This window comes from Poromitra crassiceps (genome assembly GCF_964638095.1).
Source record: "Poromitra crassiceps genome assembly, chromosome: 28".
NCBI classification, from domain to species: domain Eukaryota; kingdom Metazoa; phylum Chordata; class Actinopteri; order Beryciformes; family Melamphaidae; genus Poromitra; species Poromitra crassiceps.
This window is the reverse complement of record NC_139651.1, coordinates 3021583-3093671: the sequence shown is the minus strand read 5'-3', so window position 1 is coordinate 3093671 and position 72089 is coordinate 3021583. Positions and strand designations below refer to the sequence as shown.

Genomic DNA, 72089 nt, shown 5'->3' with positions numbered 1-72089 from the left:
CAAAACAGCTGTCAGTTACAACAGTAGAACATGTTCAGTACAAAATATGCATGAAAACTGAATATAAGGGCTGCATGTAAAACAGCAGCAGTAGATGTGACTGAGACTCTCTCTCTCTCTCTGCATTCTGATTCAGAGAGCAACACATACATTAGAATGACTTTCCAATAAGCCACCATATTGTTGCATGTTGGTGAAAGTAATTGACATGTGCCGGAGACATCGGCGGTGTAACCCACAAACCAATTACAATGTCCAAACGTTTAGCTTTGCTTTTGCTGCTCCATTTATTATTACTCAGGCAGATTGACAAAAACAGTTGAGTAAAACATCAAAAAATGGCTTTTCACAATACATGCTCTTAGCCTGGAGCTATCTAAGCCCTGGGCTAAGATAGCTCCAGGCTAACTTAGCGCCTTTTCACACACGCATTGTTAACCCAGGTTAACCTAAGTAAGTAAGTAAGTAAGTTATCCTTTATTTATCCCCATGGGGAAATTCATCCTCTGCATTTGACCCATCCTCTACTAGGAACCTTCCTAGAACTAGGAGCAGTGGGCAGCCACTGTGCAGCGCCCGGGGACCAACTCCAGTTCTTTTGCCAGTGCCTTGGTCAGGGGCATTGACAGGAGCATTAACCCTAACATACATGTCTTTCTTGATGGTGGGAGGAAACCGGAGCGCCCGGAGTAAACCCACACGGACACGGGGAGAACATGCAAACTCCACACAGAAAGGACCTGGGACGGACCGGGGTTCGAACCCGGGACCTTCTTGCTGTGAGGCAACAGTGTTAACCAGCAGCTAGCCGGGGCTGAAGTCAGGGTTAGCCCACTTTGGAGTGGGCCAGGATTGTGCAAGTGTGAAAGCTGTCTTAGCCCTGGGCTAACAGCTCTCTTAGCCCCAGGCTAACAGAATGACTTAACCCTGGCTAAGTGTAGTGTGAAAAGCCCTAATCATACAGGTAGTCTAACTAAACTTGAGCTACTGCTACACCTGCAGACGCCATGGCCACGGTCAAAAACTGTATAACCCCGCCCCCTTCCCACCTAGTGGTTCAACAAGTTTATTACACCAAAAAAGATAAAACACCAAAGCAAACAAATTGATGAATGGCACTTACACACCACTGTAAACGCCATGTAGTTGATTGGGGGGGGGGGGGGGGGGGGAGGGTGATTGACTCTATCTGACCCAGCAAACTCTACAACCAAATCACAATACAATTTGTTAAACTTAATTATCAGCTAAACATTAGATCAGTGATACTCAACTTGCAACCCGGGGGCCAGATGTGGCCCATGATAGGGTGCCAAGTAGCCCCCACCGACCATTTTATAATTCACAATGAAAAGTAATGTTAAATGATGTTTGACTGAGGTCCAACTTAATTGTCAAATATGCTTGCTCGCCACCCAGGCAGTTATATCAATGTACTTAACTAACTTAACTTAACTATCCTGTGTGGACCAAATTATCAGACTAAACTCTGGCTGGCACTGCAAAAACCTACAATCCACTACAGAACATTTTATATTATTGTATGTTTATTAACTGGCCCCTGGTCTCCTGTCATTTTGCAAAAGTGGCCCCCAGGCAAAGTAAGTTGAGTATCCCTGCATAAGGCTGCATTAGAGGACTGTTCAGATGCTGCCACAGATGATTCATGTCATAGGGGATGCTTGTTGTGACTTAGTCACTTGAGTTAATGGCAGGCTAGAAGTAATACACTGAAGAGCTGGGCTTTACATTCATTATGTTGATGTCACTGTTCATGTTTCATTCATATGAGTCAACTTTAGGGACAATACTAAATTCAATATATCTCAATACAGAACATGACGCTCTGGTGGGTCAGAAAAAAATCATGGTGATATTAGCTCCATGGTATTCTGCTGTAGTAATCACATCACAAATCAGACCCTTAACAATCACAGCTCTCTATTCAAACTATATTATTTACTTTATGATGAGATATTTACATTTTTGTTTACATTGTAGCAACGCAATGTCAAGATTTATGGCTGAGAAACAAACATAATTATGCATAGAGACAGACTTTGCTGTGACTGAACTTTGATTCATTACATGTTTGGTTGGAGAGAGAGAGGCTTGTTCCCCCTGCAGACATAGACCTTTGAGCCAATACACCCAAGTAATTAGTCGTGTGCCTAAAGTGAAATTTATACCCGGGGCATCAAAGTTATCGCCGGCTACGCCAGTGGCTGAAAATACAATTGTACTCAGAGAAGTTTGTTTAACTGCCTCTCATCTCTCCCTGCAGATGAAGTACTTCACCAATAGGAGGGACTTCCTGAAGTACATGGAGAGAATGGAGACAGAGGGCCTCACACCTGCAGAAGGCCCGCGGCAGCCCTCCTCACCTCCAGACACACTTGGACTTGTGCAGATGTGTTCCCACAGTCATGGAAAACCTCAAAATCTCATTTCCCAGGCCTGGAAAAGTCATGGAATTTGTAAAATCCTTGAAACTTTTACGAAAAGTTTAGTTTAGTAAGTTACAATAGTAATCTTCTACATAAAGCAACATAACAGCAAACGTGACGTAGCCCTGTGTGTCGTTGCACGATGTTTTGTTTACTATCACGTACAGTATGTTGCTTCATGTTCGTGTGGCGCGTTGAACATGAATTTGGATTCTAGTGCTTTTTCTATTTTTAGAAATAGTTTTATGGAAAATTAATTATTCCTCAATCCCCCCCCCCCCAAATGTAATGTGACCCATTGACTCAGTATAAGAAATCCAATATAAAGAGCTATTTGTCCAGTGTAGTAATCATTTCTGGTATTGATTCAGAGTCACAGCTAACATTATGGATCCTTGAAAAGTCCTGGAAAAGTTTTGAAATGTTATCCATGAAAATGTGTGGGAAAGCTGGATGTCAGGCCGAGGACGGGAGCGACAGCCTGAGGCGAGGAGTTTTGTGATGATCCTGTAGACAGAGTGGCTTTCCTCATACCTTTATCAGCCCACATTCACATGTGCTTTACTTTGTTTTATTTATTGTCATTGTGATTTAATGTGATTGAAGCCGCAGTAGGAAAGTGCTCTGGTACTGACTGACATCAGCATATACTGTGTAGATTACAGTTATGAATGAAATCCTGAAGAATGAATTTTTGTTGTGAAAAAGTATGAAAAACTAAAGAAATGTGATTTTTGTGATTTTTCTTTTGCATACATTATTAAATAGGTGCACTGAAACCAGGGATGTGATCTAAAATAGAAAAAAACAAAATTCAAGCTAACATCTGTGTTGCTGTTAGCTTGATGTCTCTTCCCTCGATTAATTGTCTGATGCAAAGCTTCTGTATTGGCTTAAAAGATGAGAGATTGTGAATCCGCAATGTTTCTAAAATAACTTCGGTACGTCCATCTTTTGTTTTGTTGTTTGCCGTTCTGATACTTGGGTCAAATTGTCAAGTTAACGTGAAAGTTGACGAGCTAGAAACGCTGCCATCCGGTCTAGGGCGGGCTCTAGGCCGGAACCAGTAGGGTGACAAAATCAATTGTGGGCGGGAGCCAGGCTCTTTCTCGCCGAGAAGAGCCTGGTGACGCGAGGTTAGGGTTGCGTGACGTCACCTACCTATAGCGAGAGCGGATTGGTTGACGCTGGGGCGAACTTCAAAAGTCAGAGCCGCCCGTTGCCAAACTCATGGAAGCTAGTCTCATCACGGAGGACCCACCCACCGTCGACTACATCGAAGCTGCACAACGAAACGTTTTAGCCGGTGAATTAAGTGACTTTACTTCGGCTGGAATTACAAGTAAGTCAATATTTGAGTGATAACGTGCATTTATCACAGCATCAGCTTTAGTTTGCATCATGCTTTTACTGGCGGCGGCCGGCGGTGTCGAGTCGACACCATCACCTGAAGTCTTTTGCAAACGTTGTAACATTAGCTAGCCCGTCTCCTCACTGGTTGTTAGGTAACCTACTCGGAGTGCAACATTAGTTTGTGTTTAATCTCTTGAGACAGACTTTAACACCGTTAGACAGATTGTTTCTGTCGAAGGCTTTCTCTGCCTGCAGTGTGTGTGTGCGTTTGTGTGAATGTGTAGTGAGTTTTGCCTCCGCTCCGTGTTGTGTGTTTGAGTGGACAACGTTATGCTAGGCTGTGCAGTTATAACGTTCTGGACGTTATAACTATGTTAACAGTCTAGCATAACGCTGTCTAGCGTTATGCTAGACTGTTAACGTAGTTATAACCTTCCTCATCGTTGGAACGTTACGCTGTTAACGTTACACTGTTAATGTAGTTATAACGTCCTCATCTCTCTTCAACGTGAGATGAGGTTTTGCATTGGGATGAATCAATCACCATGTTTGTAAACACAGATTGGCCAATTCGGGTGCAACTGCCGTTATAGTTTTAATATATAACTAACTAAAATAATATATCTAACTAAGTTAGTGACACAGCTCATGTCACATTCATCTCCACAGTACCATGCCTGACCTCGAGAGCTCCACCCTGGACATCATGGCAGCCAACACCAAGACCGTTCAGGACAAGGCAACAGCTCAAGGTAATAGGCTACACTCACCTATTGTTTCACATCAGGAGTTCATTCCAAAAAGAAGAGTAACTTCAGTAGTGTGCAGGTGGTTTGGTTACAAAAGAGTACGTACAACAAACCAGGGTCATATTCACAACGTCTCTGATCAAGCTGGAAGTACCACTGTAGCTTCACCGGGTAGTGAAGCTGTAGCTGCCTACCAACACGAGGGTTGCAGGTTCGCGCCCCCGTGTTGCCTCCGGCTTGGTCGGGCGTCCATACAGGCACGATTGGCTGGTGTCTGCGGGTGGAAAGCCGGATTAGGGCTAAGTGTTCTGGTCGTTGCACTAGGGCCTCCTCTGGTCGGTCGGGGCACCTGTTCGGGGGCGGAAAGGAACTGGTGGGAATAGCGTGATCCTCCCACGTGCTATGTCCTGCCGGTGAAGCTCCCCGCTGTCAGGTGAAAAGTAGTCTCAACGCTATGTTACTGCATGCTGCAGAGCTCTCTCTGGGTCTGGGACAATTTCCCTCAGCCAGCTGGTTATGGGAGGGAACCGTTCACTTGGCCAGTGGTGGATTCAGTCTTCCCCAATCAGTAACGACTTTGGGATCAGACGACACGGGAGGCGCAGCCCATTTTTCAAACCGCTCTCTCATCGGTGCTACGACCTGTCACTCATTCAATTTTAACCCGCCTTCAAGTCAGCAAGGGGGGAATTGGCCAAGTACAATTGGGGAGAAAATGGGGGGAGGGAATCAGAAATGATAATAATAATTAAAGAATGAATAAGGGTCTCTCTCAAGGATGTTTTGACAGGATGCATTGGCTGTTGCAGGAATCAAAACCATATTTCATACCACCAGGCTATCCAGCCATTGTGGTTTGAGGACCACAATGGAAATAAGCCCTCAGACTTTTTTGTGTTTTTATCCTCTGTGATTTTGTCTGTTCTTTCATTACTATATGTACTGTTGTGTTATTTTATTTTATCACCAAATAAATTAATGCATTCATTCAGTCATCTCCCACAACTCTTCCACTTCTCCACAGAGGTGGCCGTAAACGCAAACAAACTGGTCGAGCGCTGGGAAGAATGCAAGGCACCGGAGAAAGAGAAGCAACAGAGAGGATCAGAAGTTCAGAAGGAACTACAGGTCCGAAGCATGGCTGTGAAAAAAGGTAAATTGTAATTGGATTACTAGGACAAAAAATATCATCTCTGGTTGTTTATGTGCATTGGTTGGAGAGTAGGAGGTGAAATGTGTGTGCATTTTCTTTTCAAAATCACATGTAAAAAATCCCACTTTAACCCCTGTGCAGGCAAATATTTCTGATGAGTAAGGGGGAGAAAATGTTGGCAATCTGGCTTTTAGGTATTTTGCTATTTTTATTTTATTTTATTAATTAATGGATTATTAATTTGCCATATGCCCATGTTCACATCCTCTGTTAATGAAATAAAAATATATAGGGAAATACATCATCTTAGTTGCGTGTGCTGATCAGAGTTGTGATTAAAGGGTTCGGTGGAAGATTTTCACATGTCAAAGTGAGCCCCGGTATTCTTAAGTTTGGGAACCCCTGGTCTAAACCAATGGAAGGCAGTTTTATTTGATGTTTGATTGTTCAGCGATCTGTGGTGGTTTCATTCGCTATCATTTATGTGATAGTGCAGCATGAAGTCGCAATTAAGGATGGACAATTTTCTACTGTTTTCACCATGACTGTCTCCACAACATCCTTACCACAACCCATATCCATGCTGTTTCATTTTTTGTCTGTTATACCCTTTTCTCCTTGTCTCTGGACCCAGCTCCGGCCGACTGGCTCCCTCCTGTGGACTCGTCTGAATCGGCAGCCTCCTTTGCCCCTCAGGGCTTTGTGTTGCAGGCTCCTGTCGGCTTGTCCTTGAAACGTCAGCCTCTCGCTCGTCGCTCAGAAGATGCTTTCCTCACACCAAGGTCTGTCTGTTTTCCCCCCTCCTTTAAGTAGACTTTAAATTGACTTGTTGAAGGCACAATCCGCACTATAATGAAATATATATAAAATAAATGTGATGCCCCCTTTGATTTGAAAGCGGGCAAAAGTACTTGAAAGTCCTTGCTGCAGATAGTTTTGTAGTTAATGCAAACATTTCTTGGAGGTAGAAATGAACAAATGACTGATCATTGGTTAAGACAAACCACACTTTTTCTAAAGTTATGTTAGAATGTCTCAAGCACCAGTGAAAAATCTAAATCCCCTTCTGATTTCCTAATTTCCAGGTTCAATCTTCACTCTGCTCCTGTTCCTGCGGTCCACCTCGAGCCTCAAGCTGAGCAGAGCCGACCCTCTCCTCCCAAATCCCCCCACCGCTCCTCGCCTCGCTCCTCTCCCACACCGGCCCTACCCACTCCAGTCAGCCCCCAAGAGGTTCCAGACGATCCCTTTGAGATGTCCTTCCAGGAGAAGCTGCAGCACTTTGAGCAGCTGGGCCAAGCGGCTGAGGAGTTGTCCTTCTCTCCCACCTCCTCCTTCGTCACCAAGGTGATTTACCAACTTTCTTTATTTTTTTTATTTTTTTTAATTTAATTCAATTTTAATTCCAATTCAATTTCAATTCCAAACAGGGGAAGCAAAAGGATGTTATGATTTTATTAAACCCTGCACCTGATATGCTAGGTTATTTGGCGATGCAGGTAAAACAGACGGTGTTTTGAACACGAAGTCATAACACAACTGGGTCAAGTGGGCGGGGCTACATAAGGTCAAGTGGGCGGGGCTACATAAGGTGAATAAAGCAGAAAAAACTGTCAACCATTATAACAAATCCCTTTTTGCCATGTTTTTGCAGCTGGACATCATCCCCGCCATGGCTCCAGGGTCAGAGGTCAATGAGGAGAAGCTCAAGTTGGCGAGGAAGAAGCAGTACGTCCCCCTTTCCTGTGTCCTTGATTTTGAGGGAATTGGGCCTTTAAAGTCTTTGAACTTGATGTTTAAGAAGGTGTGGGAGGAGATTGATGAATGAGGAGGGTACCTATGACAATAGCTCATTGTGTGTGTGTGTGTGTGTGTGTGTGTGTGTGTGTGTGTGTGTGTGTGTGTGTGTGTGTGTGTGTGTGTGTGTGCTCCTAGGTTCATCATGGCAGAGCTGATTCAGACAGAAAAGGCCTACGTACGAGACCTGCGTCGGTGCTTAGATGTAAGTTCAGCTGCACAACAGAGGGTCTCGGAAAGTATGCAAAACCAATTTGATAATTTCCAAACCTTCAAAAGTGGCAGTTGTACCAAAGCTCTCATACACATACTGTACAGTATCACTACAAATCTTTCTTCGTGTTTGTGAAGAATAATCTGCAGCAGTAGATCATTTTCAATTGGAAATGTATAGGAAGAACCCTGTTGGAGATGTTTGGTGGGTGATCTCTCTTATGTTCTCCATGCAGACGTACCTGTGGGAGATGACCGGTGGAGTTGAGGAGATTCCTCCAGGGCTCATCAACAAGGAGCACATCATCTTTGGGAACATGCAGGACATCTATGAATTTCACCATAAGTAAGCTAAGAGAACACAGATCATCAACAGCAGTTGATTATCCCACTTATACCATGGTCGCTAGCCAACTATATAAAATAAAAACATTTGTAGATTTTGAAAATCTAAAGTTTTTCCACAATCCATAACTAGGTTTCCCTAGCACAGTGGTTCTCAAACTTGTTTGACTTTTATTGAAATAACATCAAGAGCATGACCATTCCTTTCCAACAGTAATGTTGTCCAAATAAAAAACAACTTCCATTTCAACTTTATACAAAATCTTGCGACTGCTACATCTGTGCTTTCTTTTTTATAATAAATTTAAATCAAACAGAAATTGCAATTGCAATCAATTTGCTAGAACAAAGTTAACCAGATTGCTCCATCAGATAAAAATCTAATGAAATGTGCAATCACTTTGTTATAACATTATTTTAGAGATATTGAATGATGATAATGTTTTGTGTGTGTGTGTGTGTGTCAATTTTTTTTCTTTCACAGCATCTTCCTCAAAGAGTTGGAGAAATTTGAGCAGCTGCCAGCGGACGACGACGACGTGGGCCAATATTTCGTCAAATGGGTATGTACTGTCTGTTCACCACTGTTTGTTGTGTTTGCATAAAGCTGTCATCCAATAAAAGCCCACCTCCAAAATGGTAAACTTTTCAGGAATAAGAACATAAATGTTTTAGTCTAGCTGAAATAACATAGATACTGTCCAAAAATCCCAATCTTAATTTTGTAGGAATAAAGACAATCTATTCGCAACTTTTTTTAAATTACACTTGGCTTTGAATGTGATTTGTGGACAAAGGCTCATAGAAATTGCTTAAGGATTACAATAGGTACAATATATAGGTTTATACACAGTTCTCAAGTAATAAAATCGAATGATCTGAAGCATTTTCCCTCAGTAGCAGCAGTGATGCTGAGATTGTGACTGGTTTCTCTCCTGTAGGCTACAAAGTTCCAGATGTATGTGGATTACTGCAAGAACATGCCCGACTCCAACCAGCTCATCCTGCAGCATGCCGGATCCTACTTCAACGTGAGTATCTCCTTCTCCCATTGGCCGGTAATAAGATATGTCCAAATCACTCTGCTCCAATCACAGCACTGCGTTTCTCTGTGTGTGGTGTGCGTGTGTGTGTGTGTGTGTGTGCGTGTGTGTGCGTGTGTGTGTGTGTGTGTGTGTGTGTGTTACAGGCGATCCAACAAAGGCACTCACAGGCCGAAACCATCGACTCTTTCCTTGTAAAACCCGTGCAGAGGATTGTCAAATATCAGCTCCTGCTAAAGGTAAATAACCTGCCATGCCAGGCTACCGCAGTATCATCCAGTTGCGATGTTTGCCGTCTCCATGGTTCCTGTTGTCATGGTTTCTGTGTGTGTGTGTGTGTGTGTGTGTTCAGGAGCTGTTGAAGTGCAGCCAGGGCAAAGGAAACGTCAAGGACGGCCTGGAGGTGATGCTCCGTGTTCCCGAGAGTGCCAACAACGCCATGCACCTCTCTAACCTGGAAGGTGAGATGTCTGGAAGTCTTCTTCTGTGGTGTTTTATGGCAGTTGGCATCCTTTATGTTGCATTACCGTCTCCTTCTGGATTTCTCCATCAACTGTTTCCCTACATTCTGTAAAACCCTCTCACATCTTGAAGTCAAATTTGACAACAAAACAAAACAAAAACAGCACAAATCTATGCTTGACTCCAGGGAATAACAGCTCCTTTCCCCACTTTTCTCCAGCTGTTGATGTTGAGTCAGAGGGGGAGATGATCCTCTGCGGCTCCTTCCAGGTCTGGGATCAAAGGAAGGTGATCCGTAAGGGGCGAGAGCGGCAGCTGTTCCTCTTTGCGAAGTCGCTGGTCTTCAGCAAAGAGGTGAAGATCGCCAAGAGCACCAGCAAATACAGCTACAGGAGCAAACTCTTGGTAAGTAGATGATAGGATACTCCTCCGCCCACCAGTGACTGAACAGAGAGCACCCATCGCCAATCTGGCATTTATTTGATTCTGAATGTTGGATGTGTTCACATTGAAAATGTTGACTAGTAGATGAGAAAATAAGTACTTTTTTTACACTGTCCCTTTTTGATGACATCACGCATGACCTTCCCGTCTTCCTCCCTCTCCCTGCACAGACATCAGAGCTGGGTGTGACGGAGCATATCGCCGGAGACCCCTGCAAGTTTGCTCTTTGGGTGGGACGCACCCCACCCAAAAACAAGAAGAAGATTGTGCTCAAGGTAAAACTCTTCTTCTGTGCTCTCTTTTAGGGTTCGACCGATATGGGTTTTTAAAGGCCATGTTTTGATTGGAACCGTCAGTAGTAGCTGATGTTTAGTACAATTTAAAGGGATAGGCCAACTTTTCCCTGATTTCTGAATCCAAGTACCTCCTTTACCCCACTACAACATTGTGCTTAGGAAACTGCAAGTGAAACATATGTCATTAATTAACAAATTTACCACGAGAGGGAGGGGGTTGTGGGCACATTTACCACTGGTACAGGGTTGTGGCACGAGGCGAAGCCGAGTGCTATAAACCCTGTACCAGTGGTAAATGTGCCCACAACCCCCGACCTCGAGTGGTAAATTTGTTTTCTACAACAGCTACCAAATAATATAAAAAATACACAATTGTAACATCCAATTCATTTATTTATAATCATTACTGGTTTCAGAATACATTTATCCTTCCGCCACAGAATATAGTTCCATACACAAGATCAATGATTGCACTAAACATTTAGTTGCCTTTGAGCCAAAAAACAACTAACCTATTCCTTAACGGGATTCACAGTTATTGATACATTGCCTGTAAAAGTACAGTTATTTAAACAGTTATCTAAAGCAGCCCGTTTTGGTGGTGGTGTGTTGATATCTGGTGACGGCAGAGGGCGTTTGTTTGTTTGACAGTCCCAGGTTCGGGGTCCGGGCGCTAGTCCGACGTCCCGCTAGTCCGACCTCCCGCTAGTCCGAACTTGTGACAACTCAAGCTCAGCCAGTTCTCTCTCCCCAATTTCACCATGTCGTTCTTTGTTCACTTCACCTTCATCTTCATCTAACCACTGCTCAAAACTCAATCCACCCAGTAAATCAAACGTTACTACGAAATCGGACATTTCCTTGTTACAGATCGGCCATTTCCTTGTTAGAGATTTGCAGACTGACAGGCTAACAGTGGGCGGAGTCAGCACAGGGAGCGGAGTCAGCATCAGGGAGCGGAGTGATACTGCGGTTGGAGCCGAACTGTAGATTGTTGGCCTATTTACCACTGTTGCTAGCCAATCAGAATCCAGTATTCACTCATGCTGTTGTAGAATGAATGTTATACCATGGTCTGGGTGAATACTCGATTCTGATTGGCTGCAAGGTGTCCATTAATTAGTGATAATGTACAGTGATAATGTACACCTAGCTAAATGGTCTGTTCACCGTTCATATCAATGCGCCAGGATCACGACAGAGCCATTTGAGCTCTATACCACCGTTAACGCTTAATATGGCACTTTTATAAGTTTAGAAGAAAAAAAATTGTCGGTCAAAGTAAGTATTTAGATTACCCCTGCGTTCTCAGTTTATTAAAATAGCGGCTATTTAGAAATCTGATTTTCGTTCTGGTCAGCTGACAGAAGCCGGGCTCTCAGCTGTCAACTGTCAAACCCTCTGTTTACAACTTGCAGCAACCAGCAGCCAGGCGCAGAGCGCACGCTGCTGCCTCTTATCACTGATACAAATCAAGTCGAAGAGGAAAAAGACGAGATCAACAAAAAGAAAACAACGAAATGGGCAGTTAACAGCAACACACTGAGAGACGTCCTTGTACAAAACATACCTGGACTCCAACATACAGAAAGCAGATGGTTTTCAGTCTACTCCTGCCTCATTTACGTCTTATAAGACCCGCAGACGTTAACGTAATTCCCTGGAATGCGAGTATAAACGAGCCAGTTACATGGCGTTGCATTCTTAGACATTGCCGTTTTATTTTGTATGTTGTTACATACAATTGGCCAAATTATTAGTTAGCTTGACTCTAGAATTGTGCCAGGTGCAGTCACTAAGCGGCCATTTTATCCAATGATAGCCTAATCTTGAGCAGCCGAGGGGACTATTTTGTCTCGCCGGTTCTCAACTCATATTCAAGGTTATGAAAACTACATTTTGATTGCAAAATGCATGAAAATATAAATGAATGGTCTTGTTTGTTTCTTTGGCAAGTGACCATGGTATAAGCGGATTAATGCACTTCCAGGTGTCCATTATCAGAAATTACCGTCCGAGACTTCGCCTCGGACGGTTCACGCCTCCACGTCGTCCAATAATTTCTGATAATGGACACCTCATCGTGCATTAACCCCTTACATAACCCCCCTTTTGAAGAATAGAACTTTAGAAAATAAAAAATAGAGTGAAAGAGTTGCAATTCCAATTCCTGAGCACATTTATTTTCATGGTTTATTCTTAAGTCCATTTTGCCCATTCTCTCAAGTAGCCCCTCTAGTACCTCCACGTAACCCTAGGGGTACGCGTAGCCCAGTTTGGGAACCAATGAGAGAAGAGATAAAGAGCACAGGTTGCTTTAGACTTGCACGAAAACACTCAGAGAATAAAATGAGAATGCATAAGGAAGTCAATTTGTGGCCGACCCTAACCTTTGACCTTTTGACCCTCACTCCCCCCACTCATCACTGACCAATGGCAGGCGTCCAGCATCCAGAACAAACAGACCTGGATTAAGCACATCAGGGACCTGATCCAGGAGCGCACCATTCACCAGCAGGGGGAGCTGGACAGCCACGGTGAAGGCAGCAGCAGCCAGCCAGACACCGTCTCTCTGGCCTCACACACCTCACAGAACACCCTGGACAGTGACAAGGTGAGAACGCACACAACACACACACTCACCAAAACAGCTTCTGTACACGGTATTTTCATACTGGAGTGGAATTGGCTGAGCCATATGTACCGGTAGGGATGCAAATTGTAATCAATTTCCTTAATTGATTAATTGGTCATGTTAACGATCAATTAATCAATCATTATCAAAAAGCAGCTTTTTGTCATACAACATAGAAAAGAGAAAACGTGTCTTTAGGCCCACTCAACAAGTTAATCACCCAACCAAACTTCCTGCATTAGCTGTCATTGTGCTTGTAGACGTGCTGTATTTCAACATTGTATTACAATGTTTACAATGAATACTGTTGTCTTTTTGGCTGTAATTCTCCCACACTGGACTTTTTGCCTATCTGCTTGGCTTTCTTCTTCCTCTGTATAACCGCTGAATGTTAAATTTCACCCTTGTCTTGTTAAATCATTTCAGCAATTAAAAAAAAATGGCACATAGCATTGTCGATTAATCGGTTAATATATGTTTGGATCGATCAAATGGTTGACGCAGATTAATCATTAATATCCCTATGTACCGGTAAGCATGGCTCTGTCTGGACTGAAAGCTATGGCCCCTGTTTACATTTGCTACTGTAGCAACCTGGCTTGTATCTGGATTGTGTCTGATTGCCTCTCCCCCTCTCCCCCTCCTTCCCCAGCTGTGTGGTGGCTGTGAGCCGACTGTGGCGGGCAACAGCAAGTTGCAGCGTTTGGTGGCCAGGGTGAGGGTGGCCCTCTGTGGTTGCTTTCCGCAGAGGTCTGCGGAGATCAGCAGCCTCTGAGAAGAGGTTGCTGTCCCCCAAAACGACATCATCGTCATCCCAGGCACGGTGAAAAAATCCCCCCGGACGTCCGCTCCCAGTCTGCAGCCTTGGGCCGAGCGCACGGCCCTCGCCCCTTCTGCAAGTCGGGCCATAGAAGGACCCGGCCTTGACCATAGTGGACTGCTTCTGCAGGGAGAGCCACTGTATGGACCAGACATCATCATCAACTTGCCTGAAGCAAGCAAAGCCCTGAGAAAGGACTGTTCTCTGCACAGGAGGTATGGCATGAACCCTGATGGACACATGACCTCCCTGAGATCCCATCGCATCGCTGATGGAAAACAAAATGAACATCTAATAAATGAATGACTTTGGAGGGGAAAAAGACCCCACTAGCTAGATGGGAGGTATTAAAAAAAGATTTCCACTTGGACAGGCCTGTTGGAGTTAAGGCTGTCAGCCTTGGCAACCAAGATGAAACGGTGGACCCCTGACAATTTAGCTCTTGGTGCCCCCCTGTGGCTGAAAATGGAGGCCAGCTCTATTGTCAACTCCTCTCTGCCAGCCATCTTATTTTCCAAGCTGGAGAGGCTAGGGACTTTTCATAAATTGGGGTTTGTTGTGAGAAACTCACTCAGAATTCTAAACCAAGTTAGGAAAGCTTTGAGTCTACCAGATGTTTCCATCCACACCCCTATTTGTTTCAGTCATTCTTTTTTGCCTCCTTGGTCAGATAGAAACTAGCATGCCTGGAGTGAGAAGGGTCTGACTTCCATCAAACACCTATATATAGATGGTCATTTTACATCCTTTGATCTATTGAAAAGGAAGTTTGAGTTGCCCAGCACAAACTGGCTCAGACTCCTGCAAATCAGAAATTTTGTTCGATCCAAGATTCGGGCCTTTGAAGCGCTCCCAAGTGAACATGCTTTTTTTTGGTGTTTTGCTGAGCCCTCCTCACTCCAAGCACCTCATCTCTAGATTTGTATGTCTGTTTGACAACTGCACCATACCATGGCCTCTACTGAGAGGATTAGAGAAGCATGGCAGGAGGAACTTGGTACTGATTTATCTGACATTATATGGGAAAGGAGTTTGTCGGTTGTGCAACTCTGCTCAGTTAATAGCAGACACCAGCTGATCCAATTTAAAGTTGCTCACCGTCTCCACTACTCCAAGCAGAAATTACACAAGATTTATCCTACTGTATCACCACTGTGTGAAAGGTGTCAGGTGTCGGAGGGCACGCTGTCTCATGCCTTTTGGTTCTGCCCTTCACTGGCGGGATTCTGGGCCAAAATATGTAACTGGTACTCTAAGCCTTAGAGTCTAAGGCCTACAAAATCGCACTTCAGCCGGAGGCAGAACTCGCCATCTTTGGCTGCTCGGAGTCTTCTCTGAACCTCCCTACAGCTGTGCAACAGTCTTTGACACAAGGGACAACTGTTGCCAAGAAACTAATCCTGAAGGAATGGAAGTCCCCCTCCGCACCCTCTTTTAAACTGTGGCTGACGGATATGACCTCTGTTATATGGATGGAGAGACTTAGGTTCCTGAGGACTGACTCACTTAAGAAATTCTCTGCCATCTGGGACCCGTTTCTAACGTACCTCGTTGAGGTTGGGGGCGACGGGTGATTCGCCAGACTGGTTCCCCATGGATCCCCTGTGTGGGATCCTGGGCACAATACGCAAGCATATAAGCAGTGCTTATAAGCACCTTACAAGACTGGTAGCATGACGTCACACTGAATGTTGATAATGTGTTTTTGTTTGTTTTTCTTTCTTTTGTTTTCCTGTGTCTGAGCCTGTTTGTCTTGTTCATATGTTGTTCAGAAAAAAAAAGATGAAACGGTGGGACACTTTATGTATCTTTATAATGTGAATTTTGACACTACAGAAGGATTGTATGATGCATTTGTTTGGTATAGATTTTGTTTTTTAATGTGAATTTGGACACTATACAGAATGATTGTGTCGGGTATTTGTTTGGTAAAGCCTTTGATGACTAAAAAAAGTGGGGAGAGCTAGAAAAGAGCTGTTGAGAGGACCAAGACCTGCTACGACTCTAAGAAACAAAGCACTTCTGAAACACTGGACCTTTGCAATTGTATTTTTTTATTTAAATTGTTGATGACATCCAATGAAGATTGTCTGTGTATTTAGTATTTCCTATGCAAACCGTTTTATTTTTTTACATTTTTCCTTCTTTTTACAATTTAAGGTACTGTATTTCTAGTGATATTTAAGTGTATTCATATTTAATTTTGTACTTTTGTTAGAAGAAAGATAGAAAAGTGAGCTGTTGAGAGGACCAAGGCCTATTAGGCCTCTAAAGAAATAAAGCACTTTCTCAAACACTGGACCTTTGCAATTTCACTCATTTTATTTAAAATGTTGATGTTGACGTTGCTATTATTTTAAAAGAGAAGGACATCAAATGATTTTCTGTGTATCGTTTCCCATGCCAACTGGTTTTTGCTCCAATTTTTTTTTTTTTTTTTTTTACAATTTAAGGTATATTTAATGAGATTTAAGAAGATAGGACCAAACACATTATAACGCACTGAAAAAAGTCCTGACCATGAGCCTAAACAAGGTTATGCAATTTACTTTATTTTTTTGTGTGTGTTTTTTAACCTTTATTTATACAGGGGGAGTCTCACTGAGATCAATGCTCTCTTTTTCAGGGGTGCCCCCCCCCCCCCCCCCCCCCCCCCCCCCCCCGACAAACATCACAAACATCACTCAGACATCACCATGGATTCAAGAGAAAAATACAAACATGTTTTTTTTATTTTCTTGTTCTTTTTGTTGTTGTTGAATAAAATCACTCCTCAAACAAACAAATCACTTCTCAAATAAACCGAGAGGATATGAGAAAGTGGCAAGAAAATGCACTTTTAACACAATTGTTAACAGGTCATCATTGGAGGTAGATGCAGTAGCTGCTGTTCTTATTTCTCCCACTAGAGGGAGGTCCTTCCTCAGTCCTAGAGACCTTTAGCAACTATATTTCCTGTATGTGTAAACATATTCTGAAAGGTGCAGTTCAATAGTCTTTGGTAATACTGTAAATATTTGGTTCACATAGAGTAGTAAAATCAGTTTTACTCCTTTAAGAGGTAAGAGAAAAAAATAAAACGATAAAACAATCTTCAAACAAGACGACTTTGTGCATTGTTTTTCATGTGTGTCATTCACATTTATAAAGGTTATATAGTGCAGTTTTAACAAAATGATTAACAAAGTCAGCCAGTCCTAGTAGTGACAGTAAACATTTTTGTATGCATAGAAATGGTGCTGTTCAATACTCTTTGTATCACATCAAAGTCAGTTTTACTCATTTAAACAAGGATGATAAAACTTATAATGATAAAATAATAAAACAATAAACATTTGCTTCAACAACATGCATTGAAAATGTGCTATGTTCAGTAGTCTTTTGTAAAACTATGGGCCTTAGTTAAAAGCAAAATGTGCGAAAAAGAAAACAGAAGACTAGCATGTAATCTTCCAAGGATATGGTGCATCATGCATGTCCTTAGGGGTGGACACGTCTGGACTTCCTTGCTGCAAAGTCATCTATTGTGTCATCAAAAGGTATCTTCCTTGAAACCACCTGATTAATGCTCATTAATGCAAGTCCATTTAGAGCTCTTTCTTGACCCATTGTAGACCTCAGGTAGGTTTTAATCAGCTTCAATCTGGAGAAGCTCCTCTCTGCAGCAGCAACTGTCACTGTAAGTGACGGCGATGCTGAGGGCCACCCACATATTTGGATAAACTTCCTTCGTTAATTTCAAGAGCTGATAACTGTGTGTCAGCTACCACTCAGGAATGGCTATCATACCAAAATATCATCTACAGACATGTATCTTATCAAAACTTATAAGCAAGTTTTGCCACCTTGAATGGTACCGACAAGTGGAATTTTGAGCTCCGGCCCATGGACTAAAAGTAGTCATTCTAGTAGGCTATGTACTAGTCAAAGTAATTATACAGTAGGTAGTAGTAATAACTAGCCCACACACACACACACACACACACACACACACACACACACACACACACACACACACACACACACACACACACACACACACACACACACCATTAATTGTCATAGGTAGCTACCCTCCTCATTCATCTATCTCCTCCCACACCTTAAATATCAAGTTCAAAGACTTTAAAGGCCCAATTCCCTCAAAATTAAGAACACGGGAGGGAACAGGTCCACACCAATGGTCCACACAGAATAATTGATGTGAAAATAACTGATCTCACAAAACCCGTTTGGATTACAAAATCAAAGTACACACAGACACATCTAAACAGACGGGCAGGCAGTAACGTTCCCGTGAACAGTCAGCATGCTATGAGACAGTGATTCCGTGATTATATGGACTCATACTATATGAGTCCATCTGTAATGCTATTCATCATCATCAACTCTTTATTGACAGACACATAAGGTCCAATAAGAAGACACACAAACAAAAACACTACATTTAAAAGCATCACACCAAAAAAAGTAAAAAATAAATAAAAATAAAGCAATCAGAACACTAAACCAGTGTTTCCAAATGCACGATTGGTATTTCACATTACTGAAACTGGGTTGAGTCAGCAGCATAATAATCAAATTACATTCAAACGACAAATAAACGTAAACGTCAGATTTCTCAGAAGAGCATGAAAAGTGCTATGCTTCTCATAGCAATAGCATTGGCAAGTCACCCGGACACAGAGACGTGATTTCAGATGAACCAGCCTTGGCTAGCCAGTGAGACTAACCCATGTTACATGCAGTGTTATGCTATATGAGCAGATACAGTGACACACCGAGACCATATGAGACAGTTAGCTTAGCTAGAGAGGCTGATTTCAGACGTCCTGAGATATTGTAGCGATCCAGGTAATCCTGATGTGTGGGAGTGTTACCGAGGGGGAACACTAGGTTTGTGGGAACGCTTCCGGGGGAAGAGCATGCGTGGAGTCAGTCTCCGGTGACCGCCAAAGGAGAAGCAGCTAGCTAGCTATGGCGTAGCAACCGCCTAGAGTTGTGATATGACTAACTGTGAATAAAGAACCCTGTACCAGCAAGAAGCCTCTGCCTCTTAAATACCAGGAACGCTACATTTACAAAATTAGGAACACTTCTCACGATTTTGCACGTCATACCCGCGCAGGGGTGCCCATAATAAATCTTCTCTGTATTGACATGCTCCACTTTGATGTGCAACCACCATTGTTACACAATAACTACATGAAAACCACCGGCTAATTACCTGTGGGATTTGGCATGTATGTGGGGATTTACGGGGTTCTGTGGGACCGTGAAGGCAACAGCCAGTGGGTTGGGTGAGAGTTCTCGCTGAGAAGAGCCTGGTGCCGCGAGGTTAGGTGAGAGAGAGAGGCTGGCTCACCTGGGATTGGCTGGGGGAGGGGAGCTGCGTGAGAGCCTGGGAGAGATGGCTGTGTGTGGAGAGGTGGAGAGCTAGGCTAAGCTAGGAGAGAGCTAGCGAGAATAGCCGTGGGGTTTGTTGTTTTCAGCCGTGGGCACGGCCATCAGTGCTCTTCGGGTTCGCCATGATGACTCCCTGCGTCGGCTATGGGCGGAACACAGGAACCAAAGCTTCAAAGATGTGATGTTATGGATCCGGCAAGTTTCTTCAAGTACTTATTTGAATACTTCGTTTGGTATGTCCATGCTTCTTATTTTTTCTCTAGCTCTGGCGAGGTTCTGGCTGCTAGCTACTGCTGCATTTCTATGGCCGGGGGAACGAAAACACTGTGGCACACAAATAGACCAGACAAATAGACAAATTATTGTTAGTATTATTATTGTTATTGTTATTATTGTACAAGTAGTGCTGGGTGATAATATAATATTATGGTTTATGGCAGTGATTCTTGCCATAAACCTCACCCGTCCTGCAGCTCACCAAGCTGGCCATGCAGCTTCACCCGCAACTCGGCTGCTGTGTGGCCAATGAGACCGAATGAGACCAGCATCACTGATGATGTCAGATTTATGACATCACTGATGATGTCATCAGTGGGATTTATGACATCCCTGATGCTTTCACAGTGGGATTTATGACATCACGGATGATGTCACAGTGGGATTTATGACATCACTGATGATGTCACAGTGGGATTTATGACATCACGTTTGATGTCACTACAGACACACAGAGCCCGAGCTCCCATTTATGTTGGGGATATATAGACCAAATCACCGTGACGTCACCATGTAAACAAATTTACTTCCGGGTACCACTTGGGGAAGGCGGCAGGTTTAAATGTGCGTGTTGTCAAATAAATGCTGTCAAACCCTCTCGTTGTTTTCGGCTGACTACTTTCAATTTAAATGGTTAAACGGTTGGTAAACATGCTTGTCCGACGTATCTAGCCTTTCTTCTGTGTTTGTTTTATGTAGTGTTAGCTAGCTAATAACGTTTGTTTGTCTGTCAAACTCGCTGTTTTTTTGCAGAGTCTTAACGTTACAGACAGAGTAACCTCGCGTCACCAGGCTCTTCTCGGCGAGAAAGAGCCTGGTACAGACAGAGCTACTGACGCCACGTCAATTTAATTTAGCTTCAAGTCTACTCTAGTCTGGTCCAACAGGTAAATTAGCTAGTCTGGTCTCCACTAACGTTAGTGAAAGTGTTGTTATGAATGATATTAAACAACAACACAACACGGACAAACCATTTTTGTCTTCTTTGTCTGTTTTTGTCTTCAACACGTCAGTTTGTGCCGTCCACCGCCATTATAATGTGTGGACCTCAGGGGTACCCGGAAGTAAATGTAAACATCCCGCTGATTTGGTCTATAGATAGATTAGATATGGCCAAATGGTGCGAATTAAAAGTGCAATAGAACACAAAGTAATCTAAGAAGGATAGAACATCAAATCAAAATCATTGCATTGCCTAGAGACTAAAATATATATATAAAAAAAATGGGAGTGAGATGGGACGGGAGTCATTCTACCAGGAGTGGGACGAGACAGGATTTTTTTTTTTACCCTGGCCTGGGATTGGCACGGGACAGGAGTGAAAAACCACTCCCATGTCATCCTCCACTTTGAGATGAGATGAGATGATGAGATAAACTTTATTGTCCCTGGAGGGAAATTTGTCTTGGGCAAAAAGTGCTAGTGCCAACATCGGTGTTACAGACACAGTAACAAAACAAACACGGTCACAGTCACAGCATTGCACTTCACCACAGAAAGAGTGCCAGCTAGACACAAGATTGCACTATTTCGAAGATTGCACATGCCCGATTGCATAGTGTGTTTAAATCATCAAACCAGTTAATAAGGGAAGAATAAAATAAGCAATAAAACCATAATACCATAAAAATCATACAAATAGAAATCAATATAAAAATCAAATCAATTAAAATTAAAACAAATCAAAATCGGCAGCGGATTTGATAAAGGAATAAAAGAATAAAAGAATAAACCAATAAAAATGGGGTTAAGAGGTTAGAGAATAAGACCAAGGAAAAAGCGGTAAAAGAACATAACCAAACAAACCAGACTATAAATACCGCATCTACCGGACTACCTACCTAACCTAACTAGAGCGCTACACCCGGGGGAAGAGCAGGCTGTTTGTTCAGCAGTGCAATTGAGGTGGGGAGAAAGGAGAGCTTGTAGCGATTGCTCCTGTGTTTGCTTGCTCTGAATCTTCTCCCGGATGGTAGCAGCTCATATTCCGAAAATAAAATGTGAGAAGGGTCATTCAGGACTTTGTGAGCCAGGCTGATCACCTTTTTCTCAAAGATGGACTGTAGCGTCGCCGATTCATTCTTACCAATCACTTTCAAGGCTGTGTGGACTATTTTTAGAATTCTTGCTTTGAGCTGGACGGTCAGAGACCCAAACCAAGCCGCCATGCCATATCTAATCAGGCTTTCCAACACAGCATTATAAAAGGTGGACATGATAGTTGTGCTCACACCAAATAGTCTGAGTCTGCGTAGGAAGTGCAGGCGTTGCGCTAATTTGGCGCAGAGGTAGTCTACATGGACGTCCCATTTTACCAGGTGGTCCATTTGGATCCCCAGATATTTATACGAGCTGACCTGCTCGATCGCACTGCCCCCTATGACCACGGGGTCATGAACCCTAACTGTTCTCGGATCGAAGATCATTTCTTTGGTTTTATTTATGTTTAAAATGAGGTGATTCCTCTCGCACCAGTCTTTAAAGGAGTCAATTTCACTGTGGTAGACAGAAGGGCAGTCGTCTCCCTTCAACAAACTTAAGATAATGGTGTCGTCAGAGAACTTAATGACAAAGTTACTAGGATCGCAGTTCCTACAGTCGTTTGTATACGCAGTAAAAAGAAAGGGCGAGCTCACCCCCCCCTGGGGGGCGCCGGTACTGCAGTGTTTGACATTGGAGAGGGAGGAATTAACCTTGACCTGTTGAGTCCTATCTGTTAAAAGAGAATAGAACCATTTGATGATGAACGGATTTATGTTCATCTTGACTAACTTCTGAACTAGCAGCAGGGGTCGGAGTGTGTCAAACGCTGAACTAAAATCAGCAAATAAAACTTGTGCATAAGCTTTGGGGTCAGAGTCTAGGTGCTTACTAATTAAGTGAGTCACACAGACAACAGCATCCTCTGTGCTTCGTCCCTCCCTGTAAGCGAATTGTAAGGGGTCCATACAGGGAGTCATTTCTGTTTTAAGTTGTTTGACTATCACTCTTTCGAAACATTTCATGACCCCACATGTGAGAGCGATAGGTCTGAAATCCTTATTCACAGCAGGACAAGATACTTTGGGTACAGGAATAATCAATGATTTTTTCCACAGAGCAGGAACAGTGTGACTATCTATTGACTTTTGAAAGATCGGGCACCAGGCCGCTGTAAGCTCTTCAGAACAGGATTTTAGCACGAAAGCTGGCAGGCCGTCAGGCCCTGTGGATTTCTTATTGCTTACCTCGCTAAAGATGCTTTGTACCTGTAGTGGGTCAATAACCAGACGGTCAGAGTCGCTACAAGAGGGAAAAACAACTGAATTAAAGTCAGAATTAAGATCCGCTGCCGAGTCGGAATCAAATCTAAGAAAGAAATCATTCAACTCATTAGCTCTCTCCAGATCATTTAAAGTGACAATGTGCTTACGGTTAGGATTCATATTTGTAATACTTTTCATGCACTCCCATAACCTCTTAGAGTTCATAGTGGAGAAACTCTCCTCCAGAGCAGCCCGGTGACGCCCTCTGGCCTTCCTCAGCATCTCGTTCAGTTCTTTTTGGGCTGCGGCCACACCCCCCCTGTCCCCATTTTTGAAAGCATTTTTCTTTTTTAGACTGCTGAGAGAGGCAAGGCTGCAGAGAAGTGTGGGCTGCTTTAAACGGCTCCTTAACAAGGAGCTGGCTGTGGCTTCTGTGCCTTTCAACCAGCAGACAAGGGTGTGGAAGGAGGTGTGTGAGGGAGTAGATGAGACAACAGCCCCAGGGTGGAGGTGTGTGAGGGAGTGGATGATACAACAGCCCCCAGGGTGGAGGAGGCGCACTCTCACTTCACGAAAAGGTTTTTTTTGCCTCTTCTTCTAACTCTTCTGACACGTTGCACTGTAGTGTGTTTCCTCCCTGAGAGCCAAGTGGAGCAGGATGGACAGCTTTGTGTCAGCAGCGCTGCTGCTGCTGCCGGTCTTGGGACTGTGTGAGGCTCTGCCTGCCCGCTGGCTGCCGGGGGAGTACTCCAGCACCGCGGCTGAAGCAGCGAGGTTCGTCAGTGACTACAACAGCACGGCCGAGGAGGTGTTCTTCCAGAGTCAAACCGCCAGCTGGAACTACAACACCAACTTGACAGACCACAACTCCAAGCTGCAGGTAGGTACGACGACGGTTCCATGTCATTGGTCGCACACCCCAAAAGTCTGAAAAATGTCCCATTGGAGAGAAAGCCCGTTTATCTGACAATAGATAAAAAAAAAAAAAAAAATTTAAATAAAATTAATAAAAATAAATAAATAAAAAACTCACGTTTTGAGTTGAGTTCCCCTCCATTCCTCGGGCCCAGGCCGGTGTCATGTGACCAATGGGCAGTCTATACAGAGATTAGGCATGTTGAACTGGTGTGAGTTGAACCTTTCCCATAGAGAGGTCCCTGCCCGGACTGGCACCTCCCACTCACAAATGGATGCACGGTAGAGGCTGACATTATTTCGGGAATCCTGTGGGGTTTGTTTTGGTTTTTACCTACTTGTTTTTACGAAGTATGTTTTTGATATCTGATTTTAATTACTCTGCTTGAAACTTGCTTCTTATTGATATTCCTTTTTACATTTCTTTTACTACAGTGAAGTTGAGTGCGCTCTGAGTACAAGATTTTCATTGCAGGTGACAGATGTTTGCATTGTTGCCGGTATGACAAGAAACTTGAAAACTTCACAGGAACAAAGTAAATGGGAGCCGGCGGGACAGGAATCATAATACCGTAATTTCCGCACTATAAGCCACACCGGAGTATAAGCCGCAGCAGCAAAATTGCCTGTTTGTTACATATATAAGCCGCACCGGACTATAAGCCGCAGGTGTTTTAACTCATTGAATGCCAATGACGACAGCTGTCGTCAATTCAAATACTGACGTAGAGTGCCAATGACGACGGTTGTCGTCAATTGCGTTTTTTGACGGTGGGACGTGGATCAATCCCTGATACATCTCTGGTACAACTATTGTAGCTATTGGAGGTCTATAACCTATTTTACAGAACCCTTAGGTGGCGACAGTGCTCTCCACATAACAGAAAGGCAAGGAAAAAACAAAGAAGAAGTCGTTATGGAAACGGAAATCGCATCGCATCCGTATGCATCGATGCTGAAGCACGTTACTGCAGCTGTGCCTGCAGCAGCCAATCTGCTCCCACAATTGAGCCGCTCTGTGTCGGTTGCGACAGCACGACAGCACATCCACACCGTGGAGTTATTATTCTCAACTGGAAGCATCGTTGCCGGTGACAAACACACGCGGAACGCTGTAAAAAAGCCTGGCTGTTCCGCACCCTTCACTGTGCGCACAGCAAACTCAGCAGAGAGCCACCACAGACAGGAGGAGGAGTGTGCAGTTGAGGCGGGGCGGGGCGGGGGCGGGGGGGGGGGGAGTGGGCACGCAGAGCAGCACACACACAACACCCAGACAGACCCAGGCAGCAGGACAGGATTGACAAACGCAAGCCAGAATATCCGATACCCACCAGCAGCAAATCAAAACCAGCAAGAAGCTGCAACCAGCAGCGCACGCAGGGGCCAGCGCTGCTGGTTGTAGCTAAAAATATTATTCTGCCAAACAAAATTCCCTGGCCTAAACTGTTTTATTGAAGGAAATTATTTTTGAGGTGTGACTACATTAGAAAAGATTAGCTTCAGAGTCAGTAATGTGCTTGAAATGATTAATTTCACAAAAGGCCAATTATCTCAGCTTCTAGAAAAAAATTGCTTTTTTTGGATGAATCAAGCTATCTTCTCCGGCTCATAACTAAAGAACGGAAAATGGGATCAATAAACTTTTTTTTGCAGATGATAGAATAGAGTCTCATCGTTCTTTGTGCGTGTTCAGTGTTTACATAGTAATATCACACAATATTCTGTGGGCCTCGAGAAATCACTGAAAACGCTCTGAAACTCTGGCACTGGGAGCGTCCGTTCTCCAAAAGTGGCTGGCACTCAATGAGTTAATAATTTTTTTTTTTTTTTTTTTTTTTGTGTTTTAATGTTTAATTACCATATGTAAGGGTTCATGCACAGAGGGGATTGTCGGGAAAGAGATGGCTGTTTGAGGAAGCTCCCATTTATTAACATTTCAACAAAACAACATAACACAACACCACCTGTGTTTTTATTTACAGTGCACACAGTGTCCGCGGTGTGGTGAAAAGAGGGCAAGAGAGGAAATTAAAACAGAAGTGGATTTATAGTTAGAAAGAGTGCTAAAGAAGAGAGAATTCCGTTATTTTTTTATTTTTTTTTCCGGAAAAATCCATAGATAAGCCGCACCGTTATATAAGCCGCAGGGCCAAAAAACGGGGAAAAAGCCGTTATATATAGTTTATATAGTTTATATAGTTATATATAGTTTATATAGTTTATTATAGTCCGAAATTTACGGTAACAATAAATCAGGTTGATATAAATATGTAGTTAAATAAACAGTCGGAATGGGAGTCATTGTTCTTAAGACGGGCAGGAGTTTTCTTTGTGGGACTGGGTTGGGAGGGACAGGAGTGAAAATCCACTCGAGCCCTGGTTGATTTGGAGAATGACAGGCTCAGTTTCCTCCCAAAGTGGCCAACTTTGCTCGCGTGTTCTGAATAAATGTGCAGGGGGTCTTGCGAGCTTAATATGTCAACTGATTATTTGTTCAACTGTCGGACTTTTTGATATTTTTAGTTTGTGCTGTAAGGTTACCCTTAAACTTTTATCTAAGGATGCCTTTAGGAAAAACATTGTTGCATAAAATCACCCAAAGATTACCTTAGGGAAAACCATTCGATCTAGAGTGTTTGCTCTTAGCTACTTAACTTAAGTATTCCCTTATATGCTTGTCAAAAGTATCGATAGTATCGATAAAAGTCAATACTAAAAATTTGAAACGGATACAATACTCATTTGCAACAGGTATCGATAGTATCGATACGTATCAATACTAAAAAATTGAAACGGATACAATACTCATTTGCAACTGTATCAATATCAGCAGTGCTTTCTCTTAATGAAAAATCAAACATACCACTGATTTCTCCCTCCCTGTCATTGGTGGGTATCTTTTGCTTCAATAAATTCAAAGTATTCTGATAGGCTGATGACTAGAGCAGGTATAATCTGCTGTGTTGTGATAGGCTGATGACTAGAAGCAGGTGTAATCTGCTGTGTAAGGTCAAAGTTTTTAGTGAAATTTATCAGGTCTAGATTATGGAGAAGCGTGCATCTGTCCGTCCATCTGTTTGTTTCTTTTTTATGCCTCTTGATGTGTTGTCATCCCGCCGCGTGGTATCGAAAATGGTATCGAGTATCGATATTTTCCTGGGTATCGGTATCGAAGTAGAAATTCTAGTATCGTGACATCCCTATTCCCTTATGAATTATGCGTTGCAACAAGGTCCTTAGTAACTAAATTATTTGTGTAACATAGTAACATACCAGAATGGCTGAATTTATGGTGGTTGAAGAGGCTCAGACACAGAGAGAAAAAAGGAAAAGAAAAAAAAACATATATAAGGACGTTCAGTGTTACAACGTAGTGCTACCAGCCACATACGGTGCTTGTGTGCTTCTAGGAGATGCTGTGCGTGCGGCCCCACGCAAAGGGTCCGCGAGTCACCCGTCACCCCTGACCTCGTCAAGATAGGCCAGAAACGGGTCCCAGACGTTGTTAACCACAACTGAAATGAAGGGGAAGAGGGAGACTTCCATTCCTTCAGAATTAGTCTTTTGGCGACAGTTGTCCCCTGTGTCAGAGACTGTTGTACAGCTGCAGGGAAGTTCAGAGAGGTCTCCGAGCAGTTCTGCCTCCGGCTGAAGGTTTATTTTGGAGGCCTTAAGAGTACCAGTCAAATATCCTGGCCCAGAATCCCGCTAGTGAAGCACAGAACCAAAAGGCATGAGATCTTCCACGGTTCTTTTGACAGAGATTTCTTGCATTGATTTTGTCCATTATTTCTGGCCACATCCTCTGTTTGTGCATATTTTTTTTACGGCTGCTGCATCATAGAAACAATTACTTTGTATAATTTGCTTACGCTTGCCACATTCTACAAGGAGAATAACATTTTCATCTTCGGTCTAGTTTGGCTTTCTATGTCTAATATTCTCATTGTTGTCCATTTGGAAGAAGCTAGCTATAACATGCTGTCAAGTCATGTTAATGTTGAAGGATGCTGTGAGTGAAGTGATCAGAGTGAAGCGTGCGTAACCATGGTAACTGAAGTGCTCTGTGCTGACAGTAACTACCGTAAAAACCTCAGTCTAAACACAAGCAAGGAGAAAACCTAAGATCCTTTAGTGGTTCTCAAATGGGGGTCCGCGGACCCCCAGGGGTCCGTGGCACTTTGCCAGGGGGTCTGCGAAAAGTTTTCAAGTTAAAAAAAAAAAAAAAAACCTTTTTTTTTTTTTTTTTTTTTTAATTAAAATATAAAATGCTACATGTTACTTATTCCTTCTCAAACTACTTCCTACATGGTGCTAGTCTATCAAAATATCTTGGCTGTCATTGATTGTGTTGCATAGTGGTTTTCTGTACTGTTGACAAATTGTGATATTGTAAGTCACTTTGGACAAAACAAAAGTGTCTGCTAAATGACGTAATGTAAATGTAATGTAATTAAAAATATATATATATATTTTTTTTTTGCAAAATCTTCATAGTTCAACCAAAATAGTTTATGCTTTAAATCTAAAATGGTTCATGGATTACATTCTAATAACAAACCTATCAAATTAAAAGTCAAGCACGTTACCGTGGAAACAATTTAGCTTAGCCCAAAATCACAAATCAGAATGAGGGGGTCCCCGGTATATTTTCTATCTTGTAAGGGGTCCTTGGCTGAAAAACATTTGAGAACCTCTGCTTTATGGAACGCTCCTAAGTGAATCCCTCAGCTTAGGGAAAGATATTGCCTAAGGGACAAACTTAAGATTGAAACTTAAGGTAATATTTGCAGAGATGACAAACTCAAACTCATTCCCCCCATGGCTCTATAGGTAAATGCACACCTAGAAAAGCAGGCCTTCACCGAGGCCTGGGGGAAGAAGGCCAAGCAGGTGTTCCCTCCTGAGTTCGTGGACACGTTTCCTGTGCAATTCACTGACGTCAAGAAGCTGATAGGCCAGATCAGCAGACTGGGAGCCGCCAACCTGCCGGAGAATGACAGAAAGGAGGTTTGTTGTCATCATCATCATATACAAGGAAGTGGGTTCTGTTTGTTTCAATTTCTGTCCCACATTGGATGATGTCATCAGTGATGGTCACTCGAGAACAATTGTGATCTCACTGATGATGTCACAATCTCTATGAAGTTGAGCAATTGTGCGCTGAGTGATGTCACTCGAGCACTGCATGTGGTTTTATTACTTTATTAGTTAGTCTGAAGTAATAATTACACTTCAGGGTTAAAGTGGGTGCATCTCATTGTAAAATTGGACTTCAAACGGCCCAAATCTGGCTTCAAACGGCCCAAATTGGGTTTCAAGCGCCCCAAATTTCACGCGCGTCGGCCCATATCGGCCTGGCCTGCTTGGTATCTAATGCCCGGCCTGAATTATGATCCCAGTCCGCCCCTGTTTTTAACTATATCGCCCAGCCCTACTCATGATATATAATATACAGTCTCTAATGTATGATTCAACTTTTCCCATGTTCTAATCTAGTGTAAAAAAGCAAACAAACTGAAAAAATAAAAGAAAAAAATAAACAAAAATCGCAATAAATCGTAATATCGAATCGCAATAATCGTAGAATCGCAATACTTAACACGTTCACTGCCAATGACGAGTTGATACGTCAAAAAAAATCCAACGGTTGACTGCCAATGACGTGTTGATACGGTGGGACGTGGATCAACGCCCCCCACGTCTCCTATAAAAATATTGGAGCCACCGAACGTGTACAACCCATTCCACCGACCCACTAAGTGGCGACAGTGCTCTCCAGACTAGAAAAAGCCGAGCCAGAACTGCAGGGGAACGCGCGAGGAAACCATTATCATACTGTAAAATGGATTGGCGAAAACGCTTTCGCTTTCGCGCATTATCGCGCTGGGAGCTGGCGGTGGGGGATTGCAAATTTGCATAATAGAATATAGGGCTGGGCGATATGACGATATATTTCGTCTGGACGATAGAAAATGTATTTCGTCTGATATGATGCTCTATCGTTTATATCGTTGTGTTGCAAATCACACTCTTTACGGCAATATTGTCCGTCATTTGGATGACGCTGTGCTTTCTTCATTCTGTTTTCTTTTTTACTCATGTCCACAGTCCACACACGCACCAGACTCTGTGTCAACAAGCCCATTGCGTCCCTTTATAAGTGGCACAAATCAGCCGGTGAGTAGGCTAAAGAGCAGGAGATGTTACCTCCACTCCGTCCGCCTAGCCTACCCAGGCATTTGCGCTGTTAAGTCCGCGTTTGATCCATATTTGCGTGTGTCCTCCTAACGTTAAACCTGGCAAAACATCTCCTCTCATCATCCCAAGGAAATCCCTTGAGGGCAACAAAACGTCTATCATTAGCTTTAGCTTTTAGCTTTCCCTGGGTGAGTTGTGTTGGTTCACGTTGTTCTTCTTCTACCGTTTTATTCTTCTTCTACTGAACATGTAGGTATTTTGATGTTGACTAAAGAAACACTGCCGCCTAGTGGCCGCTTTTAGATATGATTCCAGATTAGTGCTTAAATCAAACACATCAATACTATGCTAGTGTCCTCTTTGAAAATCGAACTGGTGGTGTGGTTCAGTTTGTGTTTCATTCTACTGCCATGCAACTAATTATTATTATTTGTGTTGTAAAGAATAGCCATGCTTATCTGTATTCTGAATGCATGTATCCTTTGTGAGGTTTGACAACATTTTAACTGGTTTAACTGCTACATAAATAAATGGCCATGTGGTCATTTTATATAAACTATAAATAGAGTTTACAGAAAATATGCTATATCGTGATATATATCGATATCGGGATATGAAATGACCTATATCGGGATATGAGATTTTGGTCATATCGCCCAGCCCTAATAGAATATGCGTGCAACACACTTTGAAACAGCGGCAGAAAGCCCACAATCGCACGCAGCTTCATTGCAGCTGAGCTCACAACCGAAACGACCTATGCAGACTCGCCCAAAGAGCAGCCGCCAGCAGCCAGGCAGCACAGACAGGCAGAGCCTCGCTTGTGACAAACGCTGCAAAGCCATCAGAGACACACCCACGGAGGGAGGAGTTTGAAGGAGAGGGGGGTTTCCTGCTGCTATGGAGGAAATTACTGTTCAAAACTATTGTTTAGATGTCTGACGTCTTACGCCAAAAATAAATGGTTAAAGTGACTGTTCTATCGAATTTCACAAAAAGCCATTTATCTCAGAATAAATTTTCAGACGCTGAAACCATGCTGTATTCTACTGCTAATGCCTACATCACTACTAACTCTACAAACTATCTCTTTTAGACAGAGAAAGCACACATTCTATTAGTTCTTTTGAGATCATTTGTGTTCACAAAATCTTAGCAGAAAAGAATCCTCGGCTCTTGAAAGATGAGCCAGAATCCTAAAAAAAAAACCTTGGCAGAACCTACCTACAGTATTGAAAAAACGGCTGGCAGTGAATGTGTTAAGAATCGCAATATAAATCGAATCGGCACCCAAGAATCGTGATAGTATCGAATCGGGAGATAAGTGAATCGCCACAGCCCTAATATATATAATGTAATGTACCGGTACTACTATATATATATGTTATATATATAATATATTATATTATGTAATGTACTACTATATTAGCAGAAATGCTGAACTCTTTCTAAAATTAAAGCATGACTTCCACTCTTTTCTTGTCTCCAGTATAATGAAATTCTCAGCACCATGGACAAAATCTATTCAACAGCCAAGGTGTGTCCAAAGCCAAACGTTTGCTGGAGCCTGGATCCTGGTAAGTTGGTATAAATACATTTTCACATGAATTATTTGAAACCGATTTCTTCGAATATCTGCAGAACAATCTCTGTTGTGTCTACGGGTGGAAACCTGTAATTACACATCCGGAAGATACAGGCTCTCGCATGTTTACAAGGGCTTGGTATGGGAAATGAGCGCTAAAACGAAGTGTGGAGATAGGTCTGGCTATGCAAGACTACTGTGTCGCCACAACGCAATTCATTTTTTAGGTAGGTAGTTAGGCAAAAACAATTTTTTTACCCTTTATTTATCCATTCCAGGGAGGACCATTGAGAGCAAGCTCTCTCAAGGATGTCCTGATTACAATAATACAATTACAATGACAAAAGTTGCAGTACATCATAAAAATCACAGATGCAGACAAGTAAAAGGGCTATCCAAAGAAGGTGCAGCTCCTATGTAATGCATCCTCAAGTAGCGCCCTGAACGTCTCTATGGAGACCATGAATGTCTCTATGGAGACCCTGAACGTCTCTATGGAGACCCTGAACGTCTCTATGGAGACCCTGAACGTCTCTATGGAGACCATGAACGTCTCTATGGAGTCCCTGAACGTCTCTATGGAGACCCTGAACGTCTCTATGGAGACCCTGAACGTCTACGTCTCTATGGAGACCCTGAACGTCTCTATGGAGACCCTGACCTGAACGTCTCTATGGAGAGCAGTCTGTCCAGTTTAAGAGAGTCCTGAGGTTTTGCAACTAGCCCTGAAGAAGGCCTTATGGCCAAAACATGTTGGCTGTTTTATTCTGTTCTATGAAGAACTAGCCTTATATTAAAGCTTTTTAATGAAGAGTGCCTTGGAACCTTTTTTGATGAGTCCTGAAGTTTGTTCCATCTATCAGGAGCATCAAAGGTAGGTCATTCCAGTAGGTGGAATGACCAATCTGTCCGATATCCTGTAGCTCTAAAACTGAAAAGAGAAGACAAATAAAAAGTATGGTTTGGCTGGTTGTTGACTCCTCCTCTAAGGTTCATTTTTTAATAATTACCGTAAATTTCGGACTATAAGCCGCAGCTTTTTCCCCGTTTTTTGGCCCTGCGGCTTATATAACGGTGCGGCTTATCTATGGATTTTTTCAGGAAAAAAAAAGAAAAAAAACGGAATTCTCTCTTTTTTAGGACTCTTTCTAACTATAAATCCACTTCTGTTTTAATTTCCTCTCTTGCCCTCTTTTCACCACACCGCAGACACTGTGTGCACTGTAAAAAAAAACACAGGTGGTGTTGTGTTATGTTGTTTTGTTGAAATGTTAATAAATGGGAGCTTCCTCAAACAGCCATCTCTTTCCCGACAATCCCCTCTGTGCATGAACCCTTACATATGGTAATTAAACATTAACACGTTAATTGCCAAGAACGAGTTGAGTCGTCAAACACAATCCAGCTGTTCACTGCCAACGACGAGTAGAGTCGTCAAAAAAATGATTTTTTTTTTTTGACCGTGGGATGTGCATCTAACCCTTTTACATCTCTTATATAATTATTGGAGCCACCGAACGTTTACAACCCATTCCACCGACCCACTAAGTGGCAACAGTGCTCTCCTGACTAGAGGAAGGAAAGCATTTTTTTTAACTTGTCACGCCATTCTCACCCCAGCCATTCTCATGAAAATGGATGGGGGAAAACGCTTTCTTTTTCGCGCTGATTGCTGGCGATGCGGGATTGCAAATTTACATAATAGATTACAGTTGGAACACACTTTGAAACACGCAGCATAAATATGACCAGAATCGCAAAAGCTTCTCTCAACCAAAACTCCAAGAAGCGAGCGAGTCCATGCCGACTTCCTCAAACAGCGGCCGTGCAGACAGGCACAGGACAGCAGCAAAGCACTGAGACTGTGACGGCCGCTGCAGCCAAGAAGAGGGAGGAGTTGAAGCAACTCTCCCTCTCGCTCTCTCCCTCTCTCTCTCTCTCTCTCTCGCTCTCTCTCCCTCCCTCCCTCCCTCTCTCTCTCTCTCTCTCTCTCTCCCTCTCCCCCTCTCACTAGGATTAAACCTAGTGCGTCTCCCTCCCGAGAGGGAGGGAGAGAGAGAGAGAGAGGGAGGGAGAGCGAGAGGGAGGGAGAGAGAGAGAGAGAGAGAGAGAGAGGGAGGGAGAGCGAGGGGAAGGGAGAGAGAGAGAGAGAGAGAGAGAGCGAGAGGGGGAGGGAGAGAGAGAGAGAGAGCCAAAAATGAATGGTTAAAGTGACAGTTCTATCGAATTTCACAAAAAGCCGTTTATCTCTGAATATTTTTTCTGACGCTAAAACCATGCTGTATTCAACTGCTAATGCTTACATAACTACTAACTCTACAAACTAACTCTTTTAGACAGAGAAAGTACACATTCTATTAGTACTTTTGAGATATTGTATGTTAACAAACTCCAAGCAGAAAATAATCCTCGGCTCTTGTAAAATGAGCCACAATCCTCAAAAAACGGCTTGGCAGAAGCTACCTACAGCAAGAAAAAAACGGCTGGCACAGTCTTAAACACACAAAAAAAAAAAACATTAAAACACCTGCAGCTTATAGTCCGGTGCGGCTTATATATGTAACAAACAGGCAATTTTGCTGCTGCGGCTTATACTCCGGTGCGGCTTATAGTGCGGAAATTACGGTAATAATAATAATAAAGGGGATTCAGTTCTAAAAGGAGTTGGCTAAACGCTGCCCCCCTTTTTCAGAAGGGGGGGCAGCGAAAGTGATGTAGTAAATTAACGAGTAACATAACTAATTACTTTTGATACCAAGTAATAAGTAAAGTAATCTTTTTACTTTTTCAAAGGAGTAATCAGTAACTAATTATATTTCCTGGGGGCACGGTGGTGCAGTGGTAAGCGCTGTCGCCTCACAGCTTGAAGGTACTGGGTTCGATTCCCACCTGGGACGCTGTGAGCGCTGAAGGAGTGCGTGCCCGTCCGCATGTCCTCGAGTGCCCGCCGCCCGGGTGGGGTCGTCAAAAAGGGCCTTTCTGTGTGGAGTTTGCATGTTCTCCCCGTGCCCCCTGGGGGTTTCCTTCATATAGGAACCCCTCACCAAAAACATGCAATATCCTGGTCGCTGATGTGGTGCCTCCTCTGGTAGTTCGGGGCGCCTGTTCGGAGGGAGGGGAACTCGTTGGAATAGCGTGATCCTCCCACGTGCTATGTCCTACCGGTGAAGCTTCCCCTGTCAGGTGAAAAGAAGCGGCTGGTTAACTGCCCATGTCTCGGAGGAAGCATGGAGCCAGTTTTGGCTCTCCCCAGATCGGCAGTGGGTGGAGCAGCAACCAGGATAAATACATTTAAAAATTTGCACTAACGGGGGATAAAAATGGGATAAAAAAAAACGGGAAAAAAGTAACTCATTACATTTCCTGAGTAACTTGCCCATCACTGCTAAGTGGACACATATCTATTGTTTTAGCCTCCTCTTTCTGTTTGGAGGCGAGGCCTCAGCGTCCCTCTATTTGCTGTCATCTCTGTGACTGAGGGTGTGTTGATTTTGTTCTCTCTCTCTCTCCAGAGCTGACATCTATCATGGCCAACTCCAAGAGCTACAAGAAGCTGCTGTACGCCTGGGAGGGCTGGCACAATGCATCAGGTGTACCTCTTCAGAAGTGCTACCCCCAATTTGTGGAGCTCAGCAACAAGGCCTCTCAAGCTGACGGTAGGAACTTCACCATGACCTGACATGTTGCAAGAACATTACAAGTCAAAAGTTTGGATACATTTTTCTTTATTTTTACAACACTATCTTCTATCTATCTTCTATATATCTATGTGTAAAATTGAGTATGCGGGCTTTGTCTGTTTCAAGTTCTGTGTTCGGCCACAGCTATGCCGTTTTACGTGCGATCGGGCTGAAACCTTCGGGTGTGTAAAGGGCACCCCTGCGGGTGACCTGACTGAGCCAAATTTTTTAATTAAGGTTAATTAGCTAATGATGTGATGACATCAGCAATGATATCATCAGTGATGATGTCATAAGGGTGCGCGCACACACACACACACACACACACACACACACACACACACACACACAAGGAGGCATTGTGACAAGACTGATCAGTGATGTCATAGGGGGGTATACACACACACACTGATGATGTCATCAGTGATATCATAACGGGACACATACATACACACACACACACACACACGGAGGCATTGTTGACATCACTGATGCAATAACATTTAGTGAGCAACACACACCCGCACTCGCCAATTGGGCAGGCGAGGCCACGCAGCAGCCGAGCTACGGGCGAGGGCGCGTAGCGGCCGAGCCTAGGCATTGAGCGCGCGTAGCGCATGGAAAGAACTTCATACATAGGATCAACTTCACTATTTATATTTGTGCAAAAACAAGCATTTAAGCATAAGCTTTTAGATTGACATGACTTTAAGATAAGGAAAAACATTGAATCAGGGGCGTTCAAACTTTTGACTGGTAGTGTGTACAGTACATTAAAAAAATATATACATCAGGCAAACATCTGACAACATGAACATTATGTCCTGTCTAGGTTTTAAGGACACTGGAGATTACTGGCGCTCCTGGTATGACACTCCAACGTTTGAGGAGGATTTGGAGAAAATCTACAAGACCGTCGAGCCCCTCTACCAGCAACTGCATGCTTTTGTCCGCCGCAAGCTCTACAAGCAGTACGGCCCCAAGTACATCAACCTCCAAGGACCCATCCCAGCTCACCTGCTAGGTAGGGCAGATGCACCTTTTGATGTTGCCAGTACCTGGCTGGAGGCATGAATGTGTGTTACACACTAGACTAGCCTATACATCAACAGTTATTATAGATGCATAGGAGGAAGTGAAATGTAATCACACCAACTCCTGGTGACAGTCCACAGTATCGAGGGAGGCACGCCATTGCCTGCCAGTCATTTTGCCTCACTGCTTTAAAGAAACAGTGCTTGTGAGTAGAGATGTAACGGTATGAAAATTTCACATCACGATTATCGTGACCAAAATGATCACGGTTATCGTATTATCACGGTATTCGTAATAAATTGCTGAAAATGTTCAAAGAGTAGTGAGAGACTCACTGAAATCATTTTACGTTTTATATTGAAAACTCAGACCCTAAAAAGGATTGATACACTCAAGGTCCTTGCACATAGAGTCCGTTTTTTCGTCCGAAATTGACGCACGAAAAAAATAAAAATACGACCTCATTTGTGTCAATCATCATTGACACACCGAGTCCGACAATTACGTCCGTCATTTAAGTTTTCGGACGAGGTTCGATTTTCTGCGTTTTTCCGCATCCATGAAATCGTTTTGACAGGTGTTTGACCACCCAGAGCTGCCGTAGTGTTGCTATTCACAATGAAAAATGGCATCTGAGAAGTTAATTCAGTTCGTCTCCCAGCACAAAGCATTTTATGGCAGAGCAGGAATACAGAGATTCGGAATTAAAAGACAGAATGTGCCGGGTGATTGCAGACCAGCTTGGAATGCGGGACGCGGTGTGTGTGTGTGTGTGTGTGTGTGTATGGGGAAGGGGGGGGGGGGGGAGGAGAGAGACAGAGAGCCACACAGACACACTGCCAGTTGTGGATCGCGGTAGTTTTCTTTTCGTTGCGAATCTTCGCAACGAATATTGGATAATTAACGCATCGGACTCAGTGGGCAAGGTATCTGTGCGTGACGTGTTTTTTTCGGATGACGGATTAAAAAAACGCAGCGAACAATTCCGACTCTGTGTGCAAGAACCTTCACTGAAATCATTTCTCCAAGGCTGCGCGTCTGCGTCTGGGAGACGGTTGCCAACTTTGGTTGATGATGGACAGTATTTACCATGTTTTTCAAAGCACTGTAACCATGGTAACACGGTAATCACGGTAACACGGTTTTAATGATAATGAAAATTTGAAACGGTGCGGTTATCGTAAGGAATTTGATCAGCAAGTTGATGCTGATGCTCGAGTGTCTGTTCTCCCTCTCCTTCAGGAAACATGTGGGCTCAGACCTGGCACAATATCTATGACATGATGGTCCCCTTCCCTGACAAACCCAACGTGGACGTGACTGATGAAATGGTCAAACAAGTAAGTCAGGGGAAAGCTGACATGACTATGGAAAAAGTGAAATTCAGTTGTTAGGTCTTGCAGACAATGAAATCAAACCCTTTCTGTTTTTCTGTTGAAGGTTGCTTTGCTAGAACCCACTGAGGTGAAGCATTTCATTGTTACCTCTCTTTCTCCAGGGTTACAATGCCACACGCATGTTCCATGTTGCTGAGGACTTCTTCACCTCTCTGGGCTTGTTGGAGATGCCCCAGGAGTTCTGGGACAAATCCATGCTGGTGAAGCCTGTTGATCGGGAGGTGGTGTGCCACGGGGGTGCCTCGGACTTCTTAAACCGCAGAGACTTCAGGTAAAACAGACAAGGTCCTGCGGAGTCAGCTTAGAACATTTTGCCTGGATGGAAAGTCAAAAACTTTGGAAAGAAATTTAAGCAAAAGCCTTTAGATCAGAATGGCTTCAAGTTCATGAGAAATGTATACATTCAATCAGGTGTCAAAACTTTTGACTAGTACTACTGTATTGATCTGCCATTACCGTTGATAATACTGTAACGGCACAGGCGAGGCTGGTATCGAACCCGGGTTTGTCATTCGTAAGCGCAACACATTAACCATTAAAGGGACCAACATGCTCACTTTATGCATAGAGACCGGATCGCTACACTGCCTCCCCTCCCCTGCGCTTCCGCGTACTCTGCCGCCAATCATCCCGTTTATGGCGTCCTTCCGCTCCCTCACGCAACCGGGGCGCCCTGCGCCTCCGGTGACCGCACCGTGATCCCTACCGACTAGGGGTGCACAGATCGATCGGCACGCAATCTGTATCGGCCGATTTTGACCTCATATATGCGATCGGCTGATTGCCGATATTTCTTTATATTAAGTTACTGTATTAAAACTGCTGTCATACAAAAATTTACAAAAAAAAGGTTATTTTCTGTTCCAAAATAGTTTAAAAACAATATACAATATAAAATTGCTTGAAATGCTGCCCATTGAAAATCAAAGCATATACGCTGGTTTAGTTGCTAGAACAATATCAATATACATACTTTTCACACCAAACTGAGCTCAACTTGAAAATAAATAAATAATAAGTATGTTATTAGAGTAGTTGCAGCCAATTTAAATTCTGTCACTTGGATTTTGCTGTTTGAAGATAGTTGTTGAGCTGAGTAAACCCTGCAAAACCTCTGCAGAACTAATACAATTTAAACAATTACAGCAGTTAAACACATAAAACAAGTAAGGAATGTAGCTTTTATTTTTTTATTTTTTTTATAAAAAAAAGCCCTATCACTAATCAGGCTTTCCAACAATATAAAATACAATACCAATTGGTATTATTAAAGGGGAGAAATAATCGACCGAATTAACGTTTCCAAACTTTTTTAATCCTACAAGGTAATCGGTGATCAGTCGATGATCGGTTGGGCAGATATTTCCCATAGGCAATCGGTGATCGTGGCAAAAAACGTGATCGGTGCACCCCTACTACCGACAGATCCCACTTCTGACACCAATATAACGACACAGGCAGGGCTGATTTCGAACCCGGGTCTGTCATTCACAAGCACAACATGTTAACCATCAGACCAAAGGGACAATCCGGTTGGCCAAGGACCAACGTGCTCACTTTATCCATCGAGATGGCTACAATACTGTCGTTGATTATACTAACTGATAAGGAATGAATTGATAGTTCCTCCTCTTCAGGATTAGGATGTGCACCACAGTGACTATGGAGGCTCTCTCCACCGTGCACCATGAGATGGGACATGTGGAGTACTACCTGCAGTACAAGGACCAGCCCGTAGGCTTCCGGAGAGGAGCCAACCCCGGTTTCCACGAGGCTATCGGCGATGTCCTGGGTCTCTCCGCCTCCACACCCAAACATCTTTACACCATCGGCCTACTGAAGACTCTGACCGCTGACCATGGTAATTATAATAATAAACTTCACTTAAAAAGCACCTTTCAGAATATAGTGACAACCTTTTCGAAAAACAATCAATAAAATTCACGAGTTATTAAGTGCTTTATTTGTAATCACTTCCTGCAGAGACTGACATTAACTTCCTGTTGAAGACGGCTCTAAGCAAGATCGCGTTCCTCCCCTTTGGCTACCTAATCGACCAATGGAGATGGGGCGTGTTCAGCGGAGGCACGCCCCCAGAGCGCCTAAACTCTGACTGGTGGTACCTCAGGTTGGCAGTTAAGATTACTCATTTGATTTTGATTTTTTAATTTGTTTACAAACCCCCCTCCCCCTCCATTTTTATCCCCCATTAGTGCTAATTCTAATGTATTTACCGTATCCTGGTTGCTGCTCCACCCTCTGCTGATCTGGGGAGAGCCGAAACTGGCTCCATGCTTCCTCCGAGACATAGCCAGCCGCTTCTTTTCACCTGACAGGGGAAGCTTCACCGGTAGGACATAGCACGTGGGAGGTTCACGCTATTCCAACGAGTTCCCCTCCCTCCGAACAGGCGCCCCGAACGATCAGAGGAGGCACCACTTCAGCGACCAGGATATTGCATGTTTTTGGTGAGGGGTTCCTATATGAAAGAAAACCCCCAGGGGGCACGGGGAGAACATGCAAACTCCACACAGAAAGGCCCTTTTTGACGACCCGACCCAGGCAGTGGGCATTTGAGGACATGCGGACGGGCACGCACTCCTTCAGCGCTCACAGCGTCCCGGGTGGGAATCGAACCCAGGACCTTCTAGCTGTGAGGCGACAACGCTACCACTGCGCCACCGTGCCCCCCTACTCATTTGAATCTTTGGACCAGCTGAGAAAACGTGGTTTGGGAAAGTGAATGATTGATGCAAAAATGATTGGTGCCGAAAATGGTTCTTTGGAGTAATGCCATAGAAGAATCCCATAGACAAACACCTCTCACGCCAAGGTTCTAGACAAACACCCCTAACGCCAAGGTTCTAGACAATTTATTTGTATAATTCACAAGCATAGAGGGCTTCACAGAAAATATGTCTAGCTTATTCTAGCTGACACAACAGTAGCAAATTACAATACTAATAATAACACATTGAACAAGGGGTGTGTGTGTGTGTGTGTGTACCGTCCCTCAACACCTACTGAGGTGCTCTTGAGCAAGGCACAACCCCCGACAGCTCTAGTGGAGCTGCTCAGTGGCCAGCAGTACATGACTGTGGTTTTAGTGGGCAGCTCCCAGAGATGCAAATATGTGAGATGCGCGTGCGAAGCGTGCAATATTTCTAGTAATAATAATACCGTAATAATAATAATAATAATTCATTCAATTTGTGTAGTGCTTTTCAATGACCCAAACACACTGGAAACTGAATCCATATATTCCTTCTGCCATTACTCTTTAAAGGACAAAATACCAAGGCGTCTGCCCGCCCACCAAGCGCACAGAGGAGCACTTTGATCCGGGGGCAAAATTTCACGTTCCTGGAAACACACCATACATCAGGTAGCATCTTGTCCAAACATCTCCAACTGCCACCACTGACTAACACAAGGCACACCAAAGGTCTTCTTCTTCTTCTTCTTCTTCTTCTTCTTCTTCTTCCTCTTCCTCTTCCTCTTTCTTCTTCTTCCGGGCCCCAAGATGAAAAATGATGGTTAGATACAGTAGGTGGTGTAGAAATGCAGGATTTTCCTGTTTCTCTCTCTCTCCCTCTGTCTGCATGTGTGTGTGCTTGTGTGCAATGGCTCGATTTGGATAGACCTAAAAGACTAGAGTGTCAGATGATGGTAAATACAAAAAGGTAAATACAGATGATGACGTGATGGTGGTGATTATTATTATTGCAGGTATTTTGTCAGCTACATCCTGCAGTTCCAGTTCCACGAGAAACTGTGTCAGGCAGCAAAGCACACAGGCCCTCTGCACACGTGTGACATCTACTGCTCCAAAGAGGCGGGGGCCATCTTAGAGTATGTGTACTCATAGGGCCTCCAGAGCTGACCACATTTACAGATACGAGCAAGTCATGTTTAAGGATGCAGTTTATGGATGCAACCATTTCAATCTTCTTCTTCCAGGAAGATTCTTCGGGCTGGCTCTTCCAAACCTTGGCCTGAAGTGCTCCAGGAGGCCCTGGGCACCAACAAGATGGATGCCGGTGCACTAATGAGATACTTTGAACCCATTATTAAATGGCTAGAAAAGCAGAATGTGAACGAGACCCTGGGCTGGCCAGACCTCAACTGGCTCCCGCCCATCCCTGAGGGCTACCACTCAGGATATTTGTAAGCTCCGCCCATCCCTGAGGGCTACCACTCAGGATATTTGTAAGCTCCGCCCATCCCTGAGGGCTACCACTCAGGATATTTGTAAGCTCCGCCCATCCCTGAGGGCTACCACTCAGGATATTTGTAAGCTCCGCCCATCCCTGAGGGCTACCACTCAGGATATTCGTAAGCTCCGCCCATCCCTGAGGGCTACCACTCAGGATATTTGTAAGCTCCGCCCATCCCTGAGGGCTACCACTCAGGATATTTGTAAGCTCCGCCCATCCCTGAGGGCTACCACTCAGGATATTGGTAAGCTCCGCCCATCCCTGAGGGCTACTCAGGATATTTGTAAGCTCCGCCCATCCCTGAGGGCTACCACTCAGGATATTTGTAAGCTCCGCCCATCCCTGAGGGCTACCCCTCAGGATATTGGTCAGCTCCGCCCATCCCTGAGGGCTACCACTCAGGATATTTGTAAGCTCCGCCCATCCCTGAGGGCTACCCCTCAGGATATTGGTAAGATTGGACAGGCTAATACTGAGTAGACAAAAATCCACCTTCTACCTACCTTTGACATACTGCATATATGTCAAAGGTAGGTAGAAGGTGACTAAAGGAAAACGACACACATTAAACTCACCTGTAGGAATGTAGATTAAAATCACAATAGCACCAAAATACACAGGTCAGGTTGACATGTTTAGATGTTTTGACATGTTTAGACTTTTTCTCAAGTAATTTTAGTGATTCATTTCTATATTTCCATTGTTAATGGTTAATGGCAGATGGGATGTGGTGTGCATATGCATTTTCCTTCTCTCAATTACACAGGTGTCTGTCATCACACCTGATCTCATCATGTGACTGTATCATGTGACACTTGACCACTATAACTATGATGGCGTCCTGTACTGTCTTGTCTGATGAAGAGCATGTAGCTCGAAACGCGCTACAGCAATAAATCTGGAGAAAAGGAGCTCTGCGGTGTGCGAGTAGTTTTTATTCTTTTTGTCTCACTGATATCACAGTCTGCCACGATACGATTTCGATTCAATTAGCCCTTTTCACAGCTGCCATTTTGTGTCTAAAGGGCAGGGGAAACGCAGGTGCAACCAACTCACTAATTAGGGCCCCAGCACTGGAACACCTAAATGGACTGGATGTTGGACACCCTAATTAAGGTTTTGGTGCACCTGTGAAACTTCCTGCCTTTTAGACACAAAATGGTGGCTGTGAAAAGGGTCTATTCAGGGGCCTGCGATCGATATGAGATGATATCGCGCATTTAACACAATCAGTTACATTTCCATCAACTCACAAAAAGCAACTCAAATATTTGACAAATGTATTTTATTTCTGAGCTCTTCCAGGCATTTATATGAAAAACAATCTGTTCAATCTAAAGTTTAAGTGTAAATGATTTTTTTAATCAGTTAACATAAAGCAGTGGTTCTCAAATGTTTTCACGTGAAGGACCCCTAAACTGACAGAAATTAGACCACAGACCCCCATTTGATATGATCTTGTCGCATGTTCCCCCATATGATAATAAGATTGATGCTTTTAGATGTTTTGTTACAGAGTGTATAAAACCCATGACCAAAATAGTCATTGTGTTACTTATGAATGGAATCCTAGCGAAAATAAATTACCCCCCGTTTGGCTGGGGACCCCCTGGAACCCCGTCAAGGACCCCTGGGGGTCCCCGGACCCCCATTTGAGAACCACTGCCATAAAGAGCCCTTGATGACCTTTCAATTATGAACATAAGCAATGCCATGCTTGGATTTACAAGGCGTATCTTCAAGATGACGATAGATATACGTGTTCTCACTTTGCATCAATACACGATACGATATTGATGATGTAGCGATACATCGATAATAGCTTGATGTATTGTCACACCCCTACAAACAAACTAACTACTGTATCTACCTACGTATCCTGTTTCATTGACATAACTAGCTATGTAAAAAGAGTATCAATTATTTGCCTCAGCTGGAGAAGAACCTGGAGATGTCCAAACACACCATGGAGTACGGGCAGAAGGCCTGTCTGTACAACTGACTTCCAGGATGGCTCCGTCAAGTGCTTCATCACCAGCAGAACTGGAAGAGGTGCGTGGGGTGGGGGGGGGGGGGAGGGAGGCAGCAGTTGTACTAGTTACACAAACATTTCTTGAGTCGGGGCTGCTCAAATAGCCATAGGCACAATAGTTTTATTGCTTTAGTTAAAGAATAACTGCGCACTAAACCCTTTTTTTTCAGCTGAAACCCGATGTATGTGATACAAGTTTATTTATTAAGAATAGTGGTGTAATAGTATGGATTCAGATCAAAATCCTGACATTTTAGTGTAAGTCAGAGATGTATGCATTTTTTATTGTACTCTGTTCTTACAAATGTGATTGTATGTTGTAATTTTGATACGATGTTGTAATTTTGATACTCCTTATCTTTCTTCTTACCACAACGGGGATATTCCCCACTCTGTGAACGAGGCCTGACTAAATGAGGGACCGGTATTGCGCTAGTCTCCCTTAATTGATTTAAGTAGGCTAGGCTAGCCGCTAGCCTACTTAAGAGTTATTTTGACTTACAGTACTTGTATTCGTCTTGTAGGCTATTGTATTCCTGTTTGCTTCTCTTACTTTTCTTCACAAGTTGCTTCTTGCTGGTTTGATTTGATCATGTGCACGCTTACATAGCTTCATCCAGAGCATGTTGTCGCAAAGTGAACAACGTATGTGAGCAGCAAGACACTCCGTGACCATGTTTAAAATGTGTTTGTGTCTCAGAGACTCTTTCCTCGTCACAGTGAGAGGCTGAGATGCTGATTGAAAACACAGTTTAAAAAGGAGACTCTTCAATCATCTTCAAAGCCCCTGCCCTTTGCGTAGGGAAACCCCTTAGGGTGCAGTGGCTCTCATCGCTTCAGGTTCCCCTCAGTCGGGGGGGAACTCAAGAGACACTAACATTTAAATGATGAAGCTTGGAAGAAGGTAACAGACCTGTGGAGCATTTAGCTAAACATATAGTAGAGAGATGATTGTCTCCTGTTTAAATGCATAATATTCCCCCACAGACTGACTGTATCTATAGAATCAGTGTGACATCACCACACCGGAACCACAGCAGTTTACTAGTAGCCTATATGAGTTGTGCCAAACAAACGTTATATCTCAAAAACTATACGTCACATCGCTTATATTTTGACATTCTGAGAGCAGAAGTAGCTCAAGGGTCTGATGTATAATATATGTATGTCGTGTTAAAGTTGTGTGAACTGTCGCCGTTTTTAAAATGAAGTGAATTTAGTAAAAAGCACAGCCTGCTAGCGTGAGACACTCAAGGCTGGCTCCATAGGGTCCCATTATAAGCTGCCGTTTGTGTACCAACACTGATCCCTCGTATAGCCTACTGTAGCTCTTGGGGTCAAAAAGGTTGGTGACCCCTGACCCCTGCACTAGATTATCTTTTCCATCTGCCACATGAGAAGGTCCCAGATCATGTGGAGAAAAAGGGGGTGATTTTAACTGAGATCAGTGTGGTCAATTAAAATGATGGGAACTAACCCTAACCCAAGGCAAACAACCATTAATATAGTAAAAATCTATTATATTTTCAACAAAGCATTATATTTTCCACTTTAAAATATAACTTACACCAGTTTCATACTACATCTTATGATGTCAACTTTAATTGTATCCCATACACCGTAAAGGTATAAGCCTCTAGGTCTGCATGGAGTGAGGTTACACCACACCAGCTGTCAGCCACACTGCAGCTACATGTTGCAGCACAGTGCCCTCTAGTGGTGTCGACATACTGCTGCCTGCTGTCTGGTCTCAACTGCTCCACTGGTAGTGGTTACATCCTCCTATTGATAGGATTCTGTTACATCACCACACGGCCATCATGGTAGGAAAATAACAGGTGATTGTAATCAATTAACAGGTGATTACAATCAAGTGACACAAGCAGCCAGGGATGTACTACCGAACGGGCCTACCGGCCGAGCCAGTACCCAGGGGCCCATAACCCAGAGCGTCTTCACAGGGTGCACCGTGGATCTTGCCCAAACCTGGGATCAAATGAACCCTTATGGCCCCAACCCTTTATTTTTGACAAAATGTTCCACAAGTTTATGGGCAATTAGAGGGTTATTGTACTTTTGGTTTTAATTGAGTGTGCCGCACTGTAAGACCCAATAGGCCCAAATGCAAGACTACATGCCCAAAAGGTTTAAACTTCACTTCCTTGTGTTTTTGTAAAACAACTTTGAATTGAACTGCAAATCCATTGTGTGTGTTGCTGTAATAGCTGTATATATTTTTTTATGAAAACTGTGTGCAAACAGCCAGGGATGTATTACCGAACGGGTCTACCGGGCCCAGGCCCAGGGGCCCAATGCTCCAGGACCTATCTGTCAAACTCCTGAAGTTTACAGACAACACACAGTCATCATCTGCGACTGCGATGAGTATGCATACAGACAGGAGGTTGAACGGTTTGCCCTCTGGTGCAGTTGAACACTCAAAACTGTAGAGATGATAGTGGACTTCAGGAGGAGTCCCCCAGCACTGCCCACCTCGCTATATCCAACAGCTCTGTGTCTACGGTGGAATCCTATAGCTTCAGTTAGGATCCATAATCTCTCAGAACCTCCATCACCGCCATCATCCAGTCTGTCCTCTGCAACTCACATCACTGTCTGGTTTGGGTCTGCCACCAAACACAACAGGCACAGACTGCAACAGATGTTCAGGACTGCAGAAAACAAGTCATTGGTGCCAAACTGCCCTCCATCCAGGACCTGTACTCCTCCAGAGTCAAACAACGGGCAGGAAAGCTAAGGAAAAACACATGTTAATGCAAGGTGTAAAACCATAGGTGTAAACGCACCGTGATCAGGATGTGATCAGATCTGCCTAACCACATCTGGAGGTAGTCTGGCTCACATTGAGAGATCTCTTTCACCCCATTTACACCTGGTTTTTAAATGCGACCATTATCCAGATAACTTAGATACAGGTCATATTTAAAAAGGTGTAAATGTTTGAAAGCCTTTGTTTACAATGTGGTGTGGCTTATTTACACATTTACTGTGGGCTACATTCTTTCAGGTTACTTGTATTTGTAAAATGTAACTACTTTATCTTTATTATTCATTATTATTAACTATTGCAGTCCTCGTGACAGCCATGTAGGGGTGTGAAGCCCTCGTTTCCTGAGTTCTTTTTCTCCTGTGTTTTGTATTAGTTAAGTTAGGTAAGATACCGGTTGTTTCTTTGGGGTTGTTTTTATTTGACAGGTAGCCTAAGCTTAACTCATAAATAGATTTTGGTTATTGTTTTGGGTTGTGCACATCACATTACATTAAAAACAACTGTTGTTGGACTGCAACCTATGGTGGCCTGGTCATCCTTGGGAGAGGGGAAAGGGGGGAGTCGCCTTTTTTATGTTATGTCTCTGGTTACCCCTAGGCTGGGCATAACACTGACTAACCCTAACCCTAACAAAATGACATTCAATAATACATTATTATAAGGTTCCTGACACTTTAAAAGTTGGACTCTGGTATTGATCATGCCTCCAATACAGCTGTCCAATAGTTTATACTTGAATATCAGGAATATTAGGCCTATGAATTGTGTCTCACCTACTGCTGTTCTGAGCTTGTGCCATTCCTGCTCTGTCTCAGTGCAGGTGTGGACAGACAGGGGGCACAACCTGCACATTCACCTCTGAGTAGTAGTAATAATAATAATAAACTTTATTTATATAGCACATTTCAAACATAAAATGCCAATCAATTACATCACCAGTTTGAAACAGCAAAGCAGCTGTGTGGTTACACACTGCAGTGCCAGCAAGACATGAGCAGTGATTTGACATGAGGATGACAGGATCCGAATCCCCAAGGAAAAATCTGTCATGAATCCCAAACACCTCCCCCCCCCCTCCCCGCTCCGTGACCGTTGCATGCAGGGACGTGAAACCAGACCTGCTTTGCATACAGGAATCATGGTTAAAACCAAACCTAGATTTTAATAATAAAGCGGTGTGAAGGGTATAATGGGATGTGTGGGAGTAGTGGAGGGGAAGAAACTAGTCCGTTTTTTTTAGAGGAACTGGACTGATAACAAGACTGTAATGGATTAGGGGAACATTGGATGGATTTGTCCAGAAGGAGGCGGTAATGCAACATGTTGGATGCCAACCGCCGTAAAACCAAACAGAAGAAGAAGAAGTGACCTTCCGGTAGGAGAACGGACCAATGGTGTGGACGCGTTGACGACGGTGTTTATGTAATTGACCTGATTGGTCGACCTGGCTAGAGCGGGGAGCTTTAAATATAATGTTCGCTGACACTGACGTCAGTCTCTCGCCACTCGCCAGTACTTGCCAGTTACAGTAGAGCCACACTCTCTTGACTGTAAGTGTACCCGTACCGAGAATTGGAAGTCAACGCGTCCGTTTGAAGAACTAGCTAACAGCCAGAAGACTAGCTAGTAACAGCCAGCCAACATGCACCTGAGTGCCTACCGCCTGCGTTTAGCAGGAATCCAGCTTCTTCCTAATCGAGGTTTGGAGACAGGTGAGGCATTCTGATGATGAAAATCGATGGAGTTTGGTGCTACCGTCTCTGCTAGCCAAAAACAAGCTAACGTCAGTTAGCACATTAGCTAATGTGCTTGCTGGGTTGAGTGGGTTCTAACTAACATGAATTAACGTTACATCTTGAAGGTCGGTGGATACGGTAATGGTTAACGTTAGGCAAGTAAACAACTTGGTTATAGGGGTTGGTAAATAAGAAAAAAACTGTGTTAAACATGTTTTAATGGCCGCCGGGGTTTATCTTTGCAGGGCAATGTACACGCCCATTAGCTAACGTTAGGCTCTCCTATCATGCTAACAGTTTGTTTTAATTTACAGCATTTTGGTAAGCTAACTTAACAGATGGTTGTTTGCAGTGCCTTTAAGACTGTTGTGATTATCTACTCACAAGTTGACTAGCGTTAGAAACCAGAATTAACGTCCGTGTGGAACAAAGTGGAACCCAGGTTCGGTGAAAGCAGTTAATTTGGCATTAGCCATAATATCCCTATGTCAATATGGTAATGGAAGAGCAGGGTAATCTGCTGTGTATGGGGCTGTTCACAAAGCGTTTTTGCATGGAAAAAGAGCTGCCTGGAGCACTGTTTGTGAGGAGAAATAAACTTAACGGACACACCGTGATAGGGTGATCTGACGTTAGCTATTGCAGCAGTTCGGTCAAGTTGGAAATATACAGATTCGCACTTCTCGGACTGGAGGATTGCTCGTTTACGTGAAAATGAGGTTGTAGCTCGTTGTCTACCTTACTAAGATGGGAAAGAGGCGCGTCGTGTGCAGTACAAACGCTTCGTTTATGAGATATTGATCCAGGAAGTGCGAATCTGTCAATATATTTACAACTTTACCGAACTTCAGCCACCTCAGAACTAATGTGTCCGGTCGGTGTGGTCCATACTGCTATAGTTATGAGCTGTTACAGTATCGTCAATCCACTGATTACAACGTCATATGTTCTGCCAAAAAGTCATAATTACGGTAACTGCAACCAAGTGATTAACGTTAGCTAAAGGTGATAGCCAAAAAGTGATTATTTCTCCATATTGTGGCTGTTATGGAGAATGACAGTGCAACAGATTCTGTTAAAGTGTCATTATTATAAACAAGACACCAAGCCCTGCCAGCTCAACAGCAGTGCTGTTGTGTAGCTGAGCCTGACGTCCCTACTGTTGTTGTTGTTGTTGTTGTTGTTGTTGTTGTTGTTGTGGGTGGTGATAGCCCTTTTTAGTATTTACTATATATTCTCATTAGTATAGTAATATGCTAGTGTTTATATTTTTTATTCTTGTTGAAATGGCTGGTGTGATCTAAATTGCTTGTCATTTGTTAGGATATGGCACAGGCACTCTTGATCATGGCATTAGATATGAGTCTGTAGCCAAAACCAAAACAAAGGCTTTGGGCCTTGCATAGCTGACTTGATTGGCTGTAAATGCACAGGGCTCCCCAGCAGATAGCATTGTGCATGATGCTACAGGGAATACATCTTCTTTGCATGGCTGTATGATGACGTAAAGGAGCTTAGTAGCTAGCAACACGCAGGAGGCGGCCTCCCTGTTGGCCAGGGCGTCAGGTGTGCGACTCGAATGGCTGAGGGGAGTGAGTTTGGACAGATAGAATAGCAGAGGTGAGTCAGAGCCAGAACCTTTTAGAGACGTGCAGGGTATCCGCGGGGTCTTGAAAAGTATTAAAAGTTGATCAATCAATTTAGGGGAAATTAAGGCCCTTAAAAAGTATGAACAAGTTTTGATTGCCATTGGAGAGGTATACAATTTGGTAGCTATTGTGCTGATGGTGTTAAATGAGCATATATTGTCCCATATCGATCGCAGACCCCTGAATTGAATCGAAATCGTATCGTGGCAGACTTTGTGATATCAGCAAATCTCGGATTGTTGTCCAAATAATCAATATAATATTGTATTGTGATGAAACTTGTGATTTACACCTCTATTGCTGATGTGACCAGTGGCGTTGTTGAGGTCTGGAAAAAGTATTAAAAAAGGTCTCAAAAGCTATTGAATTTAACTTCAGGATTCCCTCATATACCCTGGAGAGGCTGTGTGAAGCAGGTCCTGGCTCCGCGCGGGGCAGTGTTGGTGTGGGCCGCTCAGGAGGGAGAGGCAGTGCCTACAGGGCTGAGCTGCCTCCCACCCTGATTGGTTGACAGCTGTGGGGCAATCTGCTTTCCTTGATAGTCGGTGAGAGAAACACTGTTGTTGTACAGTATATTAATGGACTCTTTCTTTCTTTCTTTACAGGATCTAATTCTAAGCGTATGGTTCTGCTTCCTGAGTCGCCCAAAAAGCGGTAAGCACCTAAGAACTGAAAACACTTAAAGAAGCACCACCCCCTTTAGATATTGGACAGGTTCACAACTCCTGCCCCCCCCCCATCCTCCCCCATATGAGTGCTGGTTGTATGACAAAAAACTATTTCTCATTTGGGTCTTCTCTCTTTCAGGTTAGACGCAAGTCTTCATGAGGCTAGAGTGGATCAACTGATAGCATGGAATGGAGATCTCTCTTCCCAGGTAATCTAAAAACAGGATGTAAATCCTTTCTAGTCAACTTGGCATCTTGGGGCTTCCGGAGACTTGGATTACACCAGACGAGCAATCCCACATTTTCACTATTAATGTTTCCTTTTTATTTGCGTCTTGTGTCTTCACAGCTGGCCATCTCCGAGGCTGAGGTTATCAGGCTGAAATACACTTTGGAATCTTCTCAGATGGAGTGGAGCAGAACTATCTGCTGCCTTCAGGCTGAAGTCAGCCAAGCAACAGCCGACAAAGCCCGCTTGATTCAAAATAAGCTGGAGACTGAAAAGTACTACAAGTCACAGGTGAGTGTGATCTCACACACTACCCACTGAACACAACATACTTTTCAATTTCTCTCTTGTGCAGATCTCTAAGGCTGGCTTTACACGCTGAAACCTTCACGCAACTTTAGTTGGTTGAAACTGAGGTGAACTAAGTTGCAAATGATTTGCATGGTCTAAAGCCCTCAGTAACGCACTTGAAACTTGTCTGAAACTCTGCTGCAACAGTTGCAAAATTCTCAAGTTTGTGAAACTAGTTTTATGCAACAGCCAATCAAAACGCTGATAAGTAGGCTATGCTATTAATGCACTGATGCATGCGCGCATTTGCATGAAAATTATGTTTCATGCGATTTGCAACCTGCAACTAGTTGCCTAAAAGTTTCACAGTGTAAAGCCAGCCTAACTTATTTGAAGTTTCACAGTGTAAAGCCAGCCTAACTTAATTGTTGAATGGTGGTTGGGGGTACATTTGTTTAGAATTAACATAATTACACCAGAGTATTTATTTTGAAGTAATTAATGCTTCCTTTTGATGTGTGTCTTGTGTCTTCACAGCTGGCCTTCTCCAGATCTAAGCTTCTGACGCTGATAGATATCCAAAAATTTGCTGAGGAAGCGTGGAGCAGCCTAGAGTGTAAACTCCGTGAAGCTACAGCCAGCAAGGTCAGATTAAAGCCTCACAGCTACATTTAGTCCATTATGACCTGATGCATCATTTGTGATTATTTTTTATTATTTTGACATATATACTGTTACAATGTTGGATGTTCATATTAAATATATATAATTTAAGAAGTATATGATTTGAGGTGGATTTTCCCTTTACACAAATCTAATTTTTAACCACTGCACAATTCCTCTTTCCACAAACTGTCTAAAACAGGAAGTGATTGAGAAGGAAGCAATAGATCTGAAGAATGAGCTGAACACTGCATCAAGCTCCATGAAGCTCATGAAGGAAAGCCTTTCTGCTAAAGAGCAGGTGCTGAACACTGCATCAAGCTCCATGAAGCTCATGAAGGAAAGCCTCTCTGCTAAAGAGCAGGTGCTGAACACTGCATCAAGCTCCATGAAGCTCATGAAGGAAAGCCTTTCTGCTAAAGAGCAGGTGCTGAACACTGCATCAAGCTCCATGAAGCTCATGAAGGAAAGCCTCTCTGCTAAAGAGCAGGAGCTGATTGAAACACAGCAAGGCTACCAGGAGGCAGAGGTGAGTGTGATCTCACACAGTCACCAATGAACACAACACACTTTGAAGTTTTACATTTCTCTCTTGTGCGTATCTGTTAACTTAAATGTTGAATGCACAATCCTCTTTCCACGAATTGTCTAAACAGAACGTCATGGAAAATCAGGTCCTTGATTTGAAGAAGCAGCTGAAAGGTCTAGTAAGCTCCCTGAAGGCCAAAGACCAACAGCTGGCCTATCACCAGGAACTCACTGACCTGAAGGAGCTCCAGACGGACGGCATCTCTCACTATCTGAAGGCGGAGGTGTCGTTCCTGCTTAAAGAGGACCTGTTGATGGACGAGTACTACGAGGCAGAGGTGAGTGACATCTCACACAGTCTCCACTGAACACAACACACACTTGTGCATATCTCCAACTTAAGAGCATGGGGCAGGTTAGAGACCCCAATCAGTCAATGTGTAGGTGAATTATGGAGGAACTTGATTTTCACATTAAGACACTTACATATACACTACAGTGACTTCTGGGGTCGTTTTATTTTTTGAACTTTTATTTTGACATCTTGCACCCCAAAACTCTGACGTCAGAGTAGGGAGTCGCCAGGCATGCCCGTCTGTCCCTCTGTCTGTCATCACTTAGGTCAGGGCTGTCAGTCACACACTATGGATGCTAACGCCGGTTTTCAGGAGGAAGAGGAGGTAGCAAATGTTTATGCACATGCATGTGATGGGCCTCAGGCTAATTTTGACAGTGAAAGAGAGCAGGAACAGCCCACAACGGACCGCGGAGAGAGAGTTGTGAAGGAGCTTGAAAGCAGCGGAGGCGGGCCGAGGTGCGGACTGTAATTCGACACACACACAAGCGAGCGGAGGCGGGCCGAGGTGCGGACTGTAATTCGATACACACACACGCACGCACACACACACACACACACACACGCGCGCGCAAAAGTGACGTATGTGTCCAGCCATCTGGCCGAGAGCCGAAGTCCCGAACACAGTGAGAAAACCTCCCGAAGCTGCTGCTGCAGCGGGGTGCATATTGTCCGGCCAGCCGACCGAGAGGCATGCGAGCCGGGCACAGTTGGGGTGTGTGAGGTGGCTGGCTGTGGAGGTGGCGGTTTCTCCTCCTCCTTCTTTCTCTTTTCACAGCAGAGCGGACCCCAGGCTGCAGACAGCCCAGAGCAGAGCAGAGCAGAGCAGAGGTGCTGTGCGGGGAGGAAGGAGCCGCAGCCTCCCCCTCCCTCGAGTGAAGAGAGCGTATCACACAGCGTAGACACACAGAGAGAGAGAGAGAGAGAGAGAGAGAGAGAGAGAGAGAGAGAGAGAGAGAGAGAGAGAGAGAGAGAGAGAGAGAGAGAGAGAGAGAGAGAGAGAGAGAGAGAAGCCACTCCCCACTGTGACGTAGCAGGCTTTTTCTTGTCAGATTAAAAGTCTATTATTTCCTTCTGAAAAAGGAAGGTGTTTTTCTCCATATTTTTTTTCAAACTTTTTTTTTTTTTTTTTTTAATGATGCATTAACTTTTCAAATATACATAGGGACAAGGTTAAGTATACATTTAGCAAAGGAATTACCCTGCTCCATGCTCTTTAAAGAGTTGATTTTGAAGTAAAACAAGATAGATTGTGTGTCAAGACACACACTCTGTCCCCTTCATTCCTCGCCCACCAATCTCACTAAATCCCTGTCTGTATCTTCCTCCAGTCTTGCCTCTTCCCTCAAGTCTTTGACTACAAAGACGAGCTCGACCCTCCTGGCAGCTCGTCCGGGGCACTCCTCTCTGCGTCCATGATGCCTGAGCAGCTGCACGACAGTCGGACTCAACCCAAGGTTGGTTTGCTTTTTGCTTCTATTGTTGTTGGGAATGATGAATATTTCTTACATTTTGCACTAAATAGTGCTGGTTGCTATAATGTTGGCAATTTGTCTCCCTGTCTCAATCTGACAGAAAAGGGTCTTCAGCTGTTTTGCCCGTCCCTTCTCTTCGAGCACCCCCAAGAAAGGCCTGAGCAAAAGGCACAGTGCTCAGGTGGCAGCTGAAGCAGCCAGGAAGTCTGCACGAGTCACCAGCAGCACGGCCAAGACACCAGGCCTGCCAGGGAGCGCTCACAAGGTGACCAGCAGCACGCACATGTTTGAGGGACACACTCTGAGCCATTAACCATTCATTGATTCACACTCACTGAGAGATTGAATAATAGAAATACAAGATATACACACTAGCGCCTCCTCTGGTTCGGTCAGGGCGCCTGTTCGGGCGGCAGAAGGGAACTGGTGGGAAATAGCGTGATCCTCCCACGTGCTAGGTCCTGCCGGTGAAGGTCCCCGCTGTCGCAAAAAGAATCGGCTGGCGACCGCACATGTATCGGAGGAAGCGCGTGTGCGTGTCTACGGCTCTCCCCAGATCGGCAGAGAGGGTGGGGCAGCGACCAGGGCAGCAGGGGGAATTGGCCAAGTACAATTGTGGGGGAAATCAGGAAATAAAAAACATTCATTGATTCACACTCACTAAGAGATTTAACCCATTGATACCTGATGCAGCATTTGCGTGTATATCCCTCATTTGTGTGTGTATCCCTTTAAGCCCGCGAACCGCGTGACGCCGTTCGCGGTCTTAAAGGGATACACACACAAATGCTGCATCAGGTATCAATGGGTTAATATAGAAATACAAGGCCTGCCTTTCCCCTGCTGAGGGGCAGCTACCCCGTGGAGTCTGTGCTTAGTTAGAGACTTGCACACACACTGTGTGAACACTAAATGCATGCAATCACACATGCCTAATATAGAATATACACAATTAGAAGGAGCAATTTGATCAGAGATGCAGTTTTATCTCTTGTATTTTAGATGCTTGCTATAATGTTGGTAATTTGTTTCCCTGTCTCAATCTGACAGAAGGTGAAGACCAGCTGTTCCCCCCGCCCCCTCACTTCAAGAAGACCTTCCAGCTCTCAACCTCACCTCGTCTTGAGTCGAGTGAGTCTCTTGCATGTACACACACACACACACACACACACACACACACACACACACACACACACAGTACATTGTCTTGAAAACAGCCCTGCATATAATGCCTCTCACGATTGCACTATTTGTGGTTCTCTCAGGTTGCAAAAAGGGAGCTCTTCGCATAAGGACAGAGGAGGGAGAGCAGCTTCAGGAGGAGCCAGAGCCCCCACACATTAAAGATAAGGACCGAGGAGGGAGAGCAGCTTCAGGAGGAGCCAGAGCCCCCACAAATTAAAGATAAGGACCGAGGAGGGAGAGCAGCTTCAGGAGGAGCCAGAGCCCCCACACATTGAAGATAAGGACCGAGGAGGGAGGAGCCAGAGCCCCCACACATTAAAGATAAGGACCGAGGAGGGAGAGCAGCTTCAGGAGGAGCCAGAGCCCCCACACATTAAAGATAAGGACCGAGGAGGGAGAGCAGCTTCAGGAGGAGCCAGAGCCCCCACACATTAAAGATAAGGACCGAGGAGGGAGAGCAGCTTCAGGAGGAGCCAGAGCCCCCACACATTAAAGATAAGGACCGAGGAGGGAGAGCAGCTTCAGGAGGAGCCAGAGCCCCCACACATTAAAGATAAGGACAGAGGAGGGAGAGCAGCTTCAGGAGGAGCCAGAGCCCCCACACATTAAAGATAAGGACGAGGAGGGAGAGCAGCTTCAGGAGGAGCCAGAGCCCCCACACATTAAAGATAAGGACAGAGGAGGGAGAGCAGCTTCGGGAGGAGCCAGAGCCCCCACACATTAAAGAGGAAGAGGAGGACCTCTGGACCAGTCAGGAGAGAGATCAGCTTCAAGGGCCAGAGGAGGCTGATATCTCCCAGTTCACATTAACTCCTGTCACTGTGAAGATTGAAGCTGATGAAGAGAAGCCTCAGTCCTCACAGCTTCATCAAAGCCAAACTGAGGAGAACAGAGAGGCAGAGACTCTAGCCAGTAGCAGCTCAACTGACCAGATGAAAACAGAACATGATGGAGAGGACTGTGGAGTATCAGAACCAGCCATGAAGTTAGATCCAGCTAGTCATTTACAACCAACTAGTGCCGGAAAAAAGTGCAAGACTTCAGACTCTTCTGAACCTGAGACTGAAGACACTGATGATTTGATGGAAACTCTTGAACCTCAGTCGGGTTTAAAGTCACAGGTGAAGAAAGGCTTTAGTTGCTCAGTTTGTCATAAAAGATTTGACTACAGGAGCAATCTGCTGAGACACATGACAGTCCACACAGGAGAGAAACATTTAATTGTGCAATCTGTGGTAAAAGATTTAGTGTCAAATCAAACTTTGACGACACACATGAGTCCACACAGGTGAGAAACCAGTTAATTGCTCAGTCTGTGGTAAAAGTGTTGGTTGTAAAAGACGTGAAGAATCACATAAAGAGCCACAATGGAGAGTAACCATTTTTGCTGTCTGTGGTAAAAGACACATAGGAGAGAAACCCCTTAATTACTCAGTTTTTGTTTTATATACACTTAATATAATTGTGGCCTGTGGTTGATTGTTGATTACGGCAGTTAGATCTAGCTAGGCTCACAGTCAGCCTTGTTTCTGAGTGAACAGCTGAGTACAGTTGGGAAACTATAAACAGGCAGAAAAGGGAAAAACAACAACAGGAAATTGATATTCAAATGTGTTTAGTTAGTAAAGCAGAGGAAGCAGATTGAACTGCTAACTGTTCTGTTGTGTTTAGTTAGTAAAGCAGAGGAAGCAGATTGAACTGCTAACTGTTCTGTTGCCTTGACACTTTTCTCTGACTCTTTTTTTTCTGGCTCTGAGGATATCTGTCTGAATACAATGTGGTTCCATGGTGGAACATTAGTCAACTTTTAACTGTGCTGCTCTTTGTTTGTGTTCTTGAAACTACGTTCTGCATTGTTCACCGTTTGTATAGCAGGTGAAACTGTTGACCATAATTACAGTTTCATCTGATGTTATTTTCCGATTTGGTTCAAAACAGCGTAACTATACGCATTTCTATACAACGCAGACAGGAAAAGTTGATATATAATGCAAAGAATCCATCCAGGAAAAGTTTATATATTCATACAGTATAAAAGGGAGCAAGTGGGCTTTGTCTGTTTGCTTCCATTTTTGTCCCATTACCATGATGTCATCGTGGATATCATCTTATGACATCACTGATGATGTCATCATAGGCATTGTGAAATCATCAGTCACTCAAGCAATTGTGATGTTTTTTGTTTATAAAAGGGAGAGGTAACGGCCTCTGAGCAATTGTTCGCTGCACATGCCAATGGAGCAGGTGATGCCACGCAGCAGCCGAGCTGTTGGCGATACCGCGCAGCAGCCGAGCTGTGTATGCGAGCTGCAGGGCAGGCGAGGCCGCGCAGCGGGCGAGCCTAGTAATTGGGCGCACGAGATGCCTAATATATAGAATGTATATATGTATATAATTCCTCCAAATCCATGTGAGAGGTGGTGCAGAAGGTATGTTTGTCTGCACCAGATTCAGCAGAAAGATCTATTTGTTATTGTTATTGTATGCAGTTCCCTCTTAATAAAGTTATTTGAATCTTAACTGTGTTTGCCTTCAATTTTCCTCTGGATTTTTTTTTTTTTTTACTCCTATGATGACTGAAAAAATACAATAAGGTCACTAAGAACAGTAAACTGAACTAATGGGTCCTTATGGGAATGTTATAGACCGTTTTCACAGAATTGTGTCACTATAACAGTTTGGAACCTAGCTTATATCATGTCAGTTATTGTACTAGCAAACACTGCAACATGGAGTAAGCTGTGGGACATTTAAAATGTTTATGTTAAGTTGAAACTGTCGATATAAATATTAGTCAATATAGCTCAAATGAGATAATTTCTAAGAAATGACCGAGTCATATGAAGTGAGTTTTTGCAATGTCACCTAAGCTGGCCCAAATCAAAAACACAATAAAATACCCCAGCCAGCAGATAAAGAACACATTATTGTTACTGTAAAATCTCTATGGTCCCCCTACCTCACGGGCCCCAGTGTGCAACCGCACTGTCTGTCTATATCTACTCCCTGATCTAGACAAAGATTGGTTAAAGGTGGCAACAGCAATACGTAAGGCAGAAAGCAAAGCTTTCATATGGAGCAGGGACAACATGCAGTGGCAGTATATATATATATATATATATATATATATATATATATAGAGGTTCTGGGATGGAGACCAAAGGAAGGCTTTTGTATCAGATCCAGCAATAAGTCGGAGAGGGTCGGTCACTGGGGGGGAAGTAGGGAAGAGGAGTGCATGATTAGTAGGATCAGAATGGAACACACTAAGTTAAGATGTATTAGGGCTCATTCATTTTGGAAAATAAAAAACTTTGCACAGTTTAATTACTTTACAATATTCAACACAATTCTACATAGAAGAATTATGGACAGGTAGTGTTAAAATAATGTGAAAAATGTTTTAGCTCATGTTGTAGTTCCCACAGAAACCACAAGACGGAAGCACAAAACCAGGAGCCAAAGTCAGGCCTGCTCTCCACCTCTCACTGTTGGCTACTGCATAATTTCAGTACAGATGTCAAATATGACTAATCAAGATCAATATTATACATCTATATTTAATATTAACCTCATCCTGTAGTCAGTGTAGATCTAGGCCCTACAGTGTAGGGCATTGCATCTCATTTTCTTCCCTCTTTCTCTCCATTGCAAGGGCACTTCATCATCTTCTTCCTCTCATTGTGTCTGAGTCATAGAATGGACATTGCTATGAATGGGAGCACACATTGATCACTAGTGTAAATAGTTTACACTGTTAAGATACTAAAATCCAGCAGGTGGCGGTAATGCACAAAACATGTTTGCCAACCGCGATAAAACCCGAGAGAAGTAGAAAAAGTTCAGTCTGGTCTCTTCAGAGTTTTAATTGGGTCTAATGAGGCGTCGGCTGCATGCAGCTGGTGCAGAGCACACACAGGAACAGACCTGTGAACCTCTGAAGCTGCACAAATGTCTTTACAATTTAAAGCCAGAAGTCGCTTCTTGGAGCTCCACTGCTGCACCGGCCTGACGGACTGGGACATGGACGAGGAGATGAAGCTCACAACCACCACCGACCAGTTCCACCAGCTGGGTGAGACGAGGAGGAAGAAGAGCAGGGGGTTCAGGGTTCATATTCACTGTGACAATGATACCAGGCAGTCTGTCTCTAAACACATAGGCCAGTAAATCTGTGGAAAAAATACCTACACCTAACACCTCACCAGTGGTGGAAGAAGTAGGCCTACTCTGATCCTTTACGTGAAAATAAAAGTAGGCCTACAGCAATGTGAAAATAGTCCATTCCAACAAATCCCGCATGAAAAATCCTACTTAAGTAGCCTAAAAGTCAAGCTATTGTAAGATTCATAAGCTAAATAATTTAATGCATACATAAATAAATCATACGTTAATAAGACAATAAGCTAATTACAATATTTGAGTTCACTTAGTAAAAGGGATATTTTATGTTTAGTTATATTTAGGCCTACCTAAATTTTGTGTTTGTTATACTGCTGAATCTACCTCTTTGTGGTTAACTAACATTTACGTGAGTAGATTCTCCTTGATTCTGATTGGTTCCGTGCAGACATGTTTTGGGTGTGAACACGGAAGTGAGACAGTGTATTGTGACCGATTGTGACATGTGAAGTGTGGGTAAAGCTGCCGAATTGACCTTACACTATTATCAGCCAAATGTATTTGGTTTGGTCCTTGTGACTGATGTTTCGAGGGATCAGCCGAGCAGCATTTTGGTCAACAAAACCGCGTCACTGGGTGGCAACGGTAATGGAGCCCAACTGACGCGAGGCTTGAGTGGCTGACTGTAGCCGCTTAATTCTGTTTACATTTTAAAAACTGCGACAGTTCACACAACTTTAACACGACATGTAGGCTATATATTTAGAGTCAGCCGGCTAAAGTCAGACACAAGCCTCCCAAAGCTCATGATCCATAGGGTTCCATTGCCGTTGCCACCCAGTGACGTGGTTTGTTTACCAAAATGCTGCTAGCCTGCTACATGACATCATTAGATAGGCCTACTGAAGCATCAGTCTGTAAGCACAGCATGTTATTGTTGTAGCTGCTGGATGTGGAGCTATAGTTTGATTTACTTTATTTACTCCAGTGGTTCTCCTCCAGAGGGGGCACCAGATGAATCTGAGGGGTTGTGAGATGATATGGGAGAGGAAAGAAGAAGAAAAGTTCTGATACAGAAATCTGTTTTCAGGGCTGGACTCTCTAATCTTTGATTTCTTCTGAAAATATTGGATCATTGGAATCTGAATCTGTATGTAGACATGAAAGGAATTTGACTCTGGTTTACATCACACAGAAAAAAGTATATGCATACAAGCTAAAACAAACAGTGAGTTGACAAAGGTACAATTAAACAAATTAACTGCTATTTACAATAAGTGATGTAAAATGTCAGTTTACAAACACGTATATAAGAAAAGAAAATATATATTGTGTGTATATATATATATATATATATATATATATATATTTATATTTGCATTGGACCAAGCACGACCCTTAGGACAGAGGTTCTCAAATGTTTTTCAGCCAAGGACCCCTTACAAGAAATAAAATATACCGGGGACCCCCTCATTCTGATTTGTGATTTTGGGCTAAGCTTAATTGTTTCCACGGTAACGTGCTTGACTTTTAATTTGATAGGTTTGTTATTAGAATGTAATCCATGAACCATTTTAGATTTAAAGCATAAACTATTTTCGTTGAACTATGAAGATTTTGCAAAAAAAAAAAATTTTTTTTTTTTTATTACATTACATTTACATTACGTCATTTAGCAGACGCTTTTGTTTTGTCCAAAGCGACTTACAATATCACAATTTGTCAACAGTACAGAAAACCACTATGCAACACAATCAATGACAGCCAAGATATTTTGATAGACTAGCACCATGTAGGAAGTAGTTTGAGAAAGAATAAGTAACATGTAGCATTTTTTTTTACCTGAAAACTTTTCGCGGACCCCCTGGCAAAGTGCCGCGGACCCCCATTTGAGAACCACTGCCTTAGGTGTTATTGCTTAAATATTTCCCTCTGAAATGTAGTGGAGTGGAAGTATAAAGTAGCATCAAATGGAAATACTCAAGTAAAATACAAGTATCTCAAAATTGTACTTAAGTATAGTACTTGAATAAATGTACTTAGTTACTTTCCACCACTGCACCTCGCATACACAGTAGCCTACTAACACTACTGACGTCAGACGAAACACTTTAAATGCCAAACTGTGGCTCATTGACACTCTGTATAGTCCAGTGTTGAGGTAATGCAAAGACTAGCAGTAATATTGATTTTCATCTGATCAGTATCTTATCACTCTTGACAGATGACAAACTGAATGATCAATACCTGGTCCAGTGGCACTATGCAAGAATCTCCAGAAGGAAAGATGAATACATCTGCCACAGCCAGAAAGCAGGTGAGGGATACATCTGCCACAGCCAGAAAGCAGGTGAGCGATACATCTGCCACAGCCAGAAAGCAGCTGAGTGATACATCTGCCACAACCAGAAAGCAGGTGAGTGATACATCTGCCACAACCAGAAAGCAGGTGAGCGATACATCTGCCACAGCCAGAAAGCAGCTGAGTGATACATCTGCCACAACCAGAAAGCAGGTGAGTGATACATCTGCCACAACCAGAAAGCAGCTGAGTGATACATCTGCCACAACCAGAAAGCAGGTGAGTGATACATCTGCCACAACCAGAAAGCAGGTGAGTGATACATCTGCCACAACCAGAAAGCAGGTGAGCGATACATCTGCCGCAACCAGAAAGCAGCTGAGTGATACATCTGCCACAACCAGAAAGCAGGTGAGCGATACATCTGCCACAGCCAGAAAGCAGGTGAGCGATACATCTGCCACAACCAGAAAGCAGGTGAGCGATACATCTGCCACAGCCAGACAGCAGGTGAGCGATACATCTGCCACAGCCAGAAAGCAGCTGAGTGATACATCTGCCACAACCAGAAAGCAGGTGAGCAATACATCTGCCACAGCCAGAAAGCAGGTGAGCGATACATCTGCCACAGCCAGAAAGCAGGTGAGCGATACATCTGCCACAGCCAGAAAGCAGGTGAGCGATGCATCTGCCACAGCCAGAAAGCAGCTGAGCAGGGCTGAAGCTATACAAGTGCTCAGGGTTCATTATCACTCATTAATGGACGATGTGGAGCGCCGAGGATGGCTGCCTCCATGAAGTCCATCAATTTCTGATAAAGGTGCTTCTACCATGTTCACTTAACCAAAGAAAAAGGAAGACTGTCAATTTATATTTTCATGCAAACGTTTTTCACAATCAAATGGTTTCCGTGGTAACGCCTGGGAAACTGACTACCTGCAACAATCATTACCATCCCATCAGCTTCGCATGCAATGGAAACAGTACATAGGACGAACCTTGGATATGAGTCGGCAACAGGAGGTATTATAAAACGGATGGTTCCGGTCCTTGATTTTGATTGGCTGAGCGGTGTGTGAAGCCGTTGTAAAAAACATTGTTTGGCGGAAGAACAATTATTTGTTATCAACATTGCATCTTTTTGTTGCTGCAACGTTTCCAGGTAGGCTACTGTATGATGTAGTAACCATTTTATAAAGGCAATAAGCGGCTGTGATTTACTGTACAGTGATTTCCCCAGGGACCCCAGTAGTCCTTGTATGTGTTGGTAGGATCCAGCTGGCTTACAAGGTTAGGATAAAGTTGCTCCATGTAAAATTAACAGTCTTATCATGATTCTGTATTAATGATTTACTGATGTTGAAATGATTCATGTCGCATCTTTAATATCTCTCGTCTCATCTGTTGTCACCGTCAGACTCGTTCGTTCAGTCCAACCTGTGGCTGATGGTTAACCCGAACCTCGCCTGTCCACTCCAGTACAGCAACAAATCTGCTAATCTGCAGACTGTCTGCAAAGCCGCTGGTGACGTCCAGATGCCCACGGAGCCCCGCCCACCTCGCTCTGAACCCCGCCCCCCCCGCTGTGACCCCCGCAGGTCCACCATGTTGGTCCAGCATGCTGCTCCTGTCCAGGCTGAACAGCTGCTTCCTGCTTCCTCCTCCACCAAACACAGGGTACAAACTGCACACATCAGCAGCCATCACACTGTGTTCTGTACCAGTGACCTAGTATAACCTCAGTCTTTCAATGGCTTTCACCGATTGTAGCATCGGCGTAGGAAGCAGTTGGCCATTGGAGGGACTTGCAGACTGTAAAAGTTTTAAGTTTATCAGAAATGCTACGACACTAAGCCACTAAGGGTGCTTTCTCACTGTAAGTAAGTAAGTAAATTTTATTTATATAGCACTTCTCACAGAGAAAACTCACAAAGTGCTTCTGATCTGAGGATCAACTCCAGGCATAGTTGATGGCGCAAGTGCACTCTGTTCCGTTTCCGAGCGCGGAAGAAATCTTGTAATGTGAAAGCTGACCAGCGGGGGAGAGGGGAGGGGGGGCAATCGTTCCTGGGTGCAGAAGGAACGAAAGCAATCGTTCCCAGTGAGAAAGCAGCCTAAGAGAAATGAGTCGTATGTAATCTTGCATATTGTGGCAATAAAAGTGATTCTGATTCTGAAAGTCAATTTATTTGTACAGTAATCACAAATCCTCTTATTTCACTCAATGGCATTTGTACCCTGGCATGTGGCCTTTGTGCCCCCAAGAATTGTGACACCGAAAGCCAAATTGCCCCTGCCTAAGATGATGACATTCGAAGCCTGGTTTATCCAGTCTATGGCTGCAAAAAAAGTCAGATTGAATAGAAGTCTATGAGAAAATGACCCTACTTCAAGAGCAAAAGAGACGATAAAGCAGAATATGCTTTGGGACGTTGACTAGTCTCTCAAGCCTCTTCTACTAGTCTCTTCTACATTCAGCAAATGCACGATTAGACAGTCTGTAATTCACTCCCACAGAACATGGACAAAGGAAGTTGGGGGGGGCGGGGGTGGGACGCTTCAGACCGGAGGAAGTTCAAACCGATTCAGGTGATTGGAGAATACAAGCGGACATCCGCTCTTATTCGCCAATCACCTGCCTTTAGATGGGACATCCGGGACATCCCCCCCCTCTCATCGCTCATTATTTCCCTGAGTTTCCCTTTTCCGTTTTGACCAAGTATTCCCAGCTCGACGTACAGACGTACAGACGTACAGACGTTTAGGCGGAAGCATTTGAAAATTGCGAGAGCCAACCGTCTGTTCTAGCCGCTGACAGGTCGCCTGTCCAGTGATCACGCAGCTCGCTGATTACAAAAACACGATTTCAGACGGCAGCCCGTCTTTATTGTCACACGAACACACTACAACACATGCATGAGGCCACAACACACACTCATGCTGACGGTGGCTGGTGAAATATGTCCTCTGCATTTGACCCATCCAGGCCTGTCCTTTCCTCCAGGGGGCAGGCCAGGAGCAGTGGTCGCTTTTTCTTTCCGGCGCCCGGGGACCATCATTGGACCATCATTGGACCAACTTCAGATGTTGTCGTCACTGGTCGGATGACGATCTTCTGCATGTTTTTAGTGGGGGGTTATGTACGGAGGAACCCACTGGGGGGTACGGGGAGAACATGCAAACTCCACACAGAAAGGCCCTTTCGACGAGATAGCCCACCTGGGCAGTAGGCACTGAAGATATGGGGGGGTCACAACTCCAGCGCCCACAGCGTCCCAGGCGAGAATCGAACTCAGGACCTTCTAGCTGTGAGGCGACAGCGCTACCAACTGCGCCACCGTACCCCACGGGCCAATAGCAGGCAGTCTATGCCTGGTGCTGGTGTGCTGGACGCGACTAGCCTGGGTAAACCCAGCCTCCACGTGACCTCTATCTATGTGCTATCAGTCACAAGACTGTGACTGTGACTGATAGCACATAGATAGAGGTCACGTGGAGGCTGGGTTTACCCAGGCTAGGACGCGACGATACGAACAGGTAGATAATGTTACTGCAGTCAAATAACATTCCATAAGCATACCGGTAGTAATGTTGGGCATACTTGCGACTGTCCACACAAGACGGTATTGTTATTAGCGGAGCTTCTGGGTGGTAAATCAATTAGCTATATCAGTTAGCCGTGTTATCAAGCAAGCTAACGTTATCTAATAGCCAGCCTCACAGCAACTAACAAGACAAGCTAGCTAACTCAACAAGCTAACACTAATGGGTCCCCCCCTCATGAACCGAAAACACAGCCCAACTCTATTATCACCCCTCCCCGATGTCGGTCATATTGCTGCTGTTTGGGCTTCACTAGATACATCTTTTTTCTTTTTCTGTGTGGACCTTTTAGACTGTGTTGTTGCAGGTTGTTTGCTAACGTTTTTTGACTGCATTAGCTAGAAACGTCAGATAAGCGCGATTTTCCGCAAAACCTCGGCCCGAGTCCTCCCGAAGTCTGCTCATAGAATTCAGCCCAGCACAAGAACGGATGAATGCAGAGAGACGTGGCTGCTCTAATTTTTTAAGTTGCATTACGGAACATTCAATCATTGGTAATAAAAAAAACACTTGTGCACATTAATTTCTTCCCAAATCTTACATAATGGGCCTTTAAAAGAAGACAAATACAGACACTGCGGATGAGATAAAAAAATAAGACGTTTATAAAGTAATTTAATCCCAAATGAGAAAAATATCAGATGACAAAACGAGAGAAATGCAACAGAAATCAGTGTTTTCATTCACAGTCTATCTTAATGTAACCTTCATCCAACCTTCATCATCAGTTCAGAGATGAAGACGGCACTTCCACGTTGGACTTTCCTGCATATCGACAAACCCAGAAGCGACGCAAGGGGCGGAGCCCCAGAGTCAGGGTAAGGGAGCTCCGCCCACCACCAGGCACATGACTGAGGGAGCAGGACACCCTACCATTAGCATTGAGTATTGCCTTATTTGGTAACACTTCACATCTACATACAAGGTTTGAGCAATAAGGGTCAAGGCTGTTAATTAAGGGTAACCATTAAGCAGGTTAATCGCTGCTTATTATACTCATTATGAAGTGCTACTTCACTCCTAAAGTCACCAGGAAGCGAAGGAGTTATTGTCCCAAAAAAACAGCCAGCTGAAAAAGCAATGATCTTCCTTCAGGAAAAAGCTCCATAAAACAAATCCAGCCTGATGCCTCAAAGCGGTGCAATGAGCTTTTCCCCCGAGCTCCACACGCTGTCACATGGACTCGTGACAATCACTCAGAGCTGAAGGGTTGTAAACGCACACAAATCACTTCTTCTGTCAGGTAGATTAGTAATCCGCCTTGTGAACCCTCACATCGTGTACATTTCTGCCCCCAGACCGCCACACAGCGAGCTCCAGAAGCCCCGCCCTAAAATGCCATTTTAGTGTCCGAATGTTTAAAAGATATGTGGCTTGTGGAAAATAAGCCCAATATTTACTTTGATGACTATGGGGGCAAAATAATCTGTCATAATCTGACATCATGTTCACTTTTCCCATTGACACCAATACACTCAGACCTGGTGCTAGTCTCCTAAGGTGGGGGCAGTGGTGAACCCCACGTGGCACAGATACAGGAAGTGACTGGAAGTTGAACTGTCTGTATAATCATCTCAGGTGGAGCTGAATTGGAGCTTATGAGATTCCAGGGTGCAGCCCGCATATTTATGCGGGCAGACGTCACCTACTGGCTGAAGTGCATGCCAATGTTCAGTGTTACATCCCTGCAGTATGGTTGGTTAGGCAAGAGAGCCTCCAGAGGGTGACAGATGTTTGGGAAATATAACCAGTGTTGGGCAAGTTACTTTCAAAATGTAATATACTACATATTACTAGTTACTTTCATTTGAAAGTAATAAGTTACTTTACAATATTACTTTCTGTGTAGAGTAACTCGTTACTTATTACACTACTTTTCCATTACTTTTACCAAAACAACAGCAGCAGCAGAATTACATTGCCGCCCCGGAACCATCCCAAAAAATAATTTCAACCACCCTGAAGTCAAGTGTAAACAATCCAAAATTCTAAATGTTATTCTTTTCCTTTGTTATTGTCATCTATAGTGGTTATTTGCATAAAAACACAGTTTGATTAGGAAATGATTATATCTTTTTGAAATATGTGCTTTGATTTAATAAAATGTAACTCAATTTGTAACTTGAGTTACTTGACAAAGTAACTGGTAGCCTACAGTATAATATTACTGAAATCTTATAAGTAATAAGTTATATTACTGAGTTACTGCTAAAAGTAATATATTACATGTAATATGTTACTTTTGTAATGAGTTACCCCCAACACTGAATATAACCTATATCTGGATATCGGCTTTTGAGATGTTGAAAATTGGAATGAAAACTGAAAGTGCCAAATCTCATGTACCAGTACCTCACAAGCTTACTTTAGGCGCCATTTGAATAAAAGTCCTCTGTTCTTTCCAGGACAGTAAGACCCTGAAGACGGGCGGCTGGCCTCGCCCCCCGGTCAACTACTGCATCCTGATCGCCATGGCGCTCTGCAGCAGCCAGACAGGAAGTCTGAACGTCCAGCAGATTTACAACTTTACTAGGTCTGTCCGACTCCACACACTCAGCGTTGGAGCGCTGCGTTCAGGCCCGTTGCTCACATCACGGGCCTCTTTGTTATTATTATTATTGGAAATATTGCGTGCTTTGCATGTTCATTTCTAGCGCGCTGTGCATGCTAGGGTAGGTGACTGGTGATTGGTCCATCTGAGGAATGACTATAGATCTATGACGGGGGTAGCCTGATGGTGTTGCATGTGATGGTGGTTACTGTATATCACTCGTTTGTTTTGAATCTGGATTGGGCTTCTAGATGTTTTAGCTTGGATTTTTGGCACAAGGGATAGTAACATCTTGCCCTGTGTATTAATGAATCATAATATTACATTCACTTTCAAGTTTATTGGAATTAAGTTTCAAACTATGCTATTCAGATTTAGTTTTTCAATGCAATTATTCAAGTTAAATACAAATTGAAATAATGTGATTCAAATTTAAAGCACTTCAAAACCATTGAGGGCACCAATCAGTAACGACGACTTTAGTGATCCGAAGCGCCCAGTCCACCCACCCAACCTTACTGTTGACTTTTGAAAACAAGCCACTCGCTCATTGGTGCTACGACCTGTCATTCAATCCAATTCAGCAGCTGGGGCTGCGAAGCTACACAGACTCATTTATGTAGTATGCGGGAACGCAGTGATTCAACATAATATTTCAGTCTGAGTAGAGACTACGTATGACCTGTCCCCCAGACAATCTGATGCGTTTACTTAGAATACGACCTGTCCCCCAGACAATCTGATGTGTTTACTTAGACTAGGTATGACCTGTCCCCCAGACAATCTGATGTGTTTACTTAGACTACGTATGACCTGTCCCCCAGACAATCTGATGTGTTTACTTGACAGTTTGGACACTCGGAGCATCGGCTTAATCAGGACCTCGCATGTCACTTCCTGTCATTTCCCAGAGAGCACTTCCCCTTCTTCCAGACGGCGCCGGATGGCTGGAAGAACACGATCCGCCACAACCTGTGCTTCAGCAACAGCTTCCGCAAGACGGCGCACCAGCTGTGCAGGGAGGGGACGGGCCACCAGCTGTGCAGGGAGGGGACGGGCCAACAGCTGTGCAGGGAGGGGACGGCACACCAGCTGTGCAGGGAGGGGACGGCCCACCAGCTGTGCAGGGAGGGGACGACCCACCAGCTGTGCAGAGAGGGGACGGGCCAACAGCTGTGCAGGGAGGGCAAGAGGAAGTCGTGTCTGTGGCACCTGACACTGGACGGCCGGCACCGCCTGAGGGAGGAGATCTGCAATCTGACCGGAGAGTTGTTCAAAGAGCTGAAGAGGAGCATGTCCCGCACGGGTGAGGGGGCTGAGGGCGGAGGACAGAGGTGGTATTATTGTAGGATGAAAACCCAAATAAATCAAATGGAATAAAAGTAAGCTTAAAAGGCATAAAAAGACGATAGAAAGATGGTAAATGGATGATAAAAAGACGGATCGAGACGATGAAAAGCTGATAATAAAAGATTAAAAATACAATAAAAAAGATGAAAAGAAAGTAAATAAAAGCAAGTCTATAAAAATGGGTTTAAGAAGTGATTTAAAATAAGTCACTGATTCTGCGAGCCTACAGTATCTCCTCGGGCCAGTCATTCCAAATGGAGGAATGTGGAATGGATGGATGACTATGCCTTCATAGTCATCTAAAGATTGCGGGGAGCAACACGACATGAAGTGGGAGAGGGTCTGCTCCAGTGAGGGGTGCAACACGACATGAAGTGGGAGAGGGTCTGCTCCAGTGAGGGGTGCAACACGACATGAAGTCGGAGAGGGTCTGCTCCAGTGAGAGGTGCAACATGACATGAAGTGAGAGAGGGTCTGCTCCAGTGAGAGGTGCAACACGACATGAAGTGAGAGAGGGTCTGCTCCAGTGAGAGGTGCAACACGACATGAAGGGGGAGAGGGTCTGCTCCAGTGAGGGGTGCAACACGACATGAAGGGGGAGAGGGTCTGCTCCAGTGAGAGGTGCAACACGACATGAAGGGGGAGAGGGTCTGCTCCAGTGACGAGTGGGACAAACATTGATGGGGGGCGGCAGTGCAGTGGTAGCGCGGTCATCTCACAGCAAGAAGGTCCTGGGTTCGATTCCCACCTTGGGACACTGTGGGCGCTGGTCAGTGCCTACTGCCCAGGTGGGCTCGTCAAAAGGGCCTTTCTGTGCAGTGTTTGCATGTTGTCCCGCATATTGTAGTGTCTGTAAAATCCTTTCAAGTTCAGATGCAGATAAACGTGGAGTGGCCATGGCTGATTCTCCAATCTGACCCGTGTGAAGCTGGCAGAGCTGACTCTTATAGCCCTCGAACGTGACAACATTACCGTATGACATAAGTGAAATCACTAAACTTCAACAGTGACATGTCAGGTGTAAATATTCAATGATGAACTTATCAATTATGACATCATTACTGTTGACATCGTCTTCAATGATGACATCATTAAAACCCAATTAAAACCATTAAAACAGTGACATCCTCACGGTGACGTCGTAACCTTCAACAGTGACATCAGTGAAATCATCAATGACATCATCAGCGGTGACATAATCATCATTGACAACAGCGCTGACATCATCGGTGACATCATCTAACACTCGTCATCATTGGTGACATCATCTAACAGTAGGGGTGTCACGATACACTCAGTTCACGATACGATACGTATCACGATACTGGGTTCACGATAACGATACGATACGATACGATTTTAACAATATTTTTTTAAACTTGAATAATGACAATATATGACTGGAAAAGTAGTATTTTATTTGAAATGCACAAATACAAAACATGCTGTTGTGGGAAATTGTTATTACAATAACAACTAGAAAAAACATGAGATTGGAGATAAGGCTTATCTTGAAATACACCGTCACTTAGATTTACTTTGAACTAAAAGGTTTCTCAGCAGTATAAATTCTCATTATGCATCTTCAGTTTTTCTTCAAACTCAAACAACAAGACTTTTCTTAATCTATTTTTTATGCATCTTCAGTTTTTCCTGTCAAGTAAACAGTTTTGCCAGAAACTCAATTGAATGGTTTCTCTCCTGTATAACTTCTCATGTGTCTCTTCAGAGACTTGATCAACTGAACTACTTTCCATACATTGAACTTCAACAAACAAAGACGTTTCTTAGTCTATTTTTTGAAAAAAAAAAAAAAAAAATTTTTTTTTTTTTTTTTTTGCGATATGAGATTTTATCTCAACGATACATATCGTGACGTTTTACTATCGCGAAATTTCGTGGGACGATATATTGTGACACCCCTATCTAACAGTATCATTGACTCTGTAATATAAGCACATGGGCAGTGTTTACCTTCTCTCTCTGTTGACCTTATGGAGAAAAATCGTCCCTTTCTCTTCCTGCAGAAACTTTGCCCCTGTCAGCTGCAAGTCATTAAGGCTCGTTAAAGTTGAAGTGAACCAGAAGGGAATGCAATAGCGCGAGCGTCGGAGACTGTAAACAAATCTTGTCTGAGATGACAGGGTTGAGAGGCGAACCATATGGTGTCGATGATTTGTTTTGACAATTCTGGGGTCTGACTTTGGCATTGGCCAATCCGGGCGTGTTCCACCCCCAAATCTAGTGGGATTCAGCGTGTTGTCGTGCTACGCGAGTGGGATCCGCCGAGTACCAGGCAGCCAACTGCTTCATGCGGAACGAGCGGACAATCCGATGCATGGGTGCTGCCCGCCCGCCTGGAATCTCCGAGGGGCGACCCCTGACAACCAGGCTTTCAGTTGCGCGCCATTATTGCTATTGCGGTAAATACAATATTCCTGGAATGCGAGTTTTAACGAGCCACTTACATTTCTTTGCATTCTTAGGAATTCTGCCAGATGACAGGCACTAGGCGCCATTTTCTCCTTCATTTGGAAGAGAAAATTATCCTGAAATGAAGATTTGATTGACAGCTGCCATGTCGTGATATGATTGGTTGAAATGCGGTAGAAATCTGATAGTACTAGGTGACGTCAGCAAACTGTAGATTACTGTTATGAATGAAATCTTGTGAAAAAGAAGAAATTAGATTTTTGTGATTTCTTTTTTGCATACATTATTAAATAGGTGCACTGCATACCCAGGTATTTGAACTAAAAGAAAATAAGTCATTTTTGGGTTCAGCTCCACTTTAAGGCTCTGGATTCTGCATGGATGTGCGCATACTTAAAAAATACAAATAAAC

General features: G+C 43.8%; 1 protein-coding gene across 1 annotated transcript; it reads left to right on the top strand.

The window, feature by feature from the left end:
- Nucleotides 1-19194: 19194 nt before the first annotated feature.
- LOC310799840 (angiotensin-converting enzyme-like) lies at nucleotides 19195-55423 on the top strand (the record flags this gene model as incomplete). The annotated part of the gene is made up of 21 exons (XM_083662448.1): nucleotides 19195-19396; nucleotides 23310-23564; nucleotides 28433-28609; nucleotides 31290-31377; nucleotides 34898-35041; nucleotides 35898-36089; nucleotides 37343-37440; nucleotides 37599-37768; nucleotides 39135-39358; nucleotides 39481-39625; nucleotides 40784-40882; nucleotides 41227-41349; nucleotides 41458-41664; nucleotides 44447-44465; nucleotides 50940-51110; nucleotides 51648-51755; nucleotides 51976-52302; nucleotides 52430-52639; nucleotides 53988-54113; nucleotides 54232-54396; nucleotides 55397-55423. The coding sequence occupies exons 2-21, from the start codon at nucleotides 23343-23345 to the stop codon at nucleotides 55421-55423; spliced, it is 3042 nt and encodes a 1013-aa protein (XP_083518574.1). The 5' UTR covers nucleotides 19195-19396; nucleotides 23310-23342.
- Between the last annotated feature and the right edge of the window lie 16666 nt (nucleotides 55424-72089).